This window comes from Nuphar pumila, chromosome 7, assembly GCF_984573655.1.
Source record: "Nuphar pumila chromosome 7, dmNupPumi1.hap1.1, whole genome shotgun sequence".
In the NCBI taxonomy this organism is placed as follows: Eukaryota; Viridiplantae; Streptophyta; class Magnoliopsida; order Nymphaeales; family Nymphaeaceae; genus Nuphar; species Nuphar pumila.
In genome coordinates, this window is record NC_143255.1 from 104,064,913 (window position 1) to 104,137,001 (window position 72,089).

The following is a 72,089-nucleotide window of genomic DNA, read 5'->3' on the forward strand; positions in this document are numbered from 1 at the left end:
TCTGATTAGGTCTGCATTTAGTGTTTTTGGACATTCTGGAAAGCTCAAACAGAGTCCACCAACTTTGTAGTTGAGGACTTTTCCAGATTCAGAATGCAAAGTTCTCTAAAATCTTTGTTAAAAATGTCATTTTTGCATGCATTGGTTTTCCCCTAATCTAGAGTTGTCAGAGATACCTCTGATAAATCGATTATATCGCTCTAGATACATGTCCGATTTTAGTTTTCTTGAACATTCTGAAAAGATCAGATGAAAATCTCCAACTTTGTAGTTGAAGGTTTGGTTTGATTCTGTCCACATGATCCTCTAAAATCTCTATTAAAAATGTTATTTTGCATATATCAGTTTTTCTCGAATCCAGAGTTGTCAGATATACCTCTGATAAATTGACTGTATCGCTCTGGATACATGTTCGATTTTGGTGTTCTTGGACATTCTGAAAAGCTTAGATGCAAATATCCAACTTTGTAGTTGAAGGTTTGGTCTGATTAGGTCCAATGATCCTCTAAAATCTTTGTTAAAAATGTCATTTTTGCATGCATTGGTTTTTCCCGAATCCAGAGTTGTCAGAGACACCTCTGATAAATCAACTATATCTTTCTGAATACATGTTTGATTTTAGTGTTCTTAGATATTCTAGAAATCTCAAATGCAAATCTATAACTTTGTAGTTGAAGGTTTGGTTTGATTCAGTCCTCATGGTCCTCTAAAATCTCTGTTAAAAATGTCATTTTTGCATGCATTGGTTTTTCCCGAATCTAAAGTTGTCAGAGATACCTCTGATCAGCCGACTGTATTGCATTGGATACAGGTCAAATTTCCATGTTCTTAAACATTTTGAAAAGCTAAGACACAGTCCTATAACTTAGTAGTTGATGACTTGTCCTGATTCGGTCCGCAGAGTCTTCCAAATTTACTGTTAAAATATTGAACATTCAGATTTTTGTCAGCCCCTGTTCAGTCCAGAATGCTCTAGATAGTGTTCCGTATTTTTGAGATTTATCCTGACTCCTTCCATAAAAATTCGATTGGTTTGATTTTATGGAAAGCTAATAGATAACTCTACAACTTTTATGTTTAGGGTCAGAGTTGAATCTTTGTTTAAATATCTCAAAAACATCAATATTTCTTCTGTTATAGGAAGTCATGATTTTCTTTTAACTGGTTTTAAATCTCTCTCTTTTTGGGATCGAGTTGGGTACGGCCCAACTGAGATACCAAGTCACTGAACTCAAATGGCCTAATTATGCTAGTTTATCATCTAATATGGTTGAATTGAGATTAGCCAACATGCAATATCATGTTCATATTGCTTTGATTTATATACGTTTACACACTACATGAAAACAATGTGCATTAAATGTTATAACGCAAATGAGTACTTTCACTTGCACATCATGTCACCAAACTTAGAGTAATTGCATGAATCATGTTGATAATTCAAGTGTCCTAGCCTTTAATGAATATTTGATTATGTTTCATGTACGTTTGCATTGATCACACGATTCACCTTTGGCACTTGATCTGTCCCATAAGTATAAAGGGGACTCGAGGCACCTTGTAAGGGTGCATTTATCTTTGCGATTTTATGGAATGCTAAAAACTCCATGGCAAGTTAGTGTGGAAAATAGACCCACCTTGTGAGTTGAGCTCACTTATGTCAGAAATGTGCAACTACTCGTACTTTCTTTCTTATGAATATCTCATGCGATATAATTCTAGAGAGGTCTTCCTTTGGTTAGATAATTAATGAAATATTCATTGTTGAATGCTAATGTCAATCATGTTAGTTGATTGATCATGATCGTACTGCTTATCTTTGATCACAATGCTAGAGTTGTATCTTTCTTGCTCACTTGCTAGATAACTGATGTTACTGCCTAAGTATGCTAGTGGTTGAGATTGTTGTTTATTTCTTGGCATTATTCTCTACTTATTGCAGTTACACTTATTTAATCACTTCAATTATGTTAATTGTCTCACCACGATGTACATATATGTTCACTTGTATATATGCATTGGTTGCGATATTTTACCTATTCTGTCATGATAAATTCATTTGTGCTATTGCTCTGGTCAATTATGTTATTAGATGCATATCATGTTATAAATGCTATGATTTGCGCAAATGGATTCTCGTGGTCAATTTCTCACCCGCTCGCAAGAGTACTGACTCTGTTTTATGGGGCTACAAGTGTTTTGACTTCTCGTGGTGCGATGGAGCTCGATGTGTGATGGAGAACTGAACCCACACTTCTAGAATGTCAAAGATCTTGGCAGTTGATTTTTGTAAAAAGGGAAATGCTGTATCTGAAATTCCACTAGAGGGGGGGTGAATAGTGAAATACTAAATAGATCGATAAATTAAAAATAGAATGCAATAAGGCACAACACATAAAACACATAATTTATACTGGTTCGGTCAAAACCCTGACCTACATCTAGTCCCCAAGCAAACCACTTGAGCTTTCCACTATAACATCCGAGTTACCGGATAATTAGTACAACACCCTCTTTCACAGAGGTCTTCTTCTCTCAACAGAGAAGGGGAACACTCTCTTTCACAGAGGTCTTCTTCTCTCAACAGAGAAGGACAACACCCTCTTTCTCAGAGGTCTACTTCTTTCAACAAAGAAGGAATACAGTGAATAACAGAAAGTTACAATACTTCCTATAGAACCTTCAGAATGATATGAATGCACGAATTAAGGATTCTCAGAATGTTCTGTTCTTTTCACTCAGAAGATACTCTTTGTCAAAGAGCTATTCTTGACTTTTTCTCTTTCTTTTCTTTTTCTTTTCTCTTTCTTTTTCAAGGATCTCTTTCAAATATCGAATAAAAATTTTTCTCGTTGTAAGCTCACATGTCCATGTGGTATAAATTATTTGATTGTGTTTATATAGCCTTAAAAAAATAGTCGTTGGCTTTTTGAAATGATGGTCTTTTTGGGATGTGAGATGTCAAGTCATTTTAAAAAACATCTTTATGGATTTTCGAAAAAGTCTTCTTTCCATAAAAGTAGTATTTGGGGTACACTAGTCGTTGTAATATTTTAGGTATGATATATTTATGTAAAAAGTCTATTTCTTACAATAGTACATTGAACGTTGGATTGTAGGCCATCATGTAGTTTTGTCTTCATTCTAATTAATGATTTGTAGTACTTAAGTATTTTATTTAGAAATTATCACTTCATTACTTAAATGAGTGTAAGTACAATAAATGCTTTGAGATCTTTATTTGTAAATAATCATATTAAGAATTGCTTTATGATGTGCTTTTCAATGTCTACAGAGAGAATGGAGACTTTAAGCAAGTCGACATTCTTGAGTGGGATTAAAATAGTTATTTCTAGAAAGAGTTGTAGAGGAGGTATTTAATGTTTTACAAAGAGAATGATGACTTCAAGTATGTCGACATTCTTGAGTTGTAAAAAGGTAACTAAAGTCTTTTCAAAACATATTATATTTGTTTTTCTTTGTCTAGCCGATTTCTATGTTTTGTCTTTTTCTTACACATTTGAAATCATTTCTTTTATTTCTTTTTAAGTTGTCTTATACATGATAGAAGGTAAAATTATTGCTTTTTGAAATCATGAGCTAATATATCATGTCAAAATACCTTTTCCATAAAGGTTTGTAAGAAAGTACAATTATTGGTTTTCAAAAAGGTGTTTTTTGAAACTATCGTATAGTTTTATGAAATATAGCTTTTATGAATGAGTATGTAATATTCAATATGCATGCTTCTGAAGGTTCTGTTACATATAACTCTAAAGAAGAAAAAGGTCTTCATCTTGAGGTAGCCGATCTCTTTAGATGATCTTTAGGAATGCATGGCTCATCAAGCTTTTTCTTCAAGGAATATGATTGCACCACGGTTGTACTTGAACATGAGGTCTCCATCCTTTTTGGGTGAGATATCATTGCATCAAATACTCGTTAGATACATGGCAAAGCATGTCCAGTCATAATATAACATTTTTCAAGAAGACATATTATCATATCATATAAAATCAGATATGACAGTGTATCATATTATGTGTCATCAAAATATAGTTTCTCAACAGTATCATCTTATAAAATATGGTTAATAAAATGTTTCATCTTTTTGTTCTCCGTAACCCGCCCATAATTTTCACTTGTTTTTCTCTTTTTGGTTTTTTTCGCTTTGCGCAATGTATAAAAAAAAATTACCCTGAAAATCTAAAGAATTTTTCAAGCTGGGATTATGGGGCGTTACAGCCCAGTCCTGCCCCCCCCCCCCAGCTCCGCCTCTGACCATAAGTGATTATAAAATATAAAAGGAAACATGTTTTTATTTTTATGGATGACATAGATGCAATAGCAGTGGATTGGGGGAAACATGGCCCTGCCCTACCGCTTCTCATTTGGACTAGGGATGGAGGACATGAAACGAGGATGGAGGTTAAAATCAAAATCAGTACAGGGATGAAAGCAGGGATGGACTTACGCTTTGCCTCGCTTTTCCCTATCCCCGTCCTCGATCCCTGCCTTGCCCCACCCTGTCTCCAATTCTTCTTTAGAGATGGCAGTGGATCAAGGGAAAACGGATACCCGCTCCGCCTTGCTCTGTTTGGACCGGGGATAGAGGACATAAAGCAAGGATGGGGGCGGCGATGAAAGTTAAAATCAAAACCCGTGTAGGGATGGAAGCGAGGATGGCGGGTAGGATTTTGATACGGGGCAGGGGTGGATACCTTGTCACTAGCCCCACTCCCACTCGGATCGACTGCCATCCCTATGACATATATGTGCAACATGGTATATAAAAAAAACATGTAACTTAATGCGAGTTTGTAGAGTGAGTTTAGTAAACCGAGCTTGAGGATCGAACCGGCTCGACCTTGTCTAACGGGCATAACACTAAAGACCTTCCTCATGTCAATTATAGGTTAGACTCTGGCTTGACATAAACTTCATTTAGTAAATGATCTAGTCTTATAGCAAGAACTTGGCCTTGCTTAAGCCTATGTTCGGTTTGTATAGTGATTTTTTTTTTCGTTTGGGGGCAAGTCAAGGAAAAAAACACCCTTACCAAAAAGGAACAATTCGGGTGGGATACCTCCTAAGCTTAAAGTTTAGTTAAAACCTCAAAAATATCTGAATCGGGTCTAGACCCACTTAGATCCAACTTGTTTGTACAATTATGCTTATTACGCACAAACTTTAGTTGACAGGGCAAATGACTAGGTAGGTAAAAATGCTCTCCAAATTAAACGGGGCCCTTTTTTTTTCCTTTTTTCTCGACAGAGAAAGCTGGCTTTAGGCAGACCCCTACCAACCATACCATTTGGGGTTTGAACTTGCAACGTCCCAACGTGACATGCACTAACTCCTCCTGCCAGACAAGCTGAGCCCCCCGTCCCCCGTCGGTAACGGGTCCTTTTTTTTAATGACAAGGAACCTCGCTGTGAATCGGGCCATTTATTCCCCCCAAAAATTGTCTTCTTACTTCTTTTACCATTTAATTTGGTTTTTATATTTTCTTAAAAGTTTTAAATCTCATATATGCCAATATTTTCTTGATTCTTTCTAAAAAAACACTTTTTTTTTTTTTAACAGGGTGGCATTTGAAGCTCTCGTACAATCTGACATATATGCGTTACAATCCAAAGAACAGTTTCTACTAAACTTAATATGTTGTCAGTATGGGTATTCTGGTGAATCGGCCGATACTGATACTTAAGTGAATTTTTATTAATTGGCCAAAAAATAATTAAAAATATTATATATCAATCATGACGTGATATGTGTTAAAGCTATAAAAATATTATTAAAATGATATTAAAAAATATTTTTTTAAGTATTTTTGTATTTATTAAAAAATAGCCGATTCTGGAGTGAAGTGTATTGATTTTCTGCAGCCGATATGCACGGATACTGACAACATTGGTTAAAATGTGAAAAATAAAATAAAATAAAATAAAATAAAATAAAAATATTACATTTTTTCGGTCCCTTACCGATAGCAAACTGGACCCCAATTTAACGGATGGTAAGATTTTATCTTAGAGTAGAAATTAAACGCCCACACAGAGATTTGCAGCGTCAGGCATGACCACATTACCATGCTTATGTGGAAAGTGGTCCCCACCACCGGAAAACTAAGTTGGAAGACCAGTTTACGAGAATTTCAAAAGTACTCATCACAAGGTCAAAAGTTGTGATGGCTCTATCTTTTCTTTTCTTTTATTGGGCAATTGATTCTCATTTGGCATCTACAAGGACCAAAATCTTCACGCTTCTCTCTCTCTCTCTCCTCGGTGCAAGAATGGGCGTTTATGCATTTGGGGTCCCGACGTAAAATCTTGGTCAAAACTACCTTGGTGGTGCTGTTTGGAATCTTGGCGTTTATGCATTTGGGATGGGAAGTGAAGCTCTTTCTCTTTTGTATTTACAATTTGGCAGCTGCCACTTCTTCAAATGCATATACGCCAGTCACTCAGAGTTTTACACTGTCAGAACAACGACCATAAGTATGGCAGGTAGAGTCAGCACAACTAGGTCTATGATCGTAGAATGGTAATCACAAATCTTGTTCTTGGATTTTTTTTTCCTGCAAGAAAAATCTCACACATAAATTGAACTGCCTTTTCTGTTTTTCTCGAAAAAAAGAAACACATGAAAATCTCAATATAAAAAAATGTAAATATTAAACAATTAAAAAGTCTGGAAAAACCATATAGAGTTTTCATGGACTTGGAAAATCACAAAAACATCACGTGATTTTAAAATTCTACATTGGAGATATATAGTCTATGGTCTAGCTTTTTTATATGGGTTTGAGAAAAAAGCAATATGCTTTGGGCCTTAATAATAGGATCCAATCCGGATCTGGGTCAATCATACAAAGTGTTAGGATTCGGTTTGGGTCTTAAACACTATCTGGATTTGGTTATACCTGGACATGTGTGGGTCAGACCCATGAACCAAAAACCTTACACCTGGCCATTTTCAAAGAGAGACCCCCTTCTCATGATGTTTAGGTTCGTGACTAACATATCATCTATTTACAAAAAAGTTGCCCAATGTTTCAATTATTAATGGCATTTCAAATACCTGCCTCAAGTGTAAAATAACGTTTTTGTCCTTTTTCTGATCAGATAACTCAAACTATGCTCTTCCAGTAAAAAGAAATCAATAATGAGGGTATTTTTGGCATTTGGTTTGACTAAGAAGGGTCTAGGGCTGTCTACGGGTCAGGTACCCAACCCATTAGGGTATATATGAACCAGCCCAAATAACAAATCACCGGTTTGGGTTTGAATTCGGGTTTTGTTGGGTCACGAAAATGGAATTCCATAACAGGCAGGACCTGCATAATTTAAAAAATAATTTTTATCAAAAAAACATATAAAATACTACAGTCGGGTCGAGTACCCAGCAAAAGTCATGATCCAAAATTCCAAACCCAGCCCACATAGGTTGGGTACGATTTGAGCCCCATCCATACCACATCCGAAAGGATTCATGTCTGGTAATAAAGGAAGCCCAATTAAGAATTCGGATCAGATCGATAGGAACTTATCAGTATATGGAGCTATGTATGGTTTTATGACATTTCACACCAAACCCAGGTCCATCCTGATTCCGATTAAGATCTGCAATTTTTCAATGTAAAAAACATAAAATTACTATTTTAATGGCTATGGACTGGGTGTGCTTTGTGTAAACCTTATAAGACCCCGGTATGTATTTTCTTATGGTAGGTCCAATCAGACTCAGGTCTGGACCTGGCACCAGTGCCTTAGATTTGGATACAGTTCTAGACCCTCTCAGGGTTAGGTGAAGGTCCGACCTATTGAGTGCCCTAATTCTTTTTATTTATTTATTTATTTTTTAATGACAAGGATCACTCACTAAGAACCGGGTCACTTAATGGGCCTGCCCTCCTGCGAGGTAAACCACGGGTCGGGTCATCGATACCCAAGTCCTTATGGAGCCCACCGGTTAAGAACACCCGCACATCCGTGGGAGTTGAACCGCATATGAAGCGCACAAGCCATTTGTTTCTGTCGATATTTTGCCAATAAAGATGCAAGAAAAAAAAAAAAAACAATTTCTCTTGAGAATTCTGCTGGCGTTATTTTGCAATTTAAAACTTTAATTAATTTTGTCACTATGGATTAAGGTAGCCTTAAGCATTTGCATGGTTCCATTTGATATGGTCTGTGATCAATAGGGTCTGTCCTGAGGCAGTATTTTGGATCCCAGCTCGGCTCGGACCAAACTTAGACTCAACCCATCAACGGACGGACTGGTTAGGTCAGTCGAAAATGGATCTGAGCCAGCCTGGCACAGATGTCTCTGGACTATGGTTTTGAGCTCCAGCCGGTCCAAACTGGGCTACAGAGTGCCCAGTCCATTTTGCATGGGACTGCTTCACCACTGCCGCGAGTTGAGGGGCATGGGTGTTTGTTTCACCCAAGATGGGTAAAGGACATTTTTCATATGAAAACGGGTAATCTTCTCATGAAACCAACAGGCCATTGGATCAATCTCGGATCAATTTGCTAGGCTTGTGGGTCTCGGCCAAGGAAGACTTAAGAAGACCTGACCCAGCAGAAGACTTGGATTGACTCACGAGAAGCCCTAGCAGTTGGCTCGGTGCCACGGCCTAATTTAGTCAAGCCAAAGCGTGATGGTCAACGTGGTTTAAGTATCAACTTGCCTAATTTAGGTCCAAAGACTCAGATTCTAGAAGCTACTAGATCACCACTAAGTTAGGTCCAATGCTCATTGTAGGCCACCCTTCCAGAATACCTTGACTTGGTTGAGTCAACACTTGAGTATGCTTTGGCACAGGTCTCAAGTCATGAAAACTTTTAGTGGGACCTCCACGCTTGCCAGCCATGTGACATGGACACGCTATTATTAGCCGTGTCACTGAACACAACATGTGACACGTTCAACACATGTAGGGACAATATTTAAAATTTTCAAATATATTTTAAATAATAAAGAATCCATGTCCACGTGCGCTATAGGAAAAACACGCACGTAGTCACGCTTCATGTCAGTGTGTCTTTGTGAAATGCCTTGTGAGCTGTAAATGTCTCTTAATAACTGCAAAGTAGATAAAAAAAAATCTAAAATGGCTTGTGGTTTATTATTATTATTATTATTTTGATAGGCAAGCTGGACGAGTTAGGCAGACTCCTACCAGATATTTCTTAAGCCCCCATGTGGCAGAGAAATGGGAACATGAGACTTCAGCTTGGAACATGACCCCGCTTACCACATGGGAACGGGATACCACTAGGGGTGGCAATCGGGTCGGGTTGGCAGGTTAGCGGGTCAGCATACCTCAACACAAACCCAACCCGTTTATTAAACGGGTCGGCTGTGGCAAACACGAACCCGATCCATTTATTAAACGGGTAACCTGACACGACACGGTTAACCCATTTAATAAACGGGTCGGGTCGGGTAAACAGGTTGGTAGGTTAGTGGGCGGGTTGGTGAGTCGACCCGTTTAATAAATGGGTTAGGTGGGTCGACCCGTTTACGACACGAACCCGTTTAAGCCAAACCCGAACCCGACTAAGAAGCGGGTTGGCGGGTCATGTCAGATTTTTGCCACCCCTACATACCACCCCCATTTGGACCGAGAATGAAGGACATGAAACGTGGATGAAGGTTAAAATGAAAACCCATGCAGGGATAGAGGCAAGGATGGACTTACACTTTTCCTCGCCTCGTCCCGATCCCTGCATTGCCCCGCTCCCCAATCCTTCTTTAGGGATGACAATGAACCGAGGAAAAAGGAGCCATGCCCCGCCTCACCCTATTTGGACCGAGAAGAATGGAGGACATGAAGCGAGGATGGAGGTTAAAATCGAGATAGAGGGCAGGATTTTGAGATGGGGCGGAGGTGAAGACTTTGTCTCCTGTCCCTGCCCCGCCTCACCCTGTTCGGACCGAGAATGGAGGACATGAAGCAAGGATGGAGGTTAAAATCGAGATGGAGGGCAGAATTTTGAGATGGGGCTGAGGTGAAGACTTTGTCTCCTGCCCCTGCCCATAGCCACTACCATCCCTACACCTCGGTAGGGGTGGGCAAACGGGCCGGGCAACCCGATGGGCCAAACTGACCCAGCCCATCATGGGTCGGGTTTAGGCCAGGATTTTAGGCCTGAGCCTGTTCGCCCAGCCCGGTTTGATGGGCTTGAGTTATAAAAAATAAATAAATAAGTAAAATTAAATTTTTTTAAAAAATTAGAAATCACATAGTAACTTGGGTACATGAAAACTTGTTAATTACTTAATTAATTGCACTAGTTTTAGGAGAAAGAATTAATTGCACCAAATCACATTATTTGCACACATAGTTGGCTATGATTGTTTTGTGTAGGAATCATCTTATTTGGGTCAGCTTGAACCCGACCCGCTTCACATTGGCTCATTGGGCCAATGGGCCGGGCCATGTGCCTATCTTCAAACCCGAGCCCGTTAAGAAATGAGTCAAAATCCCGCCCGATAGTAAATGAGCCTGGTCCATTAGCCGGCTGGATTGATGCCCACCCCTACACCCTCGGTGGTTATTTTTTATTTAGTTACATGTAAGAACCCAAGGCCTGGAATGGGTAGATCATAGATCGAACATTAACCACCCTTATGATAGCCAAGCTCCATCCCCACTCCGCCAACCCCACTTGTGGATGTGTAGATTTATTAATTGATTCTGTCTTTCTGCAAACTTTCTTCATCCTTTCCAGATTTTTAAGAAATGCGTTCGCAATAGTCGGTCAAACAAGAATTGGAGACAATGAATATTCTTCTATGAACACACTTTTTTAGTGGAAGTCAAAGGCACTTGTTTGAATGAGGTAAAGTTTTGGTTGTACTATTTTCATAAAAAAAAAGACATTTTTTATGCAGCTCCAGTACTGCTGACCATTCATCTCAACATTTTTTTGAGATAAACAACACACCCATCTCGAGAAATGATGCTGCATATAGCGTGGAGTCAAAAAAAAAGTTTTAAATACTAGAATAGGCATTGCAGGGCACCTACTGTTAGGAATGGAGAAAGAAACTTAGGCATATTCACCATATATATATATATATATATATATGCAATGGCAAAAAAAGTTGAGGTTATCTCAATATGCAAAGGGCACAAAAATCCTTTAGCAAATCCAGAGCTCTTATTTAAATTGCTATTGGTGCAAATTTATCTTATATTAAAGTATTTTATATGCTAAGAGATAGTCAATTAAAGGTCAGCACTGCTTATCTAATGATGACTAGGTATTATTATTTTGTTAATGAGAAAAATACAAGTAGGTATTAGGTTAGAAGTAGTAGTTAAATTTCTTTTTAAAAAAAACAAAAGGATGTAGCTAAATTGTTTCATTAGAAAACGATAAATGGGTTATATTATTCAGATAAGATAATAATAATCTTGGTTTTTCAGTTAAAATAGTAAGACCACTTGACATGAACCAATCTGATGGCCAAAGAATTCAAGGTTAAATAGGGTGTAAAAGACAGCTCTTGATGAAGACCGGGTTGATTTAGTAAGCAGGTGGACCAACTTGTGAGTTGACTTGCTACTAGGTCCCTGTCTAACAGTTTAGTGTAGGAGAACAACCCACCAAATGCTGAGGGAAGAAATTCAAATTATCTGGTTTTTCTTTTTCTTTTTTGATAACGAAGTGAATAAAAAATAGAAAATAGGGTACAATATGATAGTGACATTTTTGAAAAAAATGTGAAACAACCTAATTTCACATGTTCTCAAATACATTAACCTTACCATTTGGGATTCGAACTTGCAACGTCCTGACACAGGGTGACGTGCACTAACTGCTCCTGCCAGACAAGCGGAGCCCCCCGTTGGTTTTTCTATGCCTAACTTTTGCGGCCTAGGAGCTGTGTTAGTTCATGCATTAAAATGAAGTATTTGTACATCAAGGAGTCTCTTAGATATGGGTTATACAAATATGACATTCTTTATGTACAAGCACAAAAGTAAGGCAACTTGTTTCCACTTCCGAGCACTAAATTGAACAAGATTGCTTGCAACTATAGCTGGAATGCAGTTTGTGATTGGTTATCTTTTAAGAGGGTCTTTCTTTTAATTTCTTATTTCAATCTGTTTTTGTTAAAGATATGATTTTTTTTTTTTGAAGATAATGTTAGCACCTGATCTCATTTTAAATTCTTAGATAAGATGCACAAATAAATGATGACTTTTGCTTTCTCGAGTAAATAAGAGGGTTAAGCGATTTGGGTTTTGTGGTACACTTGTGGCTGAAACATTCAAGTAGCATAATCATCCTCATAACCAAGTAAAAAATCTAAAATGTAGTCGGAATTTATTGAATGATGTTCTGTCATCCAGCTGTCATATTTGATTCTGAATAGCTTCATCTCTTCAATTTTGATTTTAATAGTAATTAAGTCAAATTTCGATTTGATTAGAACTTTGTAAGGAAGCTGCATGAGAACTGTTCAAATAAAAACTTGGTGGAATTTCAATGTTTTTGACATGACCACATTTTTGCCAATGAAAATCAAAGGCAAATTGTTGAACGAGTTAGTTTGTAACATCACTGTTTCGTGAAAGGAAGGGAAGTTTAATGTTGGTACGTGGCCTCATATCATTGGGATCTTGGGGGTTGATGCGTGTTTTGCTTCTTAATTCAGTAATATTTGAATAACAGCCGAAACAAAACAAAACAATAAGATATCGTAGTAGATAAAGCTGCTCAGTGAGCCAGGTATGACCCGGATCAATCGCTGTAGCTTGCAGAAATGACAAAATGGTTTGAGTTCTGTCTCCACACATTCAGTATGACATGACTTGCCTCTTTTTGGTCCAACTGAGGATGTGCTTCAAAAAGTCAAAACTTGATCAATAATTCAGAAAGGGAATTTGTTTGTACGTTTGACATGAACCCTTGCCTGTTTCCTATAGGTATGACTCATGAAGTTTCCTAGACATCAGCTCTATGGCTTTTGGATTCATAGAATCTATTAAAAGTACTTGAAGCAAAGTGGTTGAGCAGTGCCCTTATCAAAATTCAATGTAGTTTCCCTTCGTTTAGTCCAACTGAACCTCTGCTTGCAAAAGTCAAAAGATTGTCAGAGAATTCAGAGATGAAAATTGTTAGGATATGCACCATTTTTCTGTTTCTTATATTTAGGGTACATGAAGTTTCCTAGAAGTCATCTCACACAAGATTACTTGAACAGGAAGTTTGGATTGACATTGAATCCCCAAGATACCTTACTAGTGAAATTATCAATGTGTTAAGTATTGGTTTCAAGTTGGCTATCCTTTGCCATATAAAAAACCTGCTTACAGAAAACCAGAAACAGTTTGTAAGATGATAACTTTATATCATATACAGTAGATAAGCACCAATGACCGATAAATCACAAGTAAATACGTTAGGTGTAAGAAGTGAGGGAAGAGAGAATTCAAATATGAAACGTGGGCTAATTTCCTTTTGTTTGGAAAGAGTTGGTTTTGATGACGTGGAATAGTCTCATATTGATCGTGTTTGAGTTTGTTGTGGGATTTATAACCCACATGTAAACTCTTACACTTGTTCCTGAGAACAAGAGGTTGGGATGACTACCACACACACGCACGCGTGCGCGCCTGCCCGCCGTGTCGTGCCGTGCCGAGCCGGGTTCGGGTAATTGGCCCTTTAGGGCCATATCCAATCAAGACCAAAGTACGGGCTCCTTCCATGTTTCATAACCATTCATGGGTTATAAAAGCGTGGTTAGGGCTGGGGTTACTCACATCCGAGACGCACTGATTTTTAAAGAAAAGCTCTGCGGTTTTCTATTTCCCTGTTGCTCTTTCTTTCTCTCCTGAGTTATCCCAAAAGGGGTTTTTTCTGCAACTTCGGTTCGTGAAGGTTGTTTTTCGAAGGACGATCCGTCGGAGTGCACCGGTCTGATCGTCGAGGCTATTGTATCCTGGGAGAAGGATGCCAAACCCTATTTGCATTGTATGTGGGGGCGAATCTTCTCTAAGGGGAGTATTTTCGTATGCCTTAGCCTTTTACACAATATTAACATGTTTCTCTTGTTTTTATTGTGTTCTGTGCATCTGCTTGTTCATATGCTGTTGTCTGGATTTTGGTTTTATGCTGAAACTGCCATGCATGCTCCCTGTTCTTGTTTCGATCGACTGCCAATCATGATTTCAATACTGTTGTATTTTCTGCTTTATGTCATGATGTTGATTGTGAAGCTGCGTGATCCGAAAATCGATCCAACAATTTTAGAGAAGATTATAAGCATGTCGACCTCTTCCGCTTTTGTACCAAAAGTGGACATGTCCGGTATGCCAGCCAGAATTTCAAGCGTTGGCAGCAACGCATGAAAATTTGGTTCACTACGATAGGGCTGTTGTCTGTTCTGGAACTCGACTGCCCTTCGGTTTCTGATACTGACCCTGACCATGCTGCAGTCACTGCGGCTGTAGAGTGGAAAGAAAATGATAGTATATGTCGTGGTTGCATACTGTTGGCTATGTCCAACACGTTGTTCGATGTGTACTGTTCCTCGTCTACCACTGCTAAGGGCCTATGGGATCAACTTGACAAGAAGTACAATACTGAAGACCAAGGTCTTGAAAAGTACTCTGTTGCCAAGTTTCTAAAATATCAGATAGTTGAAGGCAAGTCGGTCACTGAGCAGACACACGAGTTTCTGTTGTTGCTCTATAGTTTGGCTGAGGCTGATATGAAACTTCATGAGAAATTTCAAGTTATGACCATCGTGGAGAAATTTCCTAAGTCTTGGGTAGACTTTGGTATGTATCTCAAGCACCGTAGAGAGAAGATTTCCCTGGATGATTTTATGGTAGCCATAACTATTGAAGAAGAGCATAGAAGCCAGAAACAGATCGTGATGCCAACTGAACAGCCTAAAGTGAACATGATGACCGAATCTTTTAAGGGCAAGGGACAAAAACTGAAATCTGCAATGAAAAACCAGTTTAAACTTAAGGCCAAAATCCAGAAAAAGGCAAAGAACAAACCGTGCTGGAACTGTGGGCAGGTTGGACACTGGGCTAAGGAATGTCCTTCCAAGAAGGCCAAAGCTCATGGGACCACAGATGAAACGCCTCAAGTTAACATGGTAACTGAGGTCGTTGAGACCAGTACTAGGTATGTTTCTGTTAACCTGCAAATCTATCACGTTTATGAGCCAACTGAGTGGCTGGTTGACACTGGGGCTAATGTGCACATTTGTGCTGATAAGTCTGTCTTTGTGCCATACCAGGCTGCTGCAGGCAGATCCGTGACTATGGGCAATTCAACGGTCGCAAAGGTGTTAGGGATTTAACGCGTGGATCTGAAGTTTCTTTCAGGACGAGTTCTATCTTTACACAGAGTGCACCATGTGCCTGTAGTTAGAAGAAACATTCTAAGTGGTTCATGTATTGTTAGAGAGGGTTATGAATTTAACTTTAAATGTAATAAAGTTGTTATTTTACATTCTGGAACCTTTATTGGCAAGAGGTATTTAGATGATGGTTTGTTTAAACTTCGTGTTGAATATATTTGCAGTGATAAATTAGAAAATGATGTTTCTTCTGATTCATTGTCTAAAGTTGCATATAACATAGAATCATCTGATTTATGGCATAATAGATTAGATCATGTGAATTTCAATTCTGTGAAACGCATGATGAACTTGAAAATGATTCCTGAGCATTCTATGGATAAAACTAAAAAGTATGAAATTTGTGTGCAAACAAAATAATGTAAGAAACCTTTTCATACGATTGTTAGAGATTTTGAAATATTGGATCTGGTGCACACAGATGTCCGTGAGTTTAATGGAGTGTTAACCAGAAATCATAAAAAGTATTTTATCACTTTTATAGATGATGATACTAAATACTGTTATGTGTATCTGCTAAAATCAAAAGATGAAACTTTTGATAAGTTTCTTATTTTTAAGAATGAAGCAGAGACACAAACTGGTAGAAAACTTAAAAGATTGAGGTCTGATAGAGAGGAAAAATATACCTCTAATAAACTCGATGAATATTGTAAATCTGTTGGCATAGTTCATGAGTTTACTGCTCCATATTCTCCTTAATCTAATGGGATTGCAGAAAAAAAGAATAGAACCCTAACTGACATGATAAATGCTCTACTTGGGAGTTCTGGATTACCTACCTATATGTGGGGGGATGCTCTGAATACGGCTTGTCATATTCTGAATAGAGTTCCTCAGAAGCATAAGGATAGTAGCCCTTTTGAACTTTGGAGAAATAAGAAATCTTGCTTGAAATACCTTAAAGTGTGGGGGTGCCTTGCTAAGGTACTTGTCCCAGAGCACAATAGGAAGAAACTGGGTCCTAAAATAGTAGATGCTATCTTTTTGGGTTATGTAGAGAACAACTATGCCTACAAGTTCTTAGTAATTAAGTCTGAGATATCCGGCATAGATGTAAACTCTATTGTTGAGCTTCGAGAAGCTACATTCTTTGAAAATATATTTTTCATGAAAGTTGGTGTACCTCAGAATCTTTCATCTTTAGATATATCTTCTACTTCTGGTTCCATTCCCGAACATGTGGAAAGGATGACAGATGTGGGGGTAGAACCATCTTGTTCCCATCCTAGACCCATTGAGTCTGAGGAAGTGGCTGAACCTAGAAGGAGCAAGAGACCACAAATTATCAAGGATTTGGGAAGTGATTTTATCACTTACCTTATCAAGGATGATTCTCCCACTTTCCGAGATGCAGTGGCTTCACTTGAAGCAAGGCATTGGAAATAAGCCATCAAGAGTGAAATGAACTCCATTGTCTCTAATGACATTTGGGAACTGGTTGACCTCCCTCATGGTAGTTTCACAATTGGGTGCAAATGGATCTTTAAGAAAAAGTTGAAACCAGATGGATCCATTGACAAGTACAATGCGAGACTGGTTGCCAAGGGATTCAAACAAAATGAGGGAATAGACTATTTTGATACATATTCTCTGGTTATCCGGATGACCACAATTAGGGTGCTTATTGCACTGACTTCCATTTATGATCTCTCGGTCCATCAAATGGACGTGAAGACCGCTTTCTTGCATGGCGATCTTGAAGAAGATATCTATATGGATCAACCTGAGGGTTATGTGGCTTCTGGTAATGAAAATAAAGTTTGTAGACTTGTTAAGTCATTATATGGACTAAAACAAGCCCCTAAACAATGGCATGAAAAGTTTGATAATGTTATTTTATCATTTGTCTTTGTTGTCAATGAATCTGATAAATGTGTTTATTGCAAAGTTAAAAGTGATGGTTGTATTATTTTATGCCTATATGTAGATGATATTCTATTGTTTGGTTCCAATATGAGAATTGTGAATGAGACAAAGTCGTTTCTTAGTAGTAAGTTTGATATGAAGGATATGGGTGTTGCAAATATGATCTTAGGCTTAAAGCTGACTCGTTCAGCTGAGGGAATAGCCATTTCTCAATCTCACTTTGTTGAGAAAGTACTTGAGAAATTTGGCTATAACCAAGAGAGATCTGTAGCAACTCCATATGACCCTTCTATCACTCTTCATAAGAATACGACTGGTGTTCTTATGTCTCAATTGAGGTATTCCCAGATTATTGGAAGTTTGATGTATCTTGCAAATTGCACGAGACCGGATATTTCGTTCTCCGTGACAAAATTAAGTAGATATACAAGTTGTCCAAATTGCACTCATTGGAAGGCATTGAACAGGGTACTTAGATACCTGAAAGGAACCATTTCCTTGAGTTTGCATTACAAGAGATTCCCTGCAGTTCTGGAGGGATATAGTGATGCGAGCTGAATAGCCATGAACTCTGGGAGTTATGGCGTGATAGGGTATGTATTTACCTTGGGTGGCGGCACAATCGCCTGAAGATCAGTAAAGCAGACCATCTTGTCTCGGTGTACTTTTGAGGCTGAACTCTGTGCTTTAGATATCACTAGATTGGAAGCTGAATGGTTAAAGGGACTTCTTGAGGAACTGTAAACACCCCAAATTTTCACCCTCATCCAGTGTTTGTCCATTTCATGTGTCATTGCATATCATTGCATGTATTCTGCATATCATTCCATCGCATTGCATAGCATTGCATGTCATTGCATTTCATTTTCGAGATCCAGCACTTCTATTTCAAAACATTCAATCCAGATTTGAATTTTAAAGCTTTTATTTCAAAATCAATTTCAAAACCTGGGTTTTTATTCAATACTCTGTCATTTTCCAACCCCCGGGACCTTATATTTTGAAATACTTTCTTAGAAAACGATCTAGATTCATTTCAAACTCAATTTCAATTGATTTTAATTCTCAGATGAGGCCCATTTAGGTGGTGTCGCTTCTGGATTCCTTCACTTATCAAAAATCTCAAAAATCTTAGAGTCCTAGTTGGATCAGGACTCTTTTTCCAGAGTCTTAGTCGGATCAAAACTCTACTTTTCACTACCTTTTTACCTGTCTTTGAAGAAAACCTTTCAAAATCTGATGTTTTGGCCAAAATTTCAGAGTCCTAGTTGGATCAGGACTCTTCTTCAGAGTTTCAATTGGATTGGGACTCTAATCTTTTACAACTATTTTTATCCATTCTCAATCAAATCTTTCAAAATATTTCAAAATGAGTCAGAAACTTAGAGTTTCAGTTAAAACAGGACTATGTTCAGAGAGTCCTAGTTGGATCAGGACTCTGATCCTGATTTCAATTTTGAGAGAATCTTTCAGAAATCTTTCAATCTACCAAAACTATTACACTTTTATCAAAGAATTTCAAAATTCTGAGATTTTATCTCAGAGTCCTGATCAAATCAGGACTCTACCCCAGAGTCCTGATCGAAGTAGGACTCTATCCAAAATTGATGTTCTCGCTTCATTTTCACTGGTTTTCAAAAGCTTTGCCCAAATTTCATCATTTGCCTACCAGAAAAACCAAAATGCCTAGATATATGATCGAATCAGAACTCTTTCTTAGAGTCCTAATCAGATCAGGACTCTGAACCAAAATTCAATTTCATCCTGTTTTTAACTGTTTTTCAAAATTCTCTCATTTGTTTTCTCAGAAAATCCAAAAATCTGAGAGTCCTAGTTCAATCAGGACTCTGTCCTCAGAGTCTCAATTGAATCAAAACTCTGTTTTATTCCAATATTCGTTATTGTTTTCACTATTTTGACAAGTTCTTTCAACTGTTTTTCAGAAAATACCAAAAAAATCTAGAGTTTCAGTCTGATCAGGACTCTGTCCCAGAGTCCTAATCCAGTCAGGAGTTTGTTCTAGAGTCTGTTTTTATTTCTATTTTCATTTATTTCCATTTATTTTCAAAATTTAGGTCATTTTGTAGAGTCCAGTTAATCCATGACTCTAATTTAGAGTTCTGATCGAGTTAGGAGTCTAACCCTGACTGTATTTTCTGACTTGTTTCACCATTTTCGATGAAATCTTTTCAAAAATTTCTTTATTTGGCTTTTAAAAACCAAAATCATTGAGTCCTAAAAATCCAGGACTCTAGCCCAGAGTCCAGTTCGCTTGAGACTCTATTTTCAAAAATCTTGAATTTCAAATATTGATTTTAACCCCTTTTCAAAACCATTTTCAGTGTTTATTTCAAAATTCTTCAAAACTCGATGTGGGTCCACTTAGTTGGCACCATGTCCAAAGAAGTTCTAACCCAGTTAGAACCCTATGCAATTTCAAAACTTTTAATTTCAAGATTGCTTTCGAAAATCCTTTTGAAAATGCTTTCAATTTCAAGTTTTAAAATAGCTTTTTGAAAAACTCAAGTAGGGCCCACTCGGGGTGGCGCCATATTCGAGTAAGTCAGGGCTAGACTAGGGTTAGTCATTGTTCTAGTTAGGTTAGGGGTTTAGAGGAGTCAAAATTAATTTTAAAAATCCATTTTATTTAACTTTTAAACCATTGGTTTTTAAAGGTTTTAAATTCAGGTTTTAAAAACCAAATGTGGGTCCATACTAGGTGGTGTCACATTTGGACTTTTTAGGGTTTAATTAGATATTAATTAGAGTTTAACTAGAGTTCATTTAGGGTTAGGAAACCACAAAAAATTGTTGCCCTTAGTAGATTTATTAGAAAGAGTCCCATTCTACGGAATTTTCCCGCATTTTAAAACGGAGGTGAGTTGTTTTCAAAAACTATTTCAAAGGTCAGTTTGACTTGCAAAAGTAAAAATTTTGCGATGATAACAGGTTTGGCGACCGTGATGGGACCTATCTTTGCCTGATCAATCTAATGCTCTACTTAGTTCAAATTGTCAAAATCGATTTCCATGGAATGTCAGCTTTGCTTTATGATATCATGTGAACCTAGGAGCCTAGACTTGAACCCAGCTGACATGGAATGCATATAGACTAGGTATGGTTTGGTAGGACCATATTGAGGAGAATTATTCATGCTCATATAGACTTAGGTCTAATACAACACTCCTCAATTTAGGAATTGTATGAAAACAATGTTTGCTTCTTCAAATATTTCAAAATTCTATCTCTTTAGGACTTAGAGCCTTCTGTTTGATTGCATGTGCTCATGTTTTTCAAAAATCACCCTACCTATATTGTCCCGGTCTTCATGTTGCTGGGCTCTCTTCCAGAACCATAGTTCGGGACAAAGCCTCACAACTAGGCCACCTATTTGGGTAAAAAAAACCCTGCCACGTACCAAGGGCCATAGTCCAACGTATATCGGCAGGTGCTCAAGGATGTTGGAAAACTTGAACCTAGAACTGGAGAAATTGATTTTATGCCACGTACATCGAGCCTTGGCTTGAGTATATAGGCATAACTGGATTGGATACAGTTGATCTGAACTTCAGAGTTAAGATTAAGGTCCTACAGCTATTTCAAAATTTGTGCATCTAGAGTCAGCTTTTAGGGAATGCTGTATGTGCATACTTGTTTATGCAAGATGTGATTGAATGTGTTATTTCCTTTTTATTTTCCATATTTTCCCAATTTTCTAAAATACTGGACGATTTTCTCAAAATTCCCCAATCTATGTCCATGTACTGTCCATGTTTTAAACCTTGGACGATTTTCCAAATACTTCATTTTCCATTTACTTCCTTATATTTCATTAAACTCTGGACGATTTTCATGAAATTCCTCTGTTTTCTTCAAAACTCCAAGTGATTTCCCATCTTTCCTTTCTTCTGGATCTCGAATTTTCTGCTTCATTTTATCCTGTCTGCAATTCTCTTTCAAAATTCCTGTATTTTCCCAAGTCTTATTCCAATTTTCTATGTCTTCCAGTCTGATGGCATCCAGTCAGCTTGATTCAGTCTTCCCTGAGGGTCACATCTCCTACGAGGTGCGACAAAGTCTTCCCGAGCATCGAGTCCTCAGCACCGGATCCTTCTTTTCCCGGTGGTACTATTTATGGTTCAAGAATTTCTCTCGTATGTTTTCGGACCACTTGGACGATTGTGGGTTAGAACTGGCGTCCGCAGTGGGAAAGTAGACAGTCAACGACAACTTGATCCATGCACTAGCAGAACGGTGGAATTCGAGCACTTCTACCTTCTGGTTCCCGTGGGGCGAGATGACAGTACTGATGGATGAATTTTCAGAAATTATGGGATTGCCCGAGCCAGCCGGTCAGCCTGGAGATCCATTGGAGAAACAGTTTCTGATTAATGTTAAGGGTCTGGACCCTAAAGATGCCTTGGCTCGCATGACAGGACGCAAGTCTTGGCCATTGATAGAGGAGGATGGAAACGAATATGTGGACCTGCTCGAAATCTATAGACAGTATGGAACATTTGCAGAGGTCAGCTCATTGTCCAGGACAGCTCGAGAAAGAATTCAGCATGCAATGGTTCTGTGCACGGTGGGATTGGCTTTCTTTCCCGATGGACGGAATTATATGGATATCAGAATAGTTCAGCTTTTAAGGAAGTAGGGAAGTCGACAAACCAGCCACCTCTCGATAGCCATGGCCGCACTCGCCTTTCTATACCGAGGGTTGACTCGTTTCGCACTCGGAGAGTCGATCCTAGTCGAAGGGTGCACCTATGCCTTGCAGTCTTGGTTCCTCCGGCATGTGCCCGCCCGAGCCAGTTCATTCAGATACAATGGAGAGAAGCTTCTTCCAGTTGCGCGATACCGGTTCTTGATCGACAACCTTCAAGAGGAAGAAGTCGTATGGGATTACTTTGATCGTCAGGAATCACCTCCCAGATACACTTACGCTTATGGCAAGCAGTTCAGGCTACTTGGTCCATTCTTCTGCGCATACTACTATCCAGAGCGGTGTGTCAGGCAGTTCTCTCAGATGCAAAAGCGCGTAGAGATTCGTCCACTATCAGGGGTCTTGCCAGAGTTCGACCTCGCATCAGATCAGTGGTCCGGAGCATATCATTCTGCCAGACATGGCTGGGATTCTTTTGTCACTCTCACTATTTTTCCTGGTCCTCGAGTGTCCTCTGATTATCAGGAGTGGTGGAAAATTGTTTGTCCCCCTCCCCTTTGTCGAGTCTATTATTAATAAAATCATGTTCTTTTCTTCAATAAAATTCCTTTAAATTTCATCCTATCTTGGTTTGACGACCTCGCCTAGGTAACAAGGCATATTTTCAATTGTTTATTTTGCAAAGAATAGCAACGCAATTGTCGTAATTCCAGCGACGACTCAATCCCTAGTAATGGGATACTCTTCCGATTGTCTACCAAAATTCTCAATAAATATTTTCCTCCAAACCAAATTCCCTTCAAGAACCTAACCATCAATCCTACCTTGCAGAGAGCATCAGCAATATTCAAGAGAACATTTGTGATACCCGATGGTTCATACAAGATCCGGAAAGAAAACCTCATCAATCGAAGGTGTGGCATACTCGATTGCTTCAGAAGAGGAAATGGATTCCCCCCAATCAGCTAAAAATCAGGGCCAACAGGTTGAGGATGACATTGATCCTCAAATGTACGTCATGTTCAAGAAAATGATGACCAAGATGCTGGCAGAGCAAGCTGAGGCCAGTACTGAGCAAATTCAGACCAAACAGAAGGATAAGGGTCATGACGTCAAGAATGTGAAGATCAGCAAAAAGCAGAGTCGTCACGAGGAAATGTCTGATGAGTCAGAATCAGCTGACGATGCTGACAAGGAATGTGAAAATAAACATGAATTCAAAAGGTCGACTCAGGGCCAGGGGTCGGCTTACAAATCCAAAAATCAGTCTGTTGATGACCCTACTCAGTCACAACTAAAAGATATGATGAAAATGGTCAAAGATCTGCAGGCCCGACAAGGGCAAGAAAGTCTTCACCAGCGAAGACTTCTATGATGGTTTAGATGGGGACGACAATCTGGATAATCTCCCCAGAAAATTTATCAAGTTTGATGGTTCTGGCGATCCTAAAGCTCACCTCGCCATGTTTTTCGCTGAATGTTCACGATTCAAACGTGACAATCGGGCACTCTTCCTTTGCTTCCCTCGCAGTCTGGAGGGAACGGCAGCTAAATGGTACTCGGAGCACATCAACCCCATAGAGCTGAAAGAATTCGATAAGGTGGTGAATATGTTCATTGAGCGCTTTCTATTCAATGTTGAGGCGCTCCCGACCCTCAGCCACCTCTGTGGCCTGAAACAGAGAGAAAATGAAAAGGCCCGAGATTTTATCCACCACTGGAGGTCAGCTTGCAATAAGATGAGAGACCCCATATCAGAAGGGCATGCTTTGTCCTTGATTCTAAGCAATTTCTCGCAGCCTCTAAAAGGCCTCATCTCTACTGCACCATCCAAAACCTTTATAGAGTTAACAGAGCGAGCCGAATGGCTCGAATTGAGTATGGAGAATGGTTTCTACGAAGGTTTCACTTTCACCAAGAACAACAGTCAGAATGAGTCGAAAAAGAAGACTCATTTCACTAATTCTGTCAGTAATAAACAGAATCATCGCAAGGGGCAGAATAGAGACTTCTGTTATGGTACAGGAGGTTCAAACAAGAATGACCAGAAAGGAAAGTCGATCCCGCAATTCAGCAAGCCGCTTCAGCTATAGCAGGGACCAAAACCCCGAGAGAAAGTGAAGCACGAAGGATGGAGCTATGAGAGGAAGTTCACTCCATTAGACCAATCACTTGAGACTGTGCTCGAGTACCTGTTGACCTAGGAGATGGTCAAATTGCCCAGGCTGGTCGATCCTTCCGCTCCTATGAGAAAATTCAAAGACCAATTCTGCAAGTTTCATCGAACAGTGGGGCACAACACTGAGAATTGCTTCATTCTGAAGAACATTGTTCAGGACCTTATTGATAAAAATCTTCTGGTAGAAGGTGCGAAAGATGAAAATATAGATATTCTAAAAGAGCCATTTCCTCGTCATTCTACAGTAGTCATCACCGAACAGTCGTTTCAACCACAGAAGCATATCAGGCCATGCTCTGAAAGTGATATGCAAGCTCAGCATCGGGTCCTGGTATTGCAACAGGCTCAGTCCAAGGCCTAGAAGATGGACCTTATTTCAGCTTTCGGCAAATTGAAAGTATCTGACAAGCCCGCTGGGGTATCTCCCGAGGTAGCCAGAAGTATGCCATGGCTCCCTAAGCATCTCATCAAGTCCACCCCAAAGAAAAGCGAGACATCCACTCTAAAGCCTATTACAGCATTATCCAATGTCTCAATTTTGGACTTAACCCAAGCTTTCGCTAAACATCAGCAAGTATTAAATAATCTGTTGCAGAAAATCAAGGTAAAACCAAGCATAACTCCGGAAGACATGGCCCACATAGTCAATCAGGCCATGACTAATGCTCCAGTTACTTTCTCCGATGAGGATCTCCCTAAACCTCATGTATTTCACAACAATGCCTTGTATGTTGTGGTTCGAACCAGAGGGATGACAGTTCCTCATGTGCTGATCGATGGAGGCAGCGGCCTCAATATATGTCCGGAAATGTCCGCCAAAGCTTTGGGCATAAAAGAAGAAGAATACATTCCAGATCCAATCACAATTTATGGGTTCGACAATCATGGCCAAACAGCGAAAGGAAAAATCTTCCTAGAGATCTTCATTGACTACTCGGTCCATTCAATTCTCTTTCACGTGGTCAATGTGCCGCCCACTTATAATCTGCTTCTCGGGAGACCATGGATCAACAACGCAAACGCGGTACCATCTACTCTGCATCAGTGCATCAAGTGGTCAAAAGGTGGTATGATCACGACAGTCTTGGGCGAGGATCCTGAGCAGAGGCTGGCACAACCCATGGTTCCCAGGCCCTCTTTCACTACTGATATCCCTAGCATTAGGGGTATTGAAGAGGTCAGCTTTGAAGAGAATTCGGGAATAATACAGATGACAGAGCAACCCGAGCATACGGTAGCTGCGACTCGATGGGGAGGTCCACAGTTCTTCAAGATTGGAGGACGAATTGATTACAGCACACTTAAGGGTCATCCTCTATTCTCGCAATTTATGAAGGCTAAAAAGGGAGTTGATTTACTAGTAAAGCACGGCTACCAGCCTTTTCAAGGTCTAGGCAAAAATGAAGATGGTCGTCTTGAACCAGTGATTCCTCAGCATTGCCCTAAAAGGGCCGGATTGGGCTTTAATGGCCGAAGATCTCAGAAAGGGACTGTTTTCATTAAGGGAACGCATTAGAAGAATTCATTTGTCTTTCCTTTTCTATTCTTTTGTTGGGATGATATCCCATTTCATTTTCATCATTGTCATTTTGATTAATTCTATCTTTCAATAAAGTTGCAAGTTTTCTTTGTCTATCTTGGTGCCATTTGTCTCTTTACTCCTCAATATTAAATCTTCACAAAATTGAAATCATTTTACTCTTTTATCTTTCCAATTATTTTCAATAAAAGTAATTTATTTCATGATGAGCAATTTCCCTAAATCAATTTATCCTCCAATTTTCAGAATGTCTTCCCGATCTATCAAGAAGCTCGTCTTTAATCCAAAAGCCTGTTCGAAATCAGCAATAATTCATCAGATCAGAATAAGAACAGAATGTAGTCAGACTGCAAAGCAGTCAGAAGAATCCGCAGAGTTCAATTCAGCTCTTCAAGAACTGCCAGAATTTGCATCGGTTCAGAAGCAAGATGAGCCATCATCCTTAGTTCAAGATCCGACTGAGGATATCAATATCGGATCAAAACACGATCCTAAAATTCTCAAGATGGGCAGTGGTTTGAGTCCAGGAGAGAAAGAAAGGCTCACTAATTTCCTCAAGCAGCATGAAGAAGTATTCGCATGGACTTATGAGGATATGCCAGGTTTAAATCCAAAATTGGTGGAACATCGCCTCGTTCTGAAGCCTGAGGCGAAACCAGTCAAGCAGAAGTTGAGAAAAATGGATCCTCGAATCGAGAAGCAGATCAAGGAAGGACTTGAGGATCTGCTTAAAGTAGGGTTCATTCGAGCAATTGATTACCCGGATTGGTTGGCGAATATCGTAGCAGTTCCTAAGAAGAATGGTAAAGTGCGAATCTGTATCGACTTCCGTGATCTCAATAAAGCCACTCCGAAGGATGACTATCCGCTCCCAAACATTGGTCTCCTAGTCGATAGCACAGCCGGGCATGCTATGTTTTCCTTTATGGACGGATACTCCAGATATAATCAAATCAAGTTGGCCGCTCGCGACCAATCCAAAACATCCTTTACCACGCCATGGGGCACTTTCTGTTATACAGTTATGCCTTTTGGGCTCAAGAATGCGGGAGCCACTTATCAGCGCGCTATGACCGTTATTTTCCATGATCAGATGCACAAGACTATGGATGCATATATCGATGATATTCTGGTGAAATCCAAAGAAGAGGAAGATCACATCGAAGCTCTCAATCAAGTTTTCAAGCGACTCATTCTTTACAAGCTAAGACTCAATCCACAAAAATGTGTCTTTGGAGTCGAATCTGGCAAGTTGCTAGGCTTCTTGGTCAGCAAGAAGGGGATAGAAATGGATCCCGCTAAGGCTAAAGCTATCATTGGCATGCCGCCCCCGACTAATCTCAAAGAATTGCGTAGCCTTCAAGGACGCATGCAATCAATTCGGCGATTCATTTCTAATTTGGCCATGAGATGTGAGCCTTTCAATCATTTGCTCAGAAAAGGAGTGAGGTTCGAATGGGGACCAGAGTGTCAGCAGTCGTTCGAACGCATCAAGAAATATCTTCTCAATCCTCCTATTTTAAAGCCGCCAGAATTAGGGAAACCCCTATTGCTATACATTTCAGTTAATCAAGTTGCTTGCGGCGGATTCTTAGCGCAATACGAAGAAGGCAGCTTGATAGAACATGCCATTTACTATGTGAGCAAGACCTTTATTGATTACGAGAAGAAATACTCTCAGATAGAGAAGACGTGTTTAGCTCTGGTATGGATGTGTCAGAAATTGAGACATTATCTATTGGCGTCTGAAGTCAAGATTCTATCTAAATTAAATCCTCTCAAGTACATTCTTGAACAACCATTTCTCAGCGGACAAATCGCCAAATGGCAAGTCCTATTAATGCAATACGACTTGGAATATGTCTCTCAGCAATCTATCAAAGGCCAAGCAATTGCAGACCAATTAGTAGATTTTCCTCTAGCAGAGGATGTTAAAGCTGAGGATGATTTCCCCGATGAGCAGATCTGCAGTATTCAACAATCCCCAATTTGGAATTTATTCTTCGACGGTTCCAAGAATATGGAAGGCATAGGAATCGGAATTCTGCTAATCACACCAGAGAAAGAGATGATTCCCTTTTCTCTTAAACTGGATTTTCAATGCACTCACAATATGGCCGAGTATGAAGCTTTGATACAAGGTCTGAAAATTCTATAGGATTTCAATGTCAAAAGAGTGCATGCTTATGGCGACTCCTTGCTCGTCGTCAATCAAGTCCTAGTCGAATGGCAAGTAAAAGATCAGAAATTACTTCCTTACCAGAAGATTGTCTCAGCTCTTGCTAACAAATTCGAAGAATTCCAACTTTTTCATATCAAGAGAGATTTCAATCAAGTTGCAGACAGTTTAGCTAATCTGGGATCCATCATGTCTTTCAGGAGTGGAGAATCTTGTCGCTCATTTGAAATTGGCAGACTTGATCAACCCGCTTTCGTCCCAGTAGAGCAGATAAACCAGGTTGAGCAAAAGAAGAAGCCTTGGTATCATGATATCAAGAATTTCATTAAAGCTGGCGAATTTCCTCCAGAATTATCAAAGAGAGAGCAACGAGCAATTCAACGCATGTCTGCTCGATATTTTATTCTTGCCGACATCCTTTATCGTCGTGGATTCAGTTCTGAGTATTCCAGATGTTTGGACGAAGAAGAAGCCAAAGAAGTTGTGCAAGAAGCACATGAAGGCATTTGCGGTGGTCATGTTGGCTATCAGACTCTCGTCAAACAAATCATCCGAGCAGGATATTATTGGAGAACTATGCAACAAGATTGCTATCGTTTTGTGAAGAAGTGCGTTCAATGTCAGATGCATGCGCCTTCCATTCATGCGCCAGCGACATACTTGCAATCTGTCGTCTCGCCATGGCCATTTTCCATGTGGGCTTTCGATGTTGTAGGCCCCATCACTCCTTCAGCCTCCAATGGTCATAAATATTTTCTTGCCGCAACAGAATATTTTACTAAATGGGTAGAAGCAGTCACTCTACGCACAGTAGAAGGTCGACACATGGTTTCTTTCATCCATAAGAATATCCTTTGCCGTTTCGGTATACCGCATGATATTGTGTCGGGTAATGGCAGTCATTTCAAGAATGAGAGAATGAGGACATTCTGCTCAAAGTTCAAAATTCATCATCATTTTTCCGCTCCTTATTATCCTCAAGGGAATGGTCAGGCAGAGGCCACCAACAAGATTCTGATCCGAATCCTGAAGCGAACCTTAGAAACGGGTCGTGACTGGCATGAAAAGATTCATGATGCATTATGGGCATACAGAACCACCATTCGAACTCCAACGAATGCTACTCCGTCAGAACTTGTCTACGGAACTGAAGTAGTACTGCCTCTACATGTTCAGAAACCTGCTCTGAAATTTGCATCACTTCTAGAATTACCTCTTGATCAGTATCAACAACAGCGACTGGTACAACTTGATTTGCTCGATGAAAGAAGGCTCAGAGCAGCAGAGCATGCTCAATCCTATCGCCAGAGGATAGCCCGACAATATGCAAAATCTGTCATTGAGAGAAAATTTCGGGTCAATGATCTAGTGCTCAGATCAACAGCTTATCTCAGGCATCGCCCGGGTGACAAATAATCGCCAAATTGGGAGGGTCTTTATGTTGTCAAAAAGGCACTACCTCGCAATTCATATCGGCTCATCAATGCTGATGGAATAGAATTACCAGATCCCATCAATGCTCGACATTTGAAAAAATTCTATACTTGAACAATTTCCTATTCTTTGTAATTCTTCCAAATTTTCTTCAATAATGATCGAAATTCTTTTTCCCAGTTACACTGGGGCATTTTAAAATTTTGTTTTTATCTACAAATATCCTGTATGCAGGCAAAATAAACAAATCTCTCATTTCACGCACTTGTGCATTCATGTGCATCAATTTGCATTCATTTGCATACAATCACATTAATAACGATCTGGTCAGTATTGAGATTTCAACTATCAATCCCATCACAATTCCTAACGATTCAAGATTGAAAGACAATCACCAAAACTGAACCAAAATCCAGTATCCAAACTGGTACATTTTTAAACCGGTATGCATACCGGTATCCTTTCAAAATCGAGCACTCGTGTTAGTGTTCCACTGAATAGTCATGTCAGTCGACCTCTTGAGTTCAGTCTTCGTGTTGATCACTCATCAAATTCTCAATTTCTAATTTTCAATTTCCGAATATCAATTTCCAAATTCCAAAATTCCAAAATTCTAATTTCCAATTTCCAAATATCAATTTCCAAATTCCAAATTTCTAATTTCCAATTTCCAAATATCACTCATCTAATTCCCAATTTCTAATTTCCAATTTCCAATTTCTAAATATCGATTTCCAAATTCCAAAATTCCAAAATTCTAATTTCCAATTTCCGAATATCAAATTCTAAACTTCCAATTTTTAATTTCAAATATCAAAATTCCAATTTCAAAAATTTAAAATTCAAAATTCCAAATTTCGACCTCTTGGTCACCCAATACCCAATTCCAAAAAAAAAATTATCTTGCGAGAGACCCTTTTTATAGGGAGAGTTCGAGGGAGCTCGCTCTTTTCGCATGCTATCCAATTCGTTCACTTAGCCTCTTTTCAGGGAGAGTTTGAAGGGACTCGTGTCTTTGTGAACCGTTCGCAAAACAAAATTCCAAATTTCACACAAGGAACCCTTTTTATAGGGAGAGACTTGACGGAGACTTGCTTTCCTTGTGGCCCCATAATTTCAGACTAGGCCATTTCATCATGAATGACCCTCTTTTCAGGGAGAGTGTGATGAACTCGTTCCTTCATGACCAATTTACCAACCTCACCAATTCCGGCCCCCTTTCCATAAGAGAAGCCTAATGTTAGGAAGTTTTGACGAAAGCTTAATTTCTCTTAGAAAGTTCGTTTTGCAAACACCTCCTCTTCAGGGAAGAGAGGAGTAATTCCCAATTTTAATTTCTGAATCTTCTCCTTTGGGGAAAGAAGAAGAGAATTTTTGTCATGGATGTGTTGCGTTGTGCTTCAAATGTTCGCTTTCACAAAAGGATTTCAAGAAAATTTTGCCAATTTGTCATTAAATATTTGTTGATTTCAAAAATCTTTATTGCACAAAATTATTACTTCAGAATACCTCCACTATTACGTCCGAAAGGGCAATGCTTTCACGAAAAAGGATTCCAAGTTCAAAATCCTTTTATTGGCCAACCAAAAGGATGAAGAATAAATCCGCGATATGGCCAGCAAAGAGAATTCAATGTTGTTGCAAAGCCATGAGTGATTGATATTGATCGCAGTCAATGGCACATTTTTAAAGACCATTCTTGAAAAATAAAGCAGTCAAAATATCTTGGGTGATACAGAAAAATCCACTCAATTTTCATATCTCCTCAATCACCTAAGCTGCAATTAAATATTTGCAAAAGGGATCTCTCAATTGTCGTCAAGATGAAGGCGAATTAAGCGAGTCGACCCCCGGGGCCAAAGAAGATTTGGATCATCTCCAAGATGATGGAGTTTGTGACGGATCCTTCTAGGGAAAGTTCAGATCACCGTCGAGATGAAGGCGAGTGTGATGAGCCTACCGACAAACCCTAAAAGATATTTGATTCCAGCTATCATCAAGAGATTCCCAACCAATGAGCCAATAACTATCAAGATAATCCCTGAGAGAAAAAAAGGATCGGAACATCTCTGAGATGAAGGAGTTTGTGACGTACCCTTCCCAAGAAAAAAAGAGAGAAAAGTCAGGACATCTCCAAAATGAAGGATGATGTAATTCTCGAAAAATCCAAGAGAGCTCCAATCTGCTAAAAAGAGAGTGCAGAAAGATCATCATGAGAAAAGAATCCCAGGATATCAGACTTCCAAATCTATCAAGAATCTTCTTTAATTTTGTGAAATTCTTTTATCAATATTCTTTCACCAATAGCTCTCGTAATATCAAGAATACTTTCTTTTCCGTTCATATCAAGAAAATTGATAGCTTCCTTGAAAGAAAGTCAATCGCAAGCAATTTGAATTCGAATCTTGATTCTATGGAGTTAAGCTCAGTCGGAGGTAATACTTCAGGTAGATAAGAGGGAATACTTTCAAAACAATGTGCATCATTTTCAATTATTTTGAATCAACAACAATTTTCAACATTTTGACAATATTTTCTAGCTATCCTGGCATGAAACGAGAACTTGAGGTTCATCTTTGGTGCATTCTGACATCAGTTGTTATTCCTTTTAAGGACTTGATAACGGGAGTTTTCAAGATTCCTTCCCTTCTTTGGTATAATCTGAGCGCACGGGCTCTCAGATTCGCACACTTCTCTGTGTCCCCATTGTCCCACCATAGACAGTCTAATTTCGGCTTGAGGTTAAGCCACCAATTCCAGCAAAAGGCAATTTCAAAAGTTAATTAGTCTCAGCAATGAGACGCCCAAAATCAATCTCTTTTCAAACTTTAGGGACCCCAATTTCCTTCCTTTTGCAAAACCCCTATCGGATTCATTGTGCGGAGATCCGAAGGTTCCATCACGGTCTCTTCTTTCGAGGATTCCATCCATTTTCCACCCAATCAGGTCAAGGGTACAAACCTGAGCCTCCCTTGATGAGGTATTTCATTTTCAACCCGGTCAGGTTAAGGGTTAAGCCTGAGCTTCGTTCCATACGAGGTATTTCCCATCCCATCCAGGTTAAGGGCAAAACCTGAATCTCATTTCTTTTTGAAGTAAAATTTTCTTCTTATTCTCCATTTCATATCTGCCATCATCACTTGAACTAATTCTTTCATACCCAGTCAGATTCATCTAACTGGGGCATTTTTTTTATGGTTCAAATTTGGTATGTTTTTTTTGCCACTAAGCTCGGCTTCTAACCGGCTTAGCAGCAAAGAGGGGCATCTGTAAACACCCCAAATTTTCACCCTCATCCAGTGTTTGTCCATTTCATGTGTCATTGCATATCATTGCATGTATTCTGCATATCATTCCATCGCATTGCATAGCATTGCATGTCATTGCATTTCATTTTCGAGATCCAGCACTCCTATTTCAAAACACTCAATCCAGATTTGAATTTTAAAGCTTTTATTTCAAAATCAATTTCAAAACATGGGTTTTTATTCAATACTCTGTCATTTTCCAACCCCCGGGACCTTATATTTTGAAATACTTTCTTAGAAAACGATCTGGATTCATTTCAAACTCAATTTCAATTGATTTTAATTCTCAGATGAGGCCCATTTAGGTGGTGTCGCTTCTGGATTCCTTCACTTATCAAAAATCTCAAAAATCTTAGAGTCTTAGTTGGATCAGGACTCTTTTTCCAGAGTCTTAGTCGGATCAAAACTCTACTTTTCACTACCTTTTTACCTGTCTTTGAAGAAAACCTTTCAAAATCTGATGTTTTGGCCAAAATTTCAGAGTCCTAGTTGGATCAGGACTCTTCTTCAGAGTTTCAATTGGATTGGGACTCTAATCTTTTACAACTATTTTTATCCATTCTCAATCAAATCTTTCAAAATATTTCAAAATGAGTCAGAAACTTAGAGTTTCAGTTAAAACAGGACTCTGTTCAGAGAGTCCTAGTTGGATCAGGACTCTGATCCTGATTTCAATTTTGAGAGAATCTTTCAGAAATCTTTCAATCTACCAAAACTATTACACTTTTATCAAAGAATTTCAAAATTCTGAGATTTTATCTCAGAGTCCTGATCAAATCAGGACTCTACCCCAGAGTCCTGATCGAAGTAGGACTCTATCCAAAATTGATGTTCTCGCTTCATTTTCACTGGTTTTCAAAAGCTTTGCCCAAATTTCATCATTTGCCTACCAGAAAAACCAAAATGCTTAGATTTCTGATCGAATCAGAACTCTTTCTTAGAGTCCTAATCAGATCAGGACTCTGAACCAAAATTCAATTTCATCCTGTTTTTAACTGTTTTTCAAAATTCTCTCATTTGTTTTCTCAGAAAATCCAAAAATCTGAGAGTCCTAGTTCAATCAGGACTCTGTCCTCAGAGTCTCAATTGAATCAAAACTCTGTTTTATTCCAATATTCGTTATTGTTTTCACTGTTTTGACAAGTTCTTTCAACTATTTTTCAGAAAATACCAAAAAAATCTAGAGTTTCAGTCTGATCAGGAGTCTGTCCCAGAGTCCTAATCCAGTCAAGAGTTTGTTCTAGAGTCTGTTTTTATTTCTATTTTCATTTATTTCCATTTATTTTCAAAATTTAGGTCATTTTGTAGAGTCCAGTTAATCCATGACTCTAATTTAGAGTTCTGATCGAGTTAGGAGTCTAACCCTGACTGTATTTTCTGACTTGTTTCACCATTTTCAATGAAATCTTTTCAAAAATTTCTTTATTTGGCTTTTAAAAACCAAAATCACAGAGTCCTAAAAATCCAGGACTCTAGCCCAGAGTCCAGTTCGCTTGAGACTCTATTTTCAAAAATCTTGAATTTCAAATATTGATTTTAACCCCTTTTCAAAACCATTTTCAGTGTTTATTTCAAAATTCTTCAAAACTCGATGTGGGTCCACTCAGTTGGCACCATGTCCAGAGAAGTTCTAACCCAGTTAGAACCCTATGCAATTTCAAAACTTTTAATTTCAAGATTGCTTTCGAAAATCCTTTTGAAAATGCTTTCAATTTCAAGTTTTAAAATAGCTTTTTGAAAAACTCAAGTAGGGCCCACTCGGGGTGGCACCATATTCGAGTAAGTCAGGGCTAGACTACGGTTAGTCATTGTCCTAGTTAGGTTAGGGGTTTAGAGAAGTCAAAATCAATTTTAAAAATCTATTTTATTTAACTTTTAAACCATTGGTTTTTAAAGGTTTTAAATTCAGGTTTTAAAAATGAAATGTGGGTCCATACTTGGTGGTGTCACATTTGGACTTTTTAGGGTTTAATTAGGTATTAATTAGAGTTTAATTAGAGTTCATTTAGGGTTAGGAAACCACAAAAAATCGTTGCCCTTAGTGGATTTATTAGAAAGAGTCTCATTCTACGAAATTTTCCCGCATTTTAAAACAGAGGTGAGTTATTTTCAAAAACTATTTCAAAGGTCAGTTTGACTTGCAAAAGTAAAAATTTTGCGATGATAACAGGAACTTCCTTTAATGTGCAAACCAATTCCTACTATATCTGTGCATTGTGACAATATGACCACAATAGCAAAGATTAAAAGTACAAAATATAACCAAAAGCATATGAGACACATCCAAGTCAGAATAAAGTCTGTAAGGGAACTGGTGTCTCAGTTAGTGGTTGTTGTGGACTATGTTGGATCCAAAGAGAACACAACTGATCCATTAACGAAAGGACTAGATAAGTCATTAGTCCTAAAATCCAGAGAGGGGATGGGACTAAAACCCATCAGTAGTTCATCTGCAGTAGCAACCCAACCTATCTTAGTGGAGATCCCACAAAGTAGGTTCAATGTGGTAATAACAAGCTGTAGGGTGAACTCGATAGCACCTTATTTATGAGATACTATGTATCTGTGTCTGTTCCCCTGATTACTCTGGAAAGGTGTTGTAGCTGCAAGTTAAGGAAGAGTTAAAACTCTGAATGGGTTCAAAGTCTCTGGAGAAGCTCACCTATGTGAGTGTGACTATGTGGCCGCAGTTTAAGGAATTGGGTTATTCCTGAAGTCACTCATGAAACAGGATTTGGGCGCATGGCCTTTAACGCGCCGCCCCTAAAGATTACAACGAGAACCTTTATCATGTTGTTGCTAATGGACACTCCTACACCAAAGGTTCAAGTTCAAGACTTCAATTCACTTCGTTCCTGTGGGGGTAAAGTTAGTCAACTAAGGTAGTGGTTCAAACCGAAAGGTACCATTGTTGAAAGCATGATATGTCCTGTTGCAGATTGTCTTATCTTGCATCTTGGTTTCCTCTCATTTCATTCTTTGAATTTGTGGGGGAATGTTAGGTGTAAGAAGGGAGAGAAGAGAGAATTCAAATATGAAACGTGGGTTGGTTTCCCTCTGTTTGGAAAGAGTTGGTTTTGATAATGTGGAATAGTCCCATATTGATCGTGTTTGAGTTTGTTGTGGGATTTATAACCCACATATAAACTCTTACACTTGTTCCTAAGAACAAGAGGTTGGGATGACTACCACATACATGTGCGCCCGCACGCCCGCACGCTGTGTCGTGTCGTGCCGGGCCGGGCTCGGGTTCGGGTTCGAGTAATTGGCCCTTTAGGGCCATATCCAATCAAGACCAAAGTACCTTTTTGCCCAAAGTTTCTGTGGATATTTGGATTCTTTAACGGATTATGAGAAATGATAACGGGTCACGACTTCTCGTAGTTCGTGCCCATTATGGATCTTCGGATTCCTTTAACGGATCTCGACTCTTCAATTTCCGTTAATGGGTCACGTTGCCTCAGATTCCGTAACAGGCTCCTTCCACGTTTCATAACCGTTCGTGGGTTATAAAAGCATGGTTAGGGCTAGGGTTACTCACATCCGAGACACACTGATTTCTAAAGAAAAGCTCTGCGGTTTTCTATTTCCCTGTTGCTCTCTCTCTCTCTCTCCTGAGTTATCCCAAAAGGGGTTTTTTCTGCAACTTCGTTTCGTGGAGGTTGTTTTTCAAAGGACTATCCGTCGGAGTGCACCGGTTTGATCATCGAGGCTATTGTATCCTGGGGGAAGGACGTCAGACCATGTTTGCATTGTATGTGGGGGTGAATCTTCTCTAAGGGGAGTACTTTCGTACGCCTTAGCCTTTTACATAGTATTAACATGATTCTCTTGTTTTATTGTGTTTTGTGCATCTGCTTGTTCATATGCTGCTGTCTGGATTTTGGTTTTATACGGAAACCGTCATGCTTGCTCCCTGTTCTTGTTTCAATCGACTGTCAATCATGATTTCAATACTGCTGTATTTTCTGCTTTATGTCATGATGTTGATTGTGAAACTGCGTGATCTGAAAATCGATCCAACAAAATACACTTGAGCGGCTCCGTGTCAAGGTCATCATCGATATGGTCACTTAAATTTGCTTTGTAATGTTGACATTAACAAAGTCACAAGCTTTCAGATTTTTGTGTTTGAGGTAGACAAGCTGTTTTCTTCTAGCTCGGCATAATTGCATGCTAAACAAAAAATCAAATCACCTGGTAAACAAATTCGGAAGCCAATGATAAAAAGGAAAATGATAAGATAGAATGAGAGAGAGAGAGACACTAGATATACGTGGTTCGGCAATTGCGCCTACGTCCACGGGCTGACAATATAAACTTTCTTATTCATTCCCAATGTTTTTACACATTTTTTATATGCATTACATTTGTATCTTGATAAGCCTTTCTACGAGATAAGATAAGATTCTTATCTTTTCTAACTTCCTCCTTATTATCAGAATATTCTTTCTCTTCTAGCTTATCTCTTTGGCAAATGACATTATTCATATTGAGAGATCAAACAACCTGTTGTGGTTCACGACAAATGTGGTTAGTATTATCGTGAATAGATAATCCATATGATTGCCAATCACTATCTTGATCAAACTGTTCACGCCAAATGTATATAATAGATCTGGATCTGCTAGGTCCGATAATACTTCTCTTCAAACTGGGCAGTGGTGTGGTACACAGGCCGAATTTGGGTCTAAGAGAATGAAAGACAACCTTCTTCAGTGGCTTGGTAAATATATTATATTTATGCGTAATTAATGCATCATCAGACTCTAGCCCAATTATAACTTCTATTATCCAAGCAAGAACCCAAAACTCCATTAAAGCAATAGGGAGTGTCCTCTGTTGAAAAAGAAATGTTGGACTAGCAAATGCATACATAAGACTCTCCATACATAAGACTCTCCATAGCAAATGCATAGGAAATTTATTCCATAAACTTAATTTCATACTGAAGTTTGGGGCACTGAGCGAGACTAAACTTGTTTCCTTTAGCAACAAGAGTATCCCATGGTTTGCAATCCTTCATGCCATACATTTTCAGAATCCTTTCGATATAGTTCTTTTGTGATAATGTAAGAGTACCCTGAGAACGGTCTCGATGTATTTGGATCCCTAATACAAAAGCGACATCTCTAAGATCTTTCATTTCAATTTTTTTTGTCAGAAATCTTTTAGTTTCGTGCAGTATGCCTATATCATTACTGGCAAGCAATATGTCATCCATATACAAACCCAGAAAAATAAATTTACTCTCACTGAACTTATGGTATATGCATTCATCAACTACGTTAATTTCAAAACCAAATAAGAGGACAACTTGATGAAATTTATGATACCACTGACAGAAAGCTTGCTTAAGTCCATAAATGGATTTCTTCAATTTGCAAATCATTTTCTTGGCATCGCCTGAGATAAAATATTCTGGTTAGACCATGTATATTGTTTCATCAATGTCTCTATTAAGGAATGCAGTCTTAACATCTATTTGATGCAACTCTAAATCATAATGAGTCATAAGTGCCATCATAATTCTAAAAGAGTCTTTCATAGAAACCGGAGAGAAAGTCTTTGTATACGCAATGCCTTCCCTTTAAGTAAACTCTTTTGCGATAAGACGAGCCTTGTATCTTTTCACATTACCCTTTGAATCTTTTTTTGTTTTAAATATTCATTTACAACCAATGAGTCTCACACATTCGGGCAATGGGACAAGATCCCAACATTATTGTCCCTCATGGATTTAATCTCTTCATACACTGCTTCAATCCACTTTTGAGAGTTAGAACTTTGTGTGGCTTGTTAGAAGTTGATTGGATCATCTTTCCTTAGGCAAGTTTCATCCACATGTTCTTGTAGAAAGATAATATGATCATCCAAAATTATACTTCTTCTCTCTAGTGGATTTTCTTAATGGCACTTTTTCTTGAGGTTGTTGAGCTTGAACTCTAGGAGTAAAAGCTTGATTTTGGACAGAGGGATCTAAATCATTACCTTGATCTGAATTTGTGGGAACAATGTCAGGAATGGAAATCTAATAATTGTCATCCACAATTGTAGGAAGAGAAAGAAACTCTTCTTTAAAAGCAATGTCTTTTACTTTATCACTCCCCCCAAACTCAACACCCTCAAAGAAATAAGTGTTTTTTGTTTCAAAAAATGATTTATTCACATGGTCATAAAACTCATAGCCCTTGCATCTTTCAGAATACCCAATAAAATAGCAGCTAATTGTTCTAAAATCCAGTTTATTTTCATGTGGCCTGTAGGGCCTAGCCTCAGCTGGACATCCCCAAATATAAAAGTATTTCATACTAAGCTTTTTTTCTGTCCACAATTCATATGAGTCTTGGTTATTGCTTTAGAGGGTACCTTGTTCAGAACATTAGCTGCAGTCTTTAATGCTTCTCTCTAGAGGGACTCTGATAAAGTAGAATAAGAAATCATACTTTTTACCATATCTTTAAGTCCTGTTTCTTAATGTTTTTACATAAGAGAACACATTTTTCACAGAATCAATTTAAAAAAAAAAAGATTTGGGTTTATGAAAAACTCCATGATCAAACTAAAATCAATACCTAGGTGAATATAGGCTGATATGCATGATGATATATATCTGAGTATCATAAATTCAACTACACACACAAAAGAATACAAGATTCAAATTTGGATAAATCTGAAATTCAAAACCGCATACCTTCATAGTATACTTTTGCATAGTTTCATATAAAACCAATGCAAAACTCACTCATAAATTCAATCCATGGTTTTAAACCATGAACTTGAATTAAGATCTAGATTTATATGATTCAATTGTAGATCTGAACCCACTTGTTAGAGATCTCCCATACTTTTTTGCAAAAAAATCTCATGTTCTACGATTTTGCACGTCTGAAACAACTTTAAAAAAAAACTCACAACCAAATGAAGGCTACAAATCCAAAAAATACCTTATCTAAGTCCAAACTCAGATATGAAACTAACGTTGAAACCCAAAATATAAGAGACTATAATTAGGATACTCACCTATATCAGTTCAATCTTGAATCCTCCTTCGTGTGCACCACCAATATGTGTCTACCACCAAGACTAGCTTTAATGGGTTTCTACTCAACATCAACAAGAGCATGTGATAGGAAAAAAGAAGAGAGAGGGATATAAGGAATAAGAATTAGAGAGAGAAGAATAGAAAGAGAAGTTCTAAGGGTCGTGTGGGAGGAGTATAGATAGGAGCCTCTTTTGTAGCTCCATGTGGGGTTTTCTAATTTCACATGAAAACTCCTTTCAAGCTTACCTACTTTTAAATTACCTTATATTTCATGTTAATTTATGAAATCCTAGAATACTTAGGACTCCTATATGTAATAGGAAACTATGAGATACATAAGCTAACTAGACTTATTTATGAAATAGGAAACTAATAGCTAGTTTGACTTTAGGCCTAAATAAGACTTCTAAGTAATTAGGAGGGACCCACCTAGGGGGCGCCCCACCCAATGGCTCACACTTTCTTAATTAATCTAAATTAATTCCAAACTCAATCCCTAATTAAATCCAAATTAAATTTTAAATTCAAATTCAATTAAATCTCAAACTCGATTCAAATTGAGATTAAATCTCAAATAAAATTCAACCCAAATTGAAATTAAATCCTAATCAAATAAAAATTTAACCCAAATTTGAGACATAAAATTTATCTTTATTTATTAAATAATTATAAAGAATTCACATGTATTACAATAGTGCCAATGTAAAATGAGGTTTATTGTCAAAATTTCCTATTGTGTTAAAGAAAAGGCTTACACTAACAAGGGATACCTCAATCCTAGTGAAAACAATCTTTTCTAGCGCAGCTATCATCTGTGCCAGTAAAAGTATTTTTTTTTATTGAGGTAGCTCCCATCTGTGCTAGTAAAAGTGTTTTTACATTAGCAGTTTCACGAGAGGGCTTCCTCCCTCTTCCTTTTTGTTTCCTCCCAAAAATCTCCTTCCTTTTCATATACCCTCTGTTGGATGCCTCCTGTTAGACTAATGCCCTCCACCTCCACCTCCACCTCCTCCTCCTCCCGCAAGGTCCTCCTACCCCCCCCCCCCCCCTCCCCCCCATTTTCCCTCTTCCCTCTCGTTTACCCCCTCTCATCTTCCCATCCTCTATAATCGGTGACTATGTGCCCACCTTCGACGAAATTCTGGCGACCTACGGTAGACAATGAAGAGGTAGGATTCCAACATATTTTCTCTTTTTTTTTTCATTTTAGGGTGTTTTCATAAAAAAGGGGGAACCCCTTGATGTTTCATTCCCCTCTTTCATTTTTTCCAATAAATCATTGTCTCATGAGATTCAGACTCTCATGCAAATTAGAAAATGAATCATGTTAGCATGTCTAAATAAAAATGAGCAGTGAGATCGTATTCTTATTTATGTGAGCAATGAGATCGTATTTTATAGTTAAAAAGATCCTTTATAAGTGCCTTCATTTTTTCTCTTTTGAAAGAGCTGTCTGTAAGATCAAGACATTAAAAAACATGTTAAGTTGAATCTATTTGGTAATTTTGTGAAAATAATACGCATCATTTACTTTATAGCTCAAGTCCAAAGATTTTTTTTTGTTTGTATAGGCTGTTGTTGACACTTTTTTTTCCTATTCTTTTTTCTCCATGGGTTTTATTGCTGTTAAGACTAAGAGCTTTGCTTAGGATTCTGAGATGAGTTGTTCATATTATGCACCTTTGGCTTTAAGTTTAATCTTGTTTGTTTGCTCAAACTTTCCATGCTTGTTGTCATGTTATTTTTTTCCTTTTAATTGATGAAAACATTTAGCTTGGTAATACTAAAATCATAGCTTTACAGAATGTGAATGTATGTGATCAATTATGTAAAATAAGCATTTCATGTGAAAAAGTAAATATGGAGAAGAGATTCAGAGGCATTTTTTTCTGTTGATGTGGTGTTTATAGATGTTTACGTATACATCATTTCTTTATGAAAAATATGAAATATAGGTTTGAAGACAACCTGCCTGTCCTCATTTGGGCACTAGTTTCTTTGGTGACTTGTAGGGTCAGAGCGCAAAATAACGTGTTTTGGTTCTTAGCTTTCTTCTTCTAATTGCTTTCTCATATTTATGTGAGTGTATGATATTTTCTTTTGAACTTTTTAGGGTAACAATGGCACTAGCCACCATTATCCTTGGTTACAAAGAGTAAACAACAAACCTAGACTATAGCTATCATAAACTTCAAAAACTGTGAAGGAAGCATTATCCCTTTCAAGAAAGAAAATGAATTGTTTTAAGTATTGAATCCCCACAAATTCCCAAAAGTAGTGATATTTTGTGCAAGCATATTTGTAGTGTCTAAATATCTTTAAATAACCATTGATTCTCATGTAGCAAACCATCCTTGTAACTTGCACTATTCCAACTTCATTAACAAAAAAAAGACTTGCACTATTCCAACATTGGATTGGCTGAAAACCATAAGGGTAACACCAGCCTTTAGATATAGAACACAATTACATTACATTGATTATTGGGGGGGGGGGGGTGTTGTTTGGTTGAACATTTTGGAGAAATGAGTTTTGGGTAGAATTTGTTTTAATATAACTAGATAAAACCTAATTTTATCTCGTTGTTTGATTATGTGATAGGATGATAGCATGGTTGATTGTTAGTTCTTGAATTGTTTGAAATTTGTATTTATATGAAATATCTTGTAATATATATATATATATATATATATATATATATATATATATATATATATATATATATATATATATATATATATATATATAGTTGTGTCCCTATACCCACATCTTTTGGAATTGCAGTGTTGTACCCTCCATAACAGTGTGAATTCGTAATAGCTTTTCTGCATAAATTAAAAAACATACAAATCTCAACAAAATCATGGTATGTAAAATCTATTATTTTTTAATTTAATGTATTTTTTATAATTGTAACCTATTTCTTTTGTACTTTCTAATTTATAGAAAGTAAGGCCAACTTTTTGTGATATTCTTTGGTCTGATGTGGCATGTGTATATTCTGTTAATGGTCGTTCTCAAGGGAAAAAAATTGTATAATCATTTCATTCATTTTTGTAAAGTTATCAAAGGTAAGGTTGTTAGATCATTGTAAAAACAAGTTAAAATTTATAATTTTGTGTATTTATAATTATTTATGTTAACTTATTTTGTTGTTAAAGGCACAAAGTACAATGAATAATGTCAATCATGCTAAGCAAAAGTTTTCGCATACTACTGGAACAAAAAGCTTTGCAGGATATCGTTCAGCGAAACTAATTATAATGTCATTAACTTCATCATCTTTTACATTTATGATTAATGATTATCTTATTATATTATCATAGTTAACTTCTTCTCACATTTGTGCAGGTTGAAGAGGATGGAGTTGAGCCTTCACAAGTTGAATTCTTCATTATGATGTGTTCTAGTTCTAATTCAAGTTATCATAATGCTGAAACAAGTGCAACAATGGTAAGTAATCGATGATTACACAATTAGTTCTATTTGTGTTATGCATTTATATTTTCATGATTTTAAATTTGTATATTATTTTTGTAGGATAAAATGAATGCCATGAGATCTCAACGGCCCGAGGGACCTGTAGATTCCCATCTTGCAATGATATCCTTTTTCAGGTTATTGGAGAGGATAGGTTTGGGCGAGTTCATACTTACGACATGGGTGTTAAGGCAGCTGATTTCTTCGGTCCAGCCCCTACTCGAACCCAATTAATTCAACAAAATGCAGAATACATAGAAGAGATCCATGAGCTGAAAGAAAGAGTGCATGAGTTGGAATCTGATAGGGGGAGAGTATAGACTCTAGAATCTCAAGTTCAAGAATTGATGCAACACTTAAAGACCAGCCAAGCAACTCCTTCGCACCAATCTTAGGTAATTTGACTATAATTTAAGTTTTTTATCTATATCAAAAGTTAATTTATTAATTAACTTTGAATGATTCATTGTCTTCTTTTTTCTTTAGGTCATAGAGTTTGATGAGAGAGTGGCGTTGTCATGGAGTTGGAGATGTGTGCATCATGGAGTCTGACAAGACATTTTGAAACTTTTTTGTTTACATAGTTTGGTGTCACACTAAACCCTTTTTGACATAGTTCTTTTTCTGATTAAAATAGCTTTAATTTTAGGTGGTATTTTTAGAATCCGAAAGAAGTCTTTGTTTGAGTTCGTAAGTGTGTTTAATTATTTTTTGAACTAATCAGAGTTGGGATTAACGGACGGGGTATTTAAAATTGGAGAATCAATTGATAGAAGTGCTTGTCTTGCAGGTTGAATTCTTAAAAATTAAAAGATAAAATAAATTGTAAAGTTGGTGGATTTTGTGTGATGTATGCTTGTTGTTGTAAGTATGTGATTGCAGCATACAAATGAATGATTGTGATGCATGTATGCTAGTTTGGCATATGCATTAATGGTCAAGATTGCGCTATTTAGCGAACCTATGATCTTAGACTGTCTAGGAACTTGTATAGAAAGGAACGGAATGAATGCATGCATGCATTAGAATTTAACTGCATAAGGCAAGTTGCACGTCTTAGAAGCTATCTATTTAAGACAGGCAGAGACATGGGTGAATGATGACCATGTGATTGTATGTTTGATGCATTGATGGTTTGTATGGAAAAGGACGGGATGAAGTGCCCATGTTTCCTAGATGAAGTGCTTGTGTCTTTTGTTGTAGATGATTGAAAGCAGTGACCACGGTGATGATTATGATGGGTTATTTTCTCTCAACTTGTAAGTTTTTAGCTTCTGATGAACCGTTGTAAAGGGCCTAGGAAAGAAGTTTGAATTGCTAAAGAAGGTAAAAAAGAAAACAGACAATACAGTGAACAAATCTGAAAGGATTAGATAATGGAGAAAGCAATAAGGAAACAGATCTCCACAAAATCCTTCCAGAACCTTCTTTTCTGCATCGCAAGGAATCTGGAACAGAACTCCATGTGAAGGTATGTTTGCTACATATCTGGAGCTTTTGATGATTTTTACACTGGCTTTCCCCTGTCTGAACAAGTTCAGCTTTTCTTGTTTTTTTTTTCTTTTTGCCCTTTTCGAAGCTTATTTTTGCCCGTGTAGTGGTAAGATCTCCTTTTCAGAAGCACCCACTTGGCGATTGTCTATTTATATCCGTAGATTCTCAAGGCATTTCTGAACAATTGGTGGCAACAAATTTGATTCTAGTGCTAATGAAAAGACTTGGGATGAAAGAATTATGACTGTTGTTCATTTGGCCAATTCCTTACTATAAAATATAGTGATTGTTTCACTTTTACCTTGTATATGTATGCATTATTTGAGATTTCAGACTTCTTATTGGTGACTTTTGATTGGTAAATATATGGACAACTAGAATTGGGAGTGTTGTGGCATATAGAAAATTGTTTATGTTCTAATGTTTTAACGTATATGTTAGTAACAAGGGCAGTACTTGTAACTTTGTCTGAAAATTTACTGTATGTATGTATGTATGTAACTTTTTAGTTTGTTACATAGAAAGGAATAGTGGAAGAGCACGACACACATTAGGAATCATGTTAAATTACACCAAGTTCACCTCTAACGTCTGCTATCCTCTATTCTCCTTTCTTTTCTTATTCCTTGCAGAAATAAGTGATTTAATAGCTGAAGCTTTGCATCACCCCAAAGTCCCACTTAATATCAAATATATAAATTTATGACATTGAAATAGTCGAACATATTTTTAGGGTAGGTGACTGCTCATTTCATCTACATTTCATTGTTTTTTCCATTTTCATTTCTTCACCACTCAATATTTCCTCTTCAATTTCTCCTGAGCTGGTTGAGATGGCAAATAAGTATATTATGAAGATGTTGCATTACCAAAGTTGGTAAGATGAATCATATTACCCATGCTATATTTTTTATTCAAATCTAAGAAAGCAAATCTGAGATCCTTATTTTGATTTCATGACTTAAAAATTGAAACCTTTATGCAGGGAGCAGATTTTGGATCACTTGAACTCTCTCCAGTTGACGGACGCACACTAACTGACTTCATGAATACAAGAGGATTGAGGATGTGCTCCCTCGAACGAGTGGTGAGAATACTGATACATCTGCTTTACCAAAATAGGAAGCAAGAAAAGTGAAAGCAAGGGAGTTTAAGTTCTTGTTTTTAGTTTCATTGTCCTTTCCTTTCTTATCATGGATTTCCAGCTTTTTGATTTCCTAATGATCTTTCAATTACATGAATCAGGTTGAACTTGCAGACAAGCTTCCTCACATACAATCACTTTTTATTCATGAGATGATTACTCGAGCCTTCAAGCACATTCTGCAAGCTGTTATTGCTGCTGTCAAGCATATGGATGACTTGGCTGGATCGTGAAGATGTAGATGCTATAAAAATGAAGTAGTTAGATGGAGGAGCCAATGCTTTAAATGTCAACAGAGGCAAGGAACTTGATTTGGACTTGGGGGCACCTTTACACACACCCACACACACTACGGTTGCCTATGTTTTAGTTATGTCTGCATTGCTCTTTACAGATTGAAATGGGCAGTACAAATGTCAGAATCGGATCTACCATATTTGGCGCAAGGGAGTACCCCAAGAAACCAGTAAGCGAAGTGATATTTATAAATGTGTGTTTAGAAAAGGTCTCGGCTGTACACATGTAATGTAGCTCAAATATGACCTCTGCCACTCAAAGAGAGATACCTTCTGATCAATTGAACTGCCACTCAGAGAGAGAGACACATGTAATGTGATATTTATGAATGTGTATTTGCTTTGTGACAGAAAAAAAATTGAATGTTTCACTATCGCAGGCAAAACCTATGCCTGTGAAAATTTATCACTAGCGCAGTGCATTGCCAGTGAAAAGATTTTTTGCGCCAGTGAAATAGCTTCACTGGCACAGATTTACGCCAGTGAAAATCGCTTAATTTGTGCCAGTGAAAAGTTTTCAAGTTGCACGTTTCACTTAAGGATGGCAGTGGACCGGGGCGGGGCAGGGGACAAGGTCTCCACCCCTGCCCCGTCTCAAAACTCTAACCTATATCCCCGCACGGGTTCTGATTTTAACCTTCATCCTCGTTTCATGTCCTCCATCCTCGGTCCAAATGGGGTGGTGGGGTGGGGCCCAGTTTCCCCTGGGTCCACTGCCATCTAGGGGTGGCAATCGGGTCGGGTTGGCGGGTTGGCGGGTCGGGTTGGCGGGTTGGCGTGTCAGCATACCTCAACCCGAACCCGACCCGTTTATTAAACGGGTCGGTTGTGGCAAACACGAACCCGACCCGTTTAATAAACGGGTAACCCGACACGACCCGCCAACCCATTTAATAAATGGGTTGGGTCGGGTAAACAGGTTTTCAGGTTCGCGGGTCAGGTTGGCGGGTCGGGTTGGCGGGTTGATGGATCGGGTTGGCAGGTAGGCAGGTTGGCGGGTCGGGTTGGCGGGTTGACGGGTCGGGTTGGCGGGTTGGGAGCCGGGTTGGCGGGTCGACCCACCCGCCTAACCCGTTTATTAAACGGGTTGGCGGGTTGGCATACCCCCAACCCGAACCCGACCTGTTTAATAAACGGGTTACACGGGTCGACCCGTTTATTAAACGGGTTGGCTTAAGCCCAACCCGAACCCGCCTAAGAGGCGGGTTGGCGGGTCGGGTTGGCGGGTCGTGTCAGAAATTGCCACCCCTAGTGCCATCCCTAAAGAAAGAGAGGAAGGTTTACTAACGGGGATCAGGGACAGGGTGGGGTGGGGCACGGTGGGGTGAGAGAAAGCATAAGTCCATCCCCGCATGAGTTTTCATTTTAACCTTCATCCTCGCTTCCATCCCTGTTTTATGTCTTTCATCCCCGGTCCAAACGGGGCGAGGTGGGGCGGGTCCCCGTTTTCCCCCGGTCTACTGCCATCCCTAGTTTCACTGGCTCTCACTTTGAGCCAGCGAATGTAAATTACGCCAGTAAAACCTTTATCGGCGAGGCTTTTACTGGCACAACGATTGCTCCAGTAAAGACGTTTACTGGTGCAAAAGTTGCACCAATAAATTTTGAATTTCTTGTAGTTAAGATGTCTTATTCATGCAAATGCAAAAATCTGCCCCCCTTATGGTTCTAAAAAGAAATATATCTGACTTCACGATGATTCTCTTTCCTAAATTCATGCTTTGATATACTATCTTGACAGTGAGTTGGTCCTCAAAGGCCTCTTCAACCACTTCTTCTGTGTCAATAAGCATGTAATTTCAATGCAAATACCTTGTAAACCTCCTCTTGAATGTTTTCATGAATGAGACAGTAAACCAATTTCAGCTCCTTTAGCCGTCGACACCAAAGTCTTCATATTTAATTAAAGGTGTCTTTAATGATCCCTGCATACTAAATATGCAGTTATGACATGTCTAGACCTTAACATCATGATGCGTCCAAGAGGTACCTGTGTATACTCCATTAGAATGAAACCATATGCATATTAATACAGTATCCTTAGCAGACTATATCAACTAAGGCGTTTGTTAAGCAGTCTTGTCTCTTCTCATCCCAGGGTCTAATGTCGAGCAGGACGTGGAAGGATTTAGAAATCCACTGGAAAATCTGCCTTATAGTTTCTTCCAAATATTATCTCTTGGATTCTAGTGAAACAGTAATTGTTGCTTACTGTTTAGGCTAGCACAACATCAAATATCATGTCTGCCAAAATGTAGCGCACCTAACCCAGCTGTAGTGTCTAGTTATGAGCTTGGCCTCCCACAATTGTGCTCTCCATCAAACCATCAAGGCCACTTACCTCAAGAGCAGCCATGCTGCAAAGATTTTCATATTGTTTATAACAAGGATCCAATACAGGATCTTGAACTGCTACAAATCTACCAAAGTCCATTCTATCACAAGAAAGCCCATGACTAAAACTTATGTTTTCTCATGACAAGCTCGACTCCTTTTTAATAAAAAATAATTTTGTTCCTGAAAAAAACAACAGAAGAGAAGCATGTTACTATTACACCAAGTCCTTAATTTGCCTGTCAACAAGCTGAGCATCGCCAAGTGGATCTCAGATGGGGAGCAAAATAAGGGAGAAAATGGCAACAAATTCAAACTTCGAGTCCAACACGATTATGATCACCAAGGAGGTTCAAAGATTATCATGCGGCGATCTTTTCCAATTCTCATAATTATCTATAAATTTTAGAAAAAACCTATTCATCATTGAAAATGTGAGATAACCTTAGAGCTCAACAGATTCTCAATGAAATTTTATAGAAAGTGATTATTACCACTCCAATCTCTTCAGGCTTGTCTTTAATAAAATTAACTTTCCAGCCTCGAAGAAATGATTCTACCGTTCACATTAAGATAGTATACTAGAAATGGACACAATGGTACCGGGCATTATCGGACCTAGCGGATCCCGATCCATCATCCACATTTGGCATGAACAGTTTGATCATGATAGCAATCGGAAACCGTATGAATTATCTATTCACGATAATGCTAACCACATTTGTCGTGAATCACAATAGGCCGTTTGATCTCTCAATATGGATAATGTCATTTGCCAAAGAGATAAACTAGAAGAGAGAGAATATTATGATAATAAGGAGAAAGTTAGAAAAGATAAGAAGCTTATCTTATCTCATATATAGGCTAATCAATATACAAATGTAATGCGTATAAAAATGTGTAAAACTGTTGAAAAAGAATAAGGAATTTTATATTGTTAGTCCGTGGACATAGGCGCTATTGCCGAGCCACGTATATCTAGTGTATCTCTCTCTCTTTCTCTCATTCTATCTTATCATTTTCCTTTTTATCGTTGGCTTTCAAATTCATTTATGGTATCAGAGCTAGAACCATGAATTCATACGGTTTATTTCTTCCTCAATGAAATTTTCATATCCCACAACTTTGAATGTTGCTAATTTCGTGTCATTAAAATTGACACACACTAACTATCTACTCTAGAGGACGCAACTATTGAGGTTGATAGAAAGTCAAGACCTTCAGAGATTCATAAGCCATGAATCTCACACCCCAGAGCAGTTTCTGGTTGATGATAATGGAGCTCGTGCCAAAAATCCAGATTTCATTGCATGATAGAAATCGGATCGACTGCTATGTAGGTGGATAACCGACACCTTATCAGAGGAAGTTCTCAGATTCATCATTGGGCTTGACACTGCTGCACAAGTGTGGTTGACCCTTGAAGAGGCATTTTCTCTTGACTCTCAAGAGCGTGAATGCTATTTGTTGCAAAAGCTTTAGACATTTCAGAAATGTAGTATTTCTCTCTTTGAATACATAGCCTCCTTCAAGAATACCTATGATGAGCTTGCCGCTATTGGCAAACCTGCCGATGACAAGAACAAAGTGTTCTCACTCTTGAACGATCTTGGACATGAATATGAAGCATTCATTATATCCATGATAAAGAAGTTGGTTCCTACATATAAAAAGCTAATTTCTTTGCTCCAATCCCATGAGACCTTCAAAACTCTTCAGACGTATGATTAGGATCATCACCCTAATCAAAATATGGCATTCATAAGCCAACATCAAGATAAAAATCAAAACAACAAGAGAAGATATTTTTAAAGTTGTTTTTCGTCTCTAGCTCGTGGTTTCTCTCAAATAAAAAATCAATCATCATGCTAAATGAATCAACAATTCCAAAATAATCAAAATCACCAAAATAAGCAAGGAAATCAATAGAAGGATAAGCATGTAGTCTGCCAAATTTGTTTAAAATCGAATGACACTGCATTAAAGTGTTATCATAAGTTTAATCAAATGTACCAAGTCGGCGATATTCCTTAAGCATTGGCGGCTATGACAGTACCAGATAATCAAGATCATGCTTGGTTCCTCAACATGGGTGCAAGCTCTCATGTCACAACCAACTCATATATGCTTCATAAGCTTAATCCCTACTTTGATCGTGAAAAAATAATGGAGGAAAATGGAGAAAAACTCCCAATAACCCATGTTGGCTTAGTTGACCTTCAAATAGGTAAGGAAAAACTTAGACTTGATAATGTTCTAGTTGTTCCTAATACAAATTTTTTTGTTAGCCAATTAACATATGATCAACCTTTATTTTTTGAGTTCTATAATGATCGATTTCTTATAAAGGATAAGGTGACCAAGAGACATATAGCTTTGAGGCTTGGAAGTGGCAACCTCTACATCCTGAAACCTATGAAGAAAGAGGCTTTCTTTTCGAATAGACAGCGCAATGTGAGCAAGGAAGAATGGTATCACCGGTTGAGACACCTGAGTATAAAAATAGTTGATTTTTTGCAAAATAAAAGATTGATTTCTTTTTTAGTAAATAAAAATAAAATCATTTGTGAAAGTTGCATCATAGCCAAGTCAAGTTGACTCCTATTTACTAATTTTGAAGTATCTTCTAGTAAACCTTTTGAAAAGATACATTGCAACATTTAGGAGCTAGCACTCGAGGTTTCTCACCAAGGTTTCAAGCATTATGTTATTATTGTCGATGACTTCTCCAGATATGTTCGGATATACCTGTTAAAATTGGAATATGATTTTCTTAATCGATGTTATGAGTTTCATAAGTTGATTTTGAACAGATTCAATGCCTCCGTTAAATTCTTTCAATCTCATGGTGGCGGAGAATTCATGAGGCATAAATTTCAACAATATATACTTAAGAGACAATGGAATTCATCATAATGTTTCCTATCCCCACACACCCAAACAAAATGGACGTGCATAAAGGAAACATCGTAGTATTGTTGAACTGAGCCTTGCCATGATGTTTTATACTACTTTGCCTACAAAATTTTGGGTAGAAGCATTTCTCACAGCAGTTTGGTTAATCAATGGTTTACCTAGCTCAACATTAAAGATGGCGTCCCCATATGAGAAGCTATTTTGCAAGAGGTCTGAATATGGATATCTTCGCATTTTCAGGTCAAGGTGTTTTCCGCATTTGCGTGATTATGCTAAGAACAAATGTTCTCAGCAGTCTCTACTATGTGTGTTTTTAGGTTATAGCGATAACTATAAGAGATATCACTACCTTCATATTGATACTTGTCAAGTTTACATTAGTCGCCATGTGATTTTTGATGAAAGTTGATTCTCTTTCCAAGGAAGTTTGTATCATGGTCATGATCTTTCTCATTAGGATCAAGTTAAAAAGCATACAACCATACATATTGACAACCAGAATTGAAGCACCAACCTCGTCAATCCAGATCATTCGAAGAACATTGCTATTAGTCTCAACCCGGATGCCCCTCAACAGTTGTTGCCTATGGTGCTTTCACTTACCGATTCCTCTAGTATGTCAGTCTCATCCGCCACTCCTTCTCCTTCACCAACTCCTTCCCCTGTTTACTCTAATTCTATTGCCTTCCATAGTAATGCTCATCCTATATTGACTCACGCCAAGGTTGGCATCATCAAACCCAAATCAAAATATTTTTTAGCCAAGCTAGATATCCCTCTTGAACCCAAAACCATTAAAGCGGCCCTCTGTCACCCAGGTTGGCTTCGTGCCATGCAGAATGAAATGACTGCTCTTTTTATACCACAACTTGGGAACTTGTTCCTAAGACCCCTGACATGAATATTGTCGGTTGCAAATGGGTCTTTAAGACAAAGCTTCATACTAATGGTTTCTTAGATCAACTCAAAGCTCACTTGGTTGCCAAGGGTTTCACTCAGCTTCTCGAAGTCGATTTTCTTGAGACTTTCTCACCTATTATCAAACCCACTACCATTCACATTGTCCTCTTTGTTGCCTTAGCTTCCTTTTGGCCAATACGTCAGCTTGACATAAAAAATGCCTTCCTTCATGGCTCCCTTGATGAACTTATCTTCATGGACCAGCCCCATGGTTTTCGCGATCCTTCCAAACCCACCCATGTGTGTAAACTTCATCGTGCTTTATATGGGTTATGCCAATCCTTTCGCAAGTGGTTTGATCGCTTCATCAATTTTTTGTTGGGTATGGGTTTCTTTTGCAGTATGGCTAATTCGTCTCTTTTCATATGCCAACATGCACGAGGGTATATGATGTGGACTTAGTGAACACCGATCCATGATCCAAGATCCAAGATCCAAACGGATCTTAACACGCGCGAAAGCTTTTCACAAAGATGAGGCTGAATAAGACTCAAGGAAATAGGGTTTTTGGGATCCGTGCACTCTGTTTCAACAGAGGCGGTCCAAAGGAAAGTTGTGCGCAATGCACACGCCTTTCTAACGAATCCAATATCACTGGATTCAGATCAAAGGTGTCCATTCCATGGACTCAGAACTGGGATGGACAAATAAATCTATGACAGACTTCTGGACTCTGCGAATAGTCTATTCGAAGGGGTTTTCGACCCTTTAAACAGTAGAGTTTATAAAAACCACCAACAAAGAAACCGTAGGTCAAATCTAGACCTTTCCAACAAACTAAGATTTGGATTTTTCTGAGTTTTCTACGAGTCTCTACAAAATTTTAAATTCTTGAAATGATTATAGTAAAATATAATCGAAGATTCAACAACAACAGAAAGATTGTTATTTTTTGAGACAACTAAACGAGGATTCAGCCACAACTTTGAATATGAAAGTTTAAGGCTATGTTCTAGATTTTCACAGAATCAAACAAATTAAATTTTCATGCAGGGGATCTCAAGATATTTGAAAAATATGGAACACCACCACGTATGTTCTGTAATAGACAGGTGACAGTGGAGTCTTGTCAGACCGAAACTGTCAGCCTTTTTAAGGAATATTAAATGCTGATTCACGCAATGGTCTCAACTAAAAAGTTATAGAAAATCATCTTAGCTTTTAGAGAAGCTAAAGAATGCCAGAAACTGACCAGTATCAAGGCCGATACAATCATTTCTTTGGAGTCATCTCTAACAACTCAGAATTTGGGAATTCGGGTTTTGACAGGAAACCGAGTTATGTAATAACAAATAAAACTGAATATTTTTGTGAACAGTAGAATCAATTTTTAACATAAAATACCTCTAATCATTCAATCTAAAAAAAATACCAAGTAACCTATTGCAACTTACAAGCAATATGCTATGAGAGAAACAAAACTCATATGATAAAATAACGAAAATGAAAGAACAAGTGAACTAGCGATTTTTTTATCCGGATGAAGATGACAACTGGATGTTGTTGGGAAGCAACCGACACCAAACTGAAAACACCATGAACTGTAGCTTAAATCACCAGCCAATACGAAAAAGAATGTTTGCTAAGCTCTTAAGGTCGATCTAGACAAGATCACCTTACACACCCAAGTAAAAACTGTTTTTTCTTTCACTACAAGAAGGTCTCTCTTCTAACCGAAATTTTCAGCCACCAAACAGAATTTTTTTCAAATGAAGAAGCCTTCTTGGTCGATCTCTCTCGATTAATAAGCTTTGAAGCTTGGAGCTTGAGAAAGAGCCACCATAAAGATGGAATGGCCTTCCCAAGCCATACTCCAAAAAATGAGTTTTTGGAATGGCTATTTTTTGCCAAGAGTCAATAAGTGACCAACAACCATATTGACTTGGACTAGTCAAGGCTGAAATTTGAATGAAGGCCAAGATGGTCCACTCCAAATGGTGCCAACTAGGGCTCCATTAAAATGGATCGAGATCGGGATCCAGATTGAGCGGTGAATTTGATCCTGCACAAAAATGCATTAGAAAAATACAATTGCAAAAAATAAAAACTACCCGCATTCTCAATACACCCTCTAGTGCCACAAAAGAATCTTATAGGGAACCAAAACTATCCGGATCTGTAGAATTCGACTCCTAAAAAATAAAAATAAAAAGATTACATGAAATAAAGTTTGTAGAAAAAATATCCAAAAATTATGATTTCATGAAGACGCAATGGAATCAAAGCGTCTTATCAAAGGAGCACAGTGAGCATCGACTAAACTGCAGATCCACTAGGACAAGGAATGTTCTGCACACACGTGGATTACCTCGGGTAGCGATGCTCAGATCGAATCTGGAGAGTTGGGTTGAGATCCAACTCCACTTCTAAACTTTGAATCTCTGGATGCTCTGCATCATCCTCCTTGGGTCGAAAGGCTTCATCCTTGGAGCATGTTTATGCTCAAACGCCACTTCATAATCCCTGCACACATTCAAAATGTAATCAACATAGAATATGTTTAAGGCAAATAAACAAGAACTAAACAAGGAAAGAAATTCTATATAAGAATGACAAGGATATTTGATGCAATGTAATGCAATATGTCGAGCAAAAAGAAATTCAGATAAATGCGATGCAGAACAATGGAATTGAAGCTCAAAATTATGTAAAACATTATATTTAGTAACCTTACCTTGCATCAATGCTCTGCAGATAGTAACAAATTTTTGCTCAGCCACATATATCAATTGACTATATAACATGTAATTCAATATTGCAAGTTTTTTATTAACATTTTGGCAATCATACGACAATTCACGAGCAATACAATATAACAATAATTCATATTTACTATGAGGATTTATTAAGAATGTAGAGTCTATATTATCGACTAAATCCTGATTTTTTCAAAATAAATTTGGGGTTTGCATGATTGTCATTTCAGCTTTACCCATATTGCATTTAGGGTTCACATGAGGCTCAAAACTTTCTAATGGTTCACTAAAAGAATTTTCAATTTCTAAGGATTCATTGACATGAATTTTCATAGACTCTCTAATACTAGAATTGAACCTTTCAATTTCGACATTAACCTCGAAAATGGGATTATTAATGATAAGTGTGAAGTCATCGATGACATCCTCACATGCAAACACTTCTTTATCTTTGTTGTCTTCATCAGCATCGCCATAGAGCGGATTATCAAAGATGAAGTTATCCTCGAACCAGCTTGAACAACCTTCAGGATTCTCTATGAATAAAGGGTTGTCAGAAATGATGTGAGACAACTCTTCATGATCTTCTATATTAGAAAGTGAAGAAAGATTGGACAACTCGTCGATCTCTCTAATGAAGATGGGTTATGCATTCATCTCTTCAAAGACTAGATCATAAATGAATGCACTCATAGTAACCTCAAATTCAGGTGAGGGTTCCTTCACGATTTTCTCATTAACTTCAATGATAGGATCACTACCGAATTCAGGAGAAGGGTCCTCTAAAGAATCTTTCATGACAGAATAGGATTTCCATAAATCCTATAGTTCATGCCTCGCAATGAACACACTGGGTCCCTTAATTTGAGATGCAGCATTCTTAAGGGTATCATGAGGGTAAATGGAGATAACAGACGGAGATGGAGGAACTACAACCAGAATAGTGTATTGGCCAATAGATGATGAGGTAGAAGATAATAGAGGCAGATCTTTTGAAGGAAGCAACTTGATCTTTTTGCCCCTCAAAAGTGAAGGAATAAACATTGGTCTTATCATGATGTATGACATTTCAATCATATTGCCAAGGTTTTTCTAAAATCAAGTGACTCGCGTCTATAGGAAGAACATCACACCAAACTTGATCAATGTAGGTGTTGTCTATCGATAAATTGACCAAACACTGCTAGTCGACATGAATGTCGATGCTCTTCTGGAGCCACGACATCTGATATGGATGAGGATGAGTTTTACAACTCAAGTTTAACTTGCTCATGACTTCGATCGATATCACATTTTCACAACAACCAGAGTCAATGATAAATTGATATACTTTCCTATTGATGGTACAGGCAGACTCAAATATGTGAATTCGAAACCAATAGTTATTCGCTTCTTGATGCAGGGTTAAACATATCCTCCTAGAAATGAGTGTTTCACCTCTATCAGGCAACACCACCTCTTCCACATGCTTCTCTTCAGGATCTCTCTCAAAATCCTCAAGATCTTAATCATAAACATGATTGGATTCGGGATCCAATCTAGAATCGTCCTCAACATATAATCCTTCAATGAATAGGGCCTTGCCACTACACTCAGTGGACTTGTGACCTGGCTTTCCACAAGTGTAGCACTTGATGGGGTATTGGAACTAGAAGTTCGAGCTTGGGTTCTTACCAGAGCATTCTGACTCATAACCCTAGATAGGTTAATCGCATTGCGGTATTGGTAGGGTGGGTCAACCTTTCCACTTGGGACTACTCGGACCCACACTAGGGGTCTAGTAGTGTGACTAGATTTTGCCAAGGTTTTTCGCTGAGTAGACATTTCTCATTGATGCGCTTTCTGATGAGCCTTGAATACAGTCCAACACTCAACGAAGTTAAGCATATCCTATAATTGAAAGTTCAGACCTCCAATATATTTCGATACTAACTGTTCCTCACTTTCACAGATGTCATTCTGTGCAATGAGATCATGAAAATCTTTGGTGTATTGATCCACCGACTGGGTTCCTTGCTTTAGACTTTGATACTTATGATATAGTTTTTTGTGATAGTTCAGAGGCAGGAACTGAGCACACAACTTTTGCTTCATGTGCTCCCAGTGCTCAATCGGGACACAACCTTGGTACCTGCGCGTTTGCTTGAGCTGACGCCACCAGGCTGTAGCTCGACCTTTTAATTTGAGGGATATTAATCTCACACAATGATCCTCTGGGACTTCCTTAAATTCAAGAATTTCTCGAACTTTGCTAATCCAATCTAAGAATTCTTCGAGAGTTTCAGTTCCCTTGAATTCTGGGATATCAAATCATAAGCCAAAATCCCAATGGGATCTCCTCGGCTGTAGATTATCTCTTCTCTTAAGACTTCATCAGTGTGACTCGAAGTCAACATCAAAATTATATGATTGAGTCTCACAAGTTTCTTGAGAACTGCGTGGACTTCGCTCAGTTTGCTGATCTTGAACTCTGCATTTTCAGTCATCTGACGAGTTAATTCTTTAACTCGGCGATTAGCCTTGGTGAATTGTCTTTGTAAATCTCGAACCTCATATCGATGATCACATTCATCATTTCCTTTATTAAAGTTATTTTGACCTCGACCGCCCATTCGACCTGCCATGGTAAATGATATCTAAAAAAAAAATGGACTTTCCACTATACCAAGAATCATGTCAGATTAAAAAATTCAGCAACTCTCGCTTTGATTCCAAAATAACGTAGACTCGGTGAACACCGATCCACTATCCAAGATCAAAACGGATCTTAACACGCGCAGAAGTTTTTCATGAAGATGAGTCTGAATAAGACTCAAAGAAATAGGGTTTTTGGGATCCATACACTCTATTTCGACAAAGGTGGTCCAAAAGAAAGTTGTGCATAATGCGCACGCCTTTCCAACGAATTTAAAATCACTAGATTCATATCAGAGGTGTCGGTTCCACAGACTCAGGACTGGGATGGACAAACAAATCTATGATAGACTTTCTGACTCTACAGACAGTCTGTTCGAAGGGGTTTTTTACCCTTTAGACAATAGAGTTTGCAGAAACCACCAACAAATAAATCGTAGGTCAGATCTAGACCCTTCCAACGAACTAAGATTTGGATTTTTCTGAGTTTTCTACGAGTCTCTACAAATTTTTGAATTCTCTAAATGATTATAGTAAAATGTAATCAAAGATTTGACAACAACAGAAAGATTGATATTTTTTGAAACAACTGAACAAGGATTCAACCACAACTTTGAATACGAAAGTTTTAGAGCTATGTTCTAGCTTTCCACAAAATCAAACAAATTAAATTTTCATGTAGGAAATCTCAAGATATTTGAAAAATACGAAACACCACCAGGTATGTTCTGTAATAGACAGGTGACAGTGGAGTCCTATCAGACCAAAACTTTGTCGGCTCTTTTTAGGGATACATAAGGCCGATTCACGCAATTGTTTCAACTAGAAAGTTATAGAAAATTGTCTTAGCTTTCTGGAAAGCTAAAGAACATCAGAAATCGACTAGTATGAAGGCTGATACTATCGTTTCTTTGGAGTTATCCCTGACAACTCGAAATTCGGGAATTTGGGTTTTGACAAGAAACCGAGTTATGTAATAACAAATAAAACTGAATATTTTTGTGAACAGTAGAATCAATTCATAACATAAAATACCTCTAATCATTCAATCTAAAAAAACACCAAGTAACCTATTGCAACTTACAAGCAATATGCTATTTTAGAAACAAAACTCATATGATAAAATAACGAAAATGAAAGAACAAGTGAACCAACGATTTTTTTATCCGGATGAAGATGACAATGAGATGTCATTGGAAAGCAACCGACATCGAACTGAAAACACCATGAACTGCAGCTTGAATCACCAGCCAATACGAACAAGAATGTTTGCTAAGCTCTCAAGGTCGATCTAGACAAGATCACCTTACACACCCAAGTAAAAACTGAATTTTCTTTCACTCCAAGAAGGTCTCTCTTCCAACCAAAATTTCCATCCACCAAACAGATTTTTTTTTAAATGAAGAAGCCTCCTTGGTCGACCTCACTTGATTAATAAGCTTTGGAGCTTGAGGAAGAGCCACCATAAAGATGGAATGGCCTTCCCAAGCCATGCTCCAAAAAATGAGTTTTTGGAATGACTATTTTTTGCCAAAAGTCAATAAGTGATCAATAGCCATATTGACTTGGACTAGTCAAGGCTAAAATTTGAATGAAGGCCAAGATGGTCTACTCCAAATGGTGCCAACTAGGGCTCCATTAAAATGAATCGAGATCTGAATCCAGATTGAGCGGTGAATTGGATCCTGCACAAAAATGCATTACAAAAAATAAAAACTACCTGCATTCCCCATACACCCTTTAGTGCCACAAAAGAATCCTATAGGGCACCAGAACTATCCAGATTGGTAGAATTCGGCTCCTAAAAAATAAATAAAAAAGATTACATGAAATAAAGTCTCACTACAAGAAAAATGCCAAATAGCGACGGACTTTTGCGATGGATTTTTTTGTCACAAATTTGCCACGGATTAGCGAGAGAAAACCATCCATCGCTAAGTTCGTAAATATTTATGAAATTAGCGATGAAATTTTTTTCGTCACTACTTAGCGACGGATTAGCGAATACAATTTTATGTCGCAAAACCTATCACGCTTAGCGATGGAATACCTCCATCCCTAGTTTGCGATGGAGTTTGCGACAGAAATATTTCGTCGCTAAATGCTATTGTAAACTGTCACTGATTAGCGTCGGACTAGCAACAGAAAAATTTTGTCGCTAGTTCGTTGCTAACTGTCGATGTAAAACGCCCTAGGGCACGAAATAAAAATTTTTTTTTACTCACCCGCACCGCTTTCCGTCCTCTCTCCGGCTACCACCCCTCCCTCTCTCCGGCTACTGGCGACCGCCCCCCTCACGCTCTCCGGCTACCGCCCTGTCCCTCTCTTTGGCTACCGGCGACCGCCCGCCTCACACTCTCCGACTACCGCCCCCTCCCTCTCTCTGGCTACCTCCCCCTCCCTCTCTTCGGCTACTGGTGACCGCACCGACCACCTACCGCTCTCCGACGACCGCCCCCCTTTTGGTCTCCAGTGACAGCCCCTTCCCTCTTTGGACGCCCGCTATCCGGCGACAGCCCCAGTCACCTCCCGCTCTCCCTCTTTCACCTCCCGCTCTCCGGTGACCCTCCCTCTTTCACCTCCCGCTTTCCAGCGACGGGCCCCGAATGCTACGACGTCGGGATTTCAGGTGAACGATCTTCCGATTTCATGATTTTTAGATGTTGATATTGTTCTTGAAAAATTCTGCGTTTCATTTGTTTGTTCTGATGTAGAGATCGTGCTTTTAGTTTCTCTTGCTTCTCTAGCTGAATCTTTCAGTCGCGTTCTTGTTTTTGTTTTTCCTTCTTTTTTTTTTTTTAGAAAGCTCTGTAGAACGAGTAAGCTTTCGATTCTGGTTCTAGAAGTTTCGGACTACTCGGTTCGTTTAATTAGAGAAATCGAGAGTTCTAGTTTCTAATTTTCTAGAATTTTTCGCTAGAGCAATTGTGTTTTTTATTTTCTTTGTGGTTGTACTTCTTACCTTTATTTTTGTCTAAGAAATTGAATAAATCCTTTCAATTTTGTGAACATATATAACAAGGTTGTTTCTTGTTCTTGAGTCTGAAAATTTCTGTCAGGTTGTCGCCCTAAGTTTTCTTCTTCTTGCTTCTGTAGTAGTATTTGGAAATTCGTAGCACCAATGGATTTTTTAGGGAATACGAGATTTTTGTTTTCTACCATTATTTATCTCAGATTTATAGATTATTGTTAATTCCATTGTGGAGGACATGATTTTGGGACCCTCTTTCTTTTATTCGATATTTTGACATTTCATTATGGGTGTAAATGATATATTGGCATTTCTGTATAGATATTAACCGTTTTGGTTAAATATGCTTTATTGGAAAATATTCAGAGTTATACATTTTGATAATCTTTTTTGTTTTAGGTTTTAGCATTCCTTCAGTATTGTTTTCTCCCAGAATTCTTTGATGTTGTTCTTAATACTTGTATATTGGAGTTAGATGCAGTTTTCTGGATGTTCTTGGACATGGTCGTTTTAATTATTTTTTTGTTCATCGTCTTATGAGTGAAATACGCTACAATTCTTTTTTACTGTCTTTGTTTGATGAAATCATTTTCTGTTTGATTATTGGAAATCTAGTGAATGTTGATTTGATTAAGCTACATTTTCTGTCTGAATGAATTTGAATATTAAATGAATTTCATTATGATTTACTGAATTTCAATATTTGAATGAAATTGAATTTCATTGCAATGCTTTTACTGTTTGTTACTGATTTTATTTATGTTTTTTACTGTTTTCTGCCGAATAGTAACAGAAGTTTCATTACATTTTCTTTACTGTGTTAACTAAGTTCCATTGCATATTTTTACTATTTGTTTTACTGATTTTTACTTGTGTTTTACTAAGTGCTTTACTGATTTTTTATATTTGGATTGAATACTAATGTTAGTGTTAGTTTATTACTTCACTAGTTGTTTAATTAAATAGATTAGTTAGTCGTTAATATAGCAATTAGTTAATTGTTAAGTGAAATAATTAGCATTGTTGTAGAAAAAAAAACATGATTTGTATATATATTCGCCTCCTTGTTAATTTTTTTGCCACATCCTCACTGTATTGTTTTGTATATATATTCTTTGCAGGTACGTTGCTGAGCAAATTGCGCGATGCTTATTGCTAAGCATCGCATGCTGTAAAATCTTCAATGCAAAAAGAAATAAGAAAAAAATTGAAAGGCAAAAGCAATTCAAATCGGGTAAATACCCGTGGTGAGTAAGTGATGCAAGTGTATCACATGTTATTTAATTTTTTGGATGCAACACTTTTCTGTTTACACACTCACTTAGTTGTTGATATCTAGGACTGTTTTGATGGAGTTTGAAGATCATGTTGAGCATGATTTTAATGTATGTGAATAGAAGTGTTCTTATTTTTGGAGTACGGATTCCACGCTAGGCATGATAATAGTTAGCGGGATATTGGAGTGTGTTTGTTGCAGGTACATGTTTGACTTTTTTTTATATGAATGATTTGGGTGTATTTCAATGTTTGATGTGATTGTATTCATGCTTGCATGTAGTTACTTGCAATTTGATTATGACTTCCATGTGAAATTGTATAATGAAAGATGCTTAATTGGTTAGCATTCTGATGATTCTCTTATAATTGGTTAGAATACTATTCGTAACATCATACGATAAAATGACTGCAAACCGTGAATAGATGTACTGTAGGATAGTTGACAATGAGGTATCGCATGAATATATGGATGGTGTTGAAAGTTTTATTGAATTTGCAACGGCATGTGTCAGTACAGTAAATCCCACAGGTCAGATTAGGTGTCTCTGCAAGATTTGTAAGAACAATCGATTTGTAGAACCTCATGGCGTTAGACATCACCTATACAAGAAAGGTTTTGTGAGTGATTATCGGAAGTGAACCTTTCATGATGAAGAATTTAGGAATAATTTTGACACACGGGTGGATGTGGTACACGATAATCCATATATGGATTTGATATTTGATGCCGCAGTAATAGAACTGGGTTCTACTATGGGTCCTAGTGATGTAACAATTGGGGTAGAGGAAGAAGCACCAAACGATGCAGCTAGTAGATTTTATGATTTACTTAGAGATGCTGATGAGCCACTTTAGAATGGTTGCGAGAGTCACACTATCTTGTCTGCAGTTCTTCAACTACTGAATTTGAAGTCCGAGTATAATTTGAGTCAATCATGTTTTGACCGTTTGTGTATGATAGTGAAGAGTATGTTGCCCAAAGATGAAAAATTACCACAAAATTTCTATCGTGTGAAGGTTATGGTCAACGCTCTAGGTATGGGGTATCAAAAGATAGATGCTTTTCCAAATCACTGCATGTTGTATTTCAAGGATCTGGAAAACAACATATCATGTCCATCATGTGGGCATCTTCGGTTCAAGCCAAAGACAAGAGGCAATGGTAGCACGAGATCAAAAAAAGTTTCATACAAGTCGCTTTGCTACTTTCCTATCACCCCTAGATTGCAACGATTGTATATGTCTTCAAGGACAGCTAAACACATGAGATGACATGCAAATAAAGTTCAACATGATGAAGACAAGATCACGCATTTTGTTGACGCAAAAGCTTGGAAGCACTTTGATCATACTCATCAGAACTTCGCAATGAAAGTGAGAAATGTTAGACTCGGTCTATGTACAGATGGATTTAATTTATTTAGGGGTAGATCAACTCCATACTCATGTTAGCCAGTATTTGTAACTCCATACAACCTTCCACCAAGTTTGTGTATGAAGCATCAAAATCTTTTCTTGTCTCTATTGATCCTTGGTCCGACCTCACCTGGCCAAAATCCTGATGTATATTTAAGGCCATTGATTGATGAACTAAAAGTACTGTGGGATGACGGTGTTATCACGTACGATGCCCACAAAAAACAAAATTTCAATATGCAGGCCAATGTTCTATGGATAATCAGTGACTTCCCTAGATATGGTATGTTATCTGGTTGAAGCACACATGGAAGGTTGGCATGTATGTACTGCATGGAGGACACAATCATTTAGATTGACGCATGGAAGAAAGTCATGCTGGTTTGAGTGCAATCGTCGATTTCTATCCAGCGACCATCTGTTTCGAAGACAAAAGAATGTGTTTCGAGCAGGCACAACTAAAATGGAAGGTCCACCAACAAGATTGTCTGGCATAGAGATTTTAAGAAGATTGCGATACTTTTCAGATGTATTAACAGATGCTCGTAGTCCGATGCCCTTCCTTGGATTTAGGAAGGATCATAATTGGACAAAGAAATCTATATTTTGGGAACTATCATATTGGCCGACCTTATTGATATGACATAATTTGGATGTGATGCATGTGGAGAAAAATGTATTTGATAATGTGTTCAATACAGTAGTGAATGTTAAAGGGAAAACAAAGGATAATCCGAAGGTCCGTATGGATTTAAAAGTATAATGGCAAAGTACTAAAACCAAAGGCAAGATACATGCTTCGACCTGATCAAATAAGGTAGGTATGTCAATGGTTGAGACAGTTGAGATTTCCAGATGGATACGTCTATAACATTGCTCGGGCTGTGAAGAACGACGATGGACAGTTATATGGGTTGAAGAGCCATGATTGTCATATCTTTATGCAACGATTGATACCCCTAGCATTCCATGATATGTTAGACAAACCTATATGGGAGGTATTATCTGAGTTGAGTAGATTTTTTAGAACATTGTGCTCATCGGAAGTCGTAGTATCTAAGGTAAAGAATCTCGAGGATTCTGTCGTCACTACTATTTGTCATCTAGAGAAGATATTTTTGCCAGCATTTTTCGATGTTATGGAACATTTGATCATACATTTGCCATATGAACTAAGGGTTGGTGGTCCTGTATAATATCGGTGGATGTACACATTTGAAAGGTATATTTTTTCTTATATTTTTCTCTTCAATGACAGATATTTCAAATTTGAGATGTATATTTTTTACAGATGCATATTTAACTTAAAAAAAATGTTTGGAATAAAGCAAGAGTAGAAGGCTCTATTTATGAGGCATACACTTTAGAAGAGATTTCAAATTTTTTATCTATGTACTTTGAACCTCACATTCCAACACATTACACATGCCCACCTCGTAACAATGATGGAGAATAATTTACTGTAGCTGACAAACTATCGATATTTCAACTACTTGGGCATGCATTTGGTAGTTGCTGATCAAGACTCTTGGCAGATCGAGAGCAAGACGCAACACAAATCTTTATTCTTTTTAATTGCTCAACGATCGACCCATACATCGAGTAAGTACATATAGATACAACACAAGTCTAAATCTTTTTATGTAATTCTCCACTCAGCATCCACCTTTTGATCCTACAACATGGGTGACTGCAACAAGTGAACCCAAAAAGGATCATGTGTTCGGGTTTGGGAGTAATATGAACACCTCACCAGTCGTTGCTTCCTCCAGTCATGGCTCACAGAGTTCTCCTGTTAGCATCAGTTTCATGCATTCGACTGACCCGCCTAATTCTTGGGATGGTGTACGCTAGCTCGTTAAGGACACAATGTGTGACTACTTACATGAAGCAATTTCTGACGTTGTCCGTAATGAGTTGAGCAATTTTTTTCAGAACAGGGGAACTTCGTCTGCAGGTGAATCTCAGGTATGGAAGTTTCATGTTATGTATTGTATGTCGTTAGATTTCATGTCACTTTGATTGTCTTAACTTAGATGCATTGCATATAATTTATTTCAGTATATTTTGTTTATCAATATTAACCTTTTATTTCTTGTGTAGGTTGTTGGCGCTAATCAGCGTAGTGGAGCTGAAGACACAGATCGAGACAATGAAGAAGAGGACGCACAAAATCTTGGCGATGATTAGATTCATGTGTTGCATTTGGTGTACCTTCTTTTTGTTTAAAAATTTTAAATGTTCAATTGTAAATAATTATAACTTTCGAATTTTGTAGTTGATTGATTAATTGTTTTAGTTTCCTTTTATATGTGTTTTGATAAGAAATATAAATTGTACAGGAAATACAAATTGTATTACAAAAACAATTTCTCGATATTTATGTTTTAAACATTTTTTTCCTTTTTTGCGATGGATTAGCGACAAAAATATCCATCTTTATTTGGTATCAGCATGCAATTTAGCGACGAATTAGGGACAAATTTTAATTCATCGCTATTTACTAGCTGGTCATTGTTTTTGCGACGGATCTTAATGCGTCGTTGGGTTCATCGCTATATTAGCGATGCCATTAGCGATGAATATTAATTCGTCACAAAACCAAAATCTTCGTATAGTAACGACGGCTTTGCGACGAAACTTGTCGTTCGCTAATTCATCGCAAATTAGCGACAGAACTGACGATAAATAGTTTTCGGCGCTAATTAGCGACTATAATTTTGTGATGAAAGCCATTCATCGTTACTCTGACGCTAATCCATCACTAAACATGTTAGCGACGGAGTAGGGTCATCGCTAATTCACTGATTTCTTGTAGTGTCTGTAGACAAAATATCCAAAAATTATGATTTCATGAAGACACAATGGAATCAAAGCATCTTATCAAAGGAGCACAGCGAGCATCGACTAAACTGCAGTTCTGCTAGGACAAGGGACGTCCTGCACACGCGTGGATCGCCTTGGGTAGCAATGACCAGATCGAGTCTGAAGAGTTGGATTGGGATGCAACTTCGCTTCTGAACTCTAAATCTCCGGATGCTCTGTATCAATATATTTTTTTATTATTTTATATCGATGACATCATTATCATTGGGAGTAATCCTACTTTTTTGACCGATATTATTAAGCAGTTGAGTACAGAGTTTGCCATGATAGATCTTGGAGATTCTCACCATTTTTTGGGAGTTCAGGTCCAACGGTTTGATGCAGGCCTTTCACTTGATCAAACTCGCTATGCCTATGAGATTCTCGACAAGGCTCAAATGAAGGACTGCCACCCTATCTCCACCCCTATGGCAACTACCTATCACTGCCTCCTTTTTCTCCTCCCTATTTTGATGTTCGCTACTATCAGAGTTTAGTTGAAAGCCTCTAGTACCTCACTTTCACATGACCAGACATCTCTTACCGTGTTAATTATGTTTGTCAGTATATGCATGCTCCTATTGAGTTCCATTTTCAGCTTGTCAAGCGCATTATTCGGTACATCAAAGGCACCACACATTTTGGCATCCGCCTTTTTGCTCATAATCCTTTCATTCTCTATGAGTTTTTGGATGCTAATTGGGCCGACTGTCCCACCACCCGTCACTCTACCTCCGGCTATTGTGCCTATCTTGGCGGCAACTGTATTTCTTAGAGCACAAAGAAGCAACCCATGGTCGCCCGCTCAAGCACTAAAGCTGAATATCTCTCTTTAGCCTTCGCCACTGCTGAACTCACTTGGATCATGTTTATCCTTTGTGATCTTAGCCTTTAAATTTCACAAACTCCTATAATATTCTGCGATAATCTCTCTGCCTTGCATATGATTGTGAACCCCATGTTTCACAATCGCTCTAAGCATATCTAGATCGACTGCCACTTTGTGCGTGAGAAGGTCGCTCAGCGTCAGTAAATTACAGCCTTCATCCCTTTCCATCTCCAAGTAGCTGATATATTTACCAAGCCACTGAAGAAGGCCGCCTTTCATTCTCTTAGACCCAAATTGGGCCTGTGTACCGCACCACTGCCCAGTTTGAAGGAAAGTATTATCGAACCTAGCGGATCCAGATCTGTTATCCACATTTTGGCGTGAACAGTTTGATCAAGATAGTGATCGGCAACCGTATGGATTATCTATTCACGATAATACTAACCGCATTTGTCGTGAACCACAACAGGCTGTTTGATCTCTCAATATGAATAATGTCATTTGCCAAAGAGATAAGCTAGAAGAGAAAGAATATTCTGATAATAAGGAGGAAGTTAGAAAAGATAAGAAGCTTATCTTATCTCGTAGAAAGGCTTATCAAGATACAAATGTAATGCATATAAAAACGTGTAAAAACATTGAGAAAGAATAAGGAAGTTTATATTGTCAGCCCGTGGACGTAGGCACCATTGCCGAACCACGTATATCTAGCGTATCTCTCTCTCTCTCATTCTATCTTATCGTTTTCCTTTTTATCATTGGCTTCCGAATTTGTTTACCGGGTGATTTGATTTTTCGTTTAGCATGCAATTATGCCGAGCTAGAAGAAAACAGCTTGTCTACCTCAAACACCAAAATCTGAAAGCTTGTGACTTTGTTAATGTCAACATTACAAAGCAAATTTAAGTGACCATATCGATGATGACCTTGACACGGAGCCGCTCAAGTGTATTTACTTGTGATTTATCGGTCATTGGTGCTTATCTACTGTATATGATATAAAGTTATCGTCTTACGAACTGTTTTCTGTAAGCAGGTTTTTTATATGGCAAAGGATAGCCAACTTGAAACCAATACTTAACACATTGATAATTTCACTAGTAAGGTATCTTGGGGATTCAATGTCAATCCAAACTTCCTGTTCAAGTAATCTTGTGTGAGATGACTTCTAGGAAACTTCATGTACCCTAAATATAAGAAACAGAAAAATGGTGCATATCCTAACAATTTTCATCTCTGAATTCTCTGACAATCTTTTGACTTTTGCAAGCAGAGGTTCAGTTGGACTAAACGAAGGGAAACTACATTGAATTTTGATAAGGGCACTGCTCAACCACTTTGCTTCAAGTACTTTTAATAGATTCTATGAATCCAAAAGCCATAGAGCTGATGTCTAGGAAACTTCATGAGTCATACCTATAGGAAACAGGCAAGGGTTCATGTCAAACGTACAAACAAATTCCCTTTCTGAATTATTGATCAAGTTTTGACTTTTTGAAGCACATCCTCAGTTGGACCAAAAAGAGGCAAGTCATGTCATACTGAATGTGTGGAGACAGAACTCAAACCATTTTGTCATTTCTGCAAGCTACAGCGATTGATCCGGGTCATACCTGGCTCACTGAGCAGCTTTATCTACTACGATATCTTATTGTTTTGTTTTGTTTCGGCTGTTATTCAAATATTACTGAATTAAGAAGCAAAACACGCATCAACCCCCAAGATCCCAATGATATGAGGCCACGTACCAACATTAAACTTCCCTTCCTTTCACGAAACAGTGATGTTACAAACTAACTCGTTCAACAATTTGCCTTTGATTTTCATTGGCAAAAATGTGGTCATGTCAAAAACATTGAAATTCCACCAAGTTTTTATTTGAACAGTTCTCATGCAGCTTCCTTACAAAGTTCTAATCAAATCGAAATTTGACTTAATTACTATTAAAATCAAAATTGAAGAGATGAAGCTATTCAGAATCAAATATGACAGCTGGATGACAGAACATCATTCAATAAATTCCGACTACATTTTAGATTTTTTACTTGGTTATGAGGATGATTATGCTACTTGAATGTTTCAGCCACAAGTGTACCACAAAACCCAAATCGCTTAACCCTCTTATTTACTCGAGAAAGCAAAAGTCATCATTTATTTGTGCATCTTATCTAAGAATTTAAAATGAGATCAGGTGCTAACATTATCTTCAAAAAAAAAAAATCATATCTTTAACAAAAACAGATTGAAATAAGAAATTAAAAGAAAGACCCTCTTAAAAGATAACCAATCACAAACTGCATTCCAGCTATAGTTGCAAGCAATCTTGTTCAATTTAGTGCTCGGAAGTGGAAACAAGTTGCCTTACTTTTGTGCTTGTACATAAAGAATGTCATATTTGTATAACCCATATCTAAGAGACTCCTTGATGTACAAATACTTCATTTTAATGCATGAACTAACACAGCTCCTAGGCCGCAAAAGTTAGGCATAGAAAAACCAACGGGGGGCTCCGCTTGTCTGGCAGGAGCAGTTAGTGCACGTCACCTTGTGTCAGGACGTTGCAAGTTCGAATCCCAAATGGTAAGGTTAATGTATTTGAGAACATGTGAAATTAGGTTGTTTCACATTTTTTTCAAAAATGTCACTATCATATTGTACCCTATTTTCTATTTTTTATTCACTTCGTTATCAAAAAAGAAAAAGAAAAACCAGATAATTTGAATTTCTTCCCTCAGCATTTGGTGGGTTGTTCTCCTACACTAAACTGTTAGACAGGGACCTAGTAGCAAGTCAACTCACAAGTTGGTCCACCTGCTTACTAAATCAACCCGGTCTTCATCAAGAGCTGTCTTTTACACCCTATTTAACCTTGAATTCTTTGGCCATCAGATTGGTTCATGTCAAGTGGTCTTACTATTTTAACTGAAAAACCAAGATTATTATTATCTTATCTGAATAATATAACCCATTTATCGTTTTCTAATGAAACAATTTAGCTACATCCTTTTGTTTTTTTTAAAAAGAAATTTAACTACTACTTCTAACCTAATACCTACTTGTATTTTTCTCATTAACAAAATAATAATACCTAGTCATCATTAGATAAGCAGTGCTGACCTTTAATTGACTATCTCTTAGCATATAAAATACTTTAATATAAGATAAATTTGCACCAATAGCAATTTAAATAAGAGCTCTGGATTTGCTAAAGGATTTTTGTGCCCTTTGCATATTGAGATAACCTCAACTTTTTTTGCCATTGCATATATATATATATATATATATATGGTGAATATGCCTAAGTTTCTTTCTCCATTCCTAACAGTAGGTGCCCTGCAATGCCTATTCTAGTATTTAAAACTTTTTTTTTGACTCCACGCTATATGCAGCATCATTTCTCGAGATGGGTGTGTTGTTTATCTCAAAAAAATGTTGAGATGAATGGTCAGCAGTACTGGAGCTGCATAAAAAATGTCTTTTTTTTTATGAAAATAGTACAACCAAAACTTTACCTCATTCAAACAAGTGCCTTTGACTTCCACTAAAAAAGTGTGTTCATAGAAGAATATTCATTGTCTCCAATTCTTGTTTGACCGACTATTGCGAACGCATTTCTTAAAAATCTGGAAAGGATGAAGAAAGTTTGCAGAAAGACAGAATCAATTAATAAATCTACACATCCACAAGTGGGGTTGGCGGAGTGGGGATGGAGCTTGGCTATCATAAGGGTGGTTAATGTTCGATCTATGATCTACCCATTCCAGGCCTTGGGTTCTTACATGTAACTAAATAAAAAATAACCACCGAGGGTGTAGGGGTGGGCATCAATCCAGCCGGCTAATGGACCAGGCTCATTTACTATCGGGCGGGATTTTGACTCATTTCTTAACGGGCTCGGGTTTGAAGATAGGCACATGGCCCGGCCCATTGGCCCAATGAGCCAATGTGAAGCGGGTCGGGTTCAAGCTGACCCAAATAAGATGATTCCTACACAAAACAATCATAGCCAACTATGTGTGCAAATAATGTGATTTGGTGCAATTAATTCTTTCTCCTAAAACTAGTGCAATTAATTAAGTAATTAACAAGTTTTCATGTACCCAAGTTACTATGTGATTTCTAATTTTTTAAAAAAATTTAATTTTACTTATTTATTTATTTTTTATAACTCAAGCCCATCAAACCGGGCTGGGCGAACAGGCTCAGGCCTAAAATCCTGGCCTAAACCCGACCCATGATGGGCTGGGTCAGTTTGGCCCATCGGGTTGCCCGGCCCGTTTGCCCACCCCTACCGAGGTGTAGGGATGGTAGTGGCTATGGGCAGGGGCAGGAGACAAAGTCTTCACCTCAGCCCCATCTCAAAATTCTGCCCTCCATCTCGATTTTAACCTCCATCCTTGCTTCATGTCCTCCATTCTCGGTCCGAACAGGGTGAGGCGGGGCAGGGACAGGAGACAAAGTCTTCACCTCCGCCCCATCTCAAAATCCTGCCCTCTATCTCGATTTTAACCTCCATCCTCGCTTCATGTCCTCCATTCTTCTCGGTCCAAATAGGGTGAGGCGGGGCATGGCTCCTTTTTCCTCGGTTCATTGTCATCCCTAAAGAAGGATTGGGGAGCGGGGCAATGCAGGGATCGGGACGAGGCGAGGAAAAGTGTAAGTCCATCCTTGCCTCTATCCCTGCATGGGTTTTCATTTTAACCTTCATCCACGTTTCATGTCCTTCATTCTCGGTCCAAATGGGGGTGGTATGTAGGGGTGGCAAAAATCTGACATGACCCGCCAACCCGCTTCTTAGTCGGGTTCGGGTTTGGCTTAAACGGGTTCGTGTCGTAAACGGGTCGACCCACCTAACCCATTTATTAAACGGGTCGACTCACCAACCCGCCCACTAACCTACCAACCTGTTTACCCGACCCGACCCGTTTATTAAATGGGTTAACCGTGTCGTGTCAGGTTACCCGTTTAATAAATGGATCGGGTTCGTGTTTGCCACAGCCGACCCGTTTAATAAACGGGTTGGGTTTGTGTTGAGGTATGCTGACCCGCTAACCTGCCAACCCGACCCGATTGCCACCCCTAGTGGTATCCCGTTCCCATGTGGTAAGCGGGGTCATGTTCCAAGCTGAAGTCTCATGTTCCCATTTCTCTGTC